The sequence below is a fragment of the Eleutherodactylus coqui genome, chromosome 6 (genome assembly GCF_035609145.1).
Source record: "Eleutherodactylus coqui strain aEleCoq1 chromosome 6, aEleCoq1.hap1, whole genome shotgun sequence".
Classification (NCBI taxonomy): Eukaryota; Metazoa; Chordata; class Amphibia; order Anura; family Eleutherodactylidae; genus Eleutherodactylus; species Eleutherodactylus coqui.
Genome location: NC_089842.1, coordinates 171584641 through 171656729, shown reverse-complemented (window position 1 = coordinate 171656729; position 72089 = coordinate 171584641). Strand labels below are relative to the sequence as shown.

Here is a 72089-nt window from a genome sequence, read left to right as displayed (position 1 = left end):
TTTTCTTTAAAAAAAATAAATATATACACTACCGTTCAAAAGTTTGGGGTCACCCAAACAATTTTGTGTTTTCCATGAAAAGTCACACTTATTCACCACCATGCGTTGTGAAATGAATAGAAAATAGAGTCAAGACATTGACAAGGTTAGAAATAATGATTTGTATTTGAAATAACATTGTTTTTACATCAAACTTTGCTTTCGTCAAAGAATCCTCCTTTTGCAGCAATTACAGCATTGCACACCTTTGACATTCGAGCTGTTAATTTGTTGAGGTAAGCTTGTGAAATTGCACCCCACGCTTCTAGAAGCATCTCCCACAAGTTGGATTGGTTGGATGGGCACTTCTGGCGTACCATACGGTCAAGCTGCTCTCACAACAGCTCAATGGGGTTCAGATCTGGTGACTGCGCTGGCCACTCCATTACCGATAGAATACCAGCTGCCTGCTTCTGCTGTAAATAGTTCTTGCACAATTTGGAGGTGTGTTTAGAGTCATTGTCCTGTTGTAGGATGAAATTGGTTCCAATCAAGTGCTGTCCACTGGGTATGGCATGGCGTTGCAAAATGGAGTGATAGCCTTCCTTATTCAGAATCCCTTTTACCCTGTACAAATCTCCCACCTTACCAGCACCAAAGCAACCCCAGACCATCACATTACCTCCACCATGCTTAACAGATGGCATCAGGCATTCTTCCAGCATCTTTTCATTTGTTCTGCGTCTCACAAACGTTCTTCTTTGTGATCCAAACACCTCAAACTTGGATTCATCCGTCCACAACACTTTTTTCCAGTCTTCCTCTGTCCAATGTCTGTGTTCTTTTGCCCATCTTAATCTTTTTCTTTTATTGGCCAGTCTCAGATATGGCTTTTTCTTTGCCACTCTGTCCTGAAGCCCAAAATCCTGCAGCCGCCTCTTCACTGTAGATGTTGACACTGGTGTTTTGCGGGTACTATTTAATGAAGATGCCAGTTGGGTACCTGTGAGGCGTCTGTTTCTCAAACTAGAGACTCTAATGTGCTTATCTTCTTGCTTAGTTGTGCAACGCGGCCTCCCACTTCTTTTTCTACTCTGGTTAGAGCCTATTTGTGCTGTCCTCTGAAGGGAGTAGTACACACCGTTGTAGGAAATCTTCAATTTCTTAGCAATTTCTCGCATGGAATAGCCTTCATTTCTAAGAACAAGAATAGACTGTCGAGTTTCAGATGAAAGTTCTCTTTTTCTGGCCATTTTGAGCGTTTAATTGACCCCACAAATGTGATGCTCCAGAAACTCAATCTGCTCACAGGAAGGTCAGTTTTGTAGCTTCTGTAACAAGCTAGACTGTTTTCAGATGTGTGAACATGATTGCACAAGGGTTTTCTAATCATCAATTAGTCTTCTGAGCCAATGAGCAAACACATTGTACCATTAGAACACTGGAGTGATAGTTGCTGGAAATGGGCCTCTATTCACCTTTGTAGATTTTGCACAAAAAACCAGGCATTTGCAGCTAGAATAGTCATTTACCACATTAGCAATGTATAGAGTGCATTTGTTTAAAGTTAGGACTAGTTTAAAGTTATCTTCATTGAAAACTACAGTGCTTTTCCTTCAAAAATAAGGACATTTCAATGTGACCCCAAACTTTTGAACGGTAGTATATATATATATATATATATATATATATATATATATATACTTTATTTTTTCTCTTTTATTCTGTAGTTTTTTTTAACCTTTTTTTAATATCTATGTTCCCCATGATGTCATATGCGACCTCCGGGGATGCTTGGTCCTTAATTAGTTAAAATGTTTCCTTGCGACATGTAAATTAGGAAGAGTGGTCCGGTGGGCGTGCTGAACCATCTCTCTTCTCAGCAAGCTTTGCCTGTAAACCCACCCCTTTCTTTTAAGGCAGAGCTGCAAATTCTCATCCGCATATAAGCACGGCCATTCCACCACTAATGAACAGTTGATCCGCGCATGCACACGCCAGTAACGTCAGAGCCTTAGAAGAGAGGGGCGGGCTTACAGCAAAGCTTGCAGAAAAAAGGAACTGTCCGGACCACCCACCGGCCTGCTCTTCCTTCATAGAAATGGGACAATTAGTTTTCTAAAAAGTCATTATTCTAGTGCTGGGCTTCTTTTACTGCCTTAAAAGTGTTGACAGTTCAATTTATCTTTACATTGATCCCAGCTTTGATTTTCTGATACAAATCTCTAAATCCCCTGCACAGACATAGATTTGAAAAATATTATGCAACCAGTAGGCGGTGTGCAGAAGATAACGGAATACTGCTCATTTAAGCTCCCTCTAGTGGTGACTCCAGACAACCAGTATGTTATCTTTTAGATCTGTCTGTGCAGGGGAATTAGAGCTTTGTATCATAAATTGGAACTCTGACTACTATAATATATATAAGAAGATATATTAAGAAATTAATCAGCTTACAAATTGGACATGATGATAAAAGATGGAGACTCACTTTTCTATAAACTGTTAGCACTGATAGCAATATTATGTATACTTTATCCAGAAATTGAGAACATTGTGCCACTTCCCTGCAAGCAGCTGGCTACCTCCTGAGAATACAATCAGAGTGAACACTAAACAATAGCCCTGATTTACAGATGGCTTCAGGCTAATCCTCAACCATTCATATAATGTCAAATGTCATATTGCATCTCATAAAATAAGAGTAACATTTTGTGTTGTGTCAAAATTGCTTCATTCTGGAGAAGCGCCCCACCGCTCAGTCTTCTGCGCTGGAAGATTACAGCGTCTTATCTTACGTCTGGACAAACTCATTTCACAGTAAAATATTCACACTCGAATAAAACAAAAGGCTGCAAGCAAATATGTTGTTCATATAAGACTGAAGGGAAGTAGATTGCTGGGCAGAGAAGAGAACGTGAGAACGCCGAGAAACATTTCAACTTTATATTGTAAATGTCATATGCGAAGGTGCAGGTAGCAGCAGTGCTCCTGTGTAAGTGCAGTGTGCGGCCGGTTTCACACGGCCAAAAAAATTGCGCAAAAGTTGTGAGTTGCGAGACGTAGAAATCTTGCATAAATATGAACCCCATTTTTTTGAATGGGGTTATACACATGAGTGATTTTTTTTATGGCATGGCCTATTTTTGGGCGTGCTAAAGCGTTGCCCATTGTTTTCAATGGGGCCGGCGAAGCATGCCAACGCATGCTAGGTGCATGTGAGTGCAATGCGAGGTTTCCCATTGAAAACAATGGAAAACACTCCACGGCATAGGATCTCTATTTTCCCGAAGTGCTGCAAAACGCCTTGCATCCGTGGGGAAATCGCACATTGGCGAGTGCGATATGGAGCCAAGTTTGACGGCCTGATATCGCACTCGCATGTGTGAAATTAGCCTTAGGGTATGTTCACACAGCGGAATCCAGCATGGATTTTTCCACATGCATTCCGCCTCTAAAACTGCAGCAGAAATCTGTGGCCGAGTTACCACAGCTATAGGACCACGGATCCGCATATGGATTTAGCCCCTTTCAAAGTTATGGGTCTCAGAATTTGGTGATGAAAAGCACTTTTGTAATAAAAGAAAAAAACGTTAAAAATTTGGTAAGCGTACTGGCACAATATTCATTAAAACTAATCCACCCTTCCAAAAAAAATACACAATTTTTTTCATTTCACCCTTATATTTTCTTTCAAGTTTTTCAGTGCATTATATGCAAAATTAAATGGTACTATAAAAAGTACAACTTGTCCTGCAAAAAACAAGCCCTCATGCAGTTATTTTGATTAAAAAATAAAAAGTTTATGGCTCTTGGAAGGAGGGCCCCCCCAAAAAAAGACAAATATCTGTTCCTGAAGGGATTAATCAACCAGAAAGTATTTTTACGTGATCAGAAACAAAGCAACTAGCGATTGAATTCCCACTTGTCTCCTAGTTCGTGGCCATGTTCACACGGAACAACTATCACTTACATTCATTCTACTGGGAGTTTATTTGAACAATAGTTGTTCCATGTAAAGCCACCCTAAGGTCTCCAGCACACTGGAGAGAGTGATATCGGGCCATGATTCGCTAACCTTCTAAAGACCCCAGGATGCGAGGCATTTTCATGTGAAAAGAGCCTCGCATCACTGCGAGGAATCCCTCCATCTGATCTCCTGCCACTGCGGTCACAGTTTTCAGTGATGAGGGGACTCCCCGCGGGGATGAAGGAATCCCCTGTTGCTGCTGTCACGATATTCGCCGGCCCCATTGAAGACAAGGTGAAACACCTGGATGAAGGAATTCCCTGCTGTAGCTGTCACAGCTGCAGCAGAAGATCGCAATCTTCTCCCATTGCCTTCAATGGGGCCAACGCTACTTCCGCCAGCCCCATTGACAACAATGGGTAATATCACAGAAAGATAGAACATGCTGCGATTTTTTTTCTTGCAGCATCGCAGGAGTGAAACATCATAAATGAGAATGAAACCATTGAATTTCATTGGTTTCATAATCATACGTTTCCACTCACTCTCATAGCGTGAGAAAATCGTCAGATTTACTCACCAGTGTGAAGGTGCCCTAAGGCCATTCTAACACAAGTGGATGATAATTGCAAATTCTGCAAGTGATTGAACCACGATAATATGTGGTTCAATCAAATGCATTGGACTATGCAGTTCTGCTCACATTAGCGGGTCGGAAATTGCCTAATCCACTTGCGGAAAATAGAACATAGCATGTTCTATTTAACCACAGAATGTGCAACGATACAGTCCATTGTCCTTTATGGTCACGGATATACCTGTGGATACCCACGTCATCGCTGAGTGACGGTGCAGGAAAAACAAACGGGAAAAAAGATACGCATTGCATGAGTACATGGTCATACGCAGTACATAACGCGGCCGTACACAGGGTCACGGCCGGGCTTACAGCTGGAGTCCGCTGCAGGCTTCTGCAAGCAGATTCCACATACGGCCGTGTGTAACCAACAGCGGTCTAAAGTATATGGCTCTAATGGCTTATTCCCAGGAACGCACATGTGAATGTCAATGGGTTTGTCCACATAAGTGTATTTTGCATATGCATTTTGTTCCTGTAAAAAAAAATACACAGCATGTTCATTTTTGTGCATTTTGCGCACGAACGTAGCACATATTAAACTAATGAAACTTAATTGTCCATTGAAATCAATGGGATCATTCTTGTTTGGTCCTCATAGCTTGAAGAGAGTAGTGCATATGCCATCCAAAATCTCTCTATCACCAATTGAAAATATTATGCTGACTATAGCATGAGCTACAGGACAGTAGCTATAATAAAATTATTTTGTGCTGATGTGGTAATTATTCATTTGGCTAAAGTGCCTCCATTTCTCTCTCTCATAGATGACTAATTATATTTGTGACCAGTACCCCGTTTCCCCAAAATTAGACTTACCCTGAAAATAAGCCCTAGTCTAATTTTAAGGGAGGCTTGAAATATAAGCCCTACACAAAAAAAGTACTGGTTACGGCATTCATAAATCCCACCTCCAGGAAGTGATGGCTGTGATTGATTCTTCGACCGCTGCTCAGCCAATCAATGCAGCACTTGATGAACCAATGCGATGGCTGTGATTGTCCGTGGTTCAGCCAATTCATAAATCCCACCTCTACAACGCAATGGTTGTTGATTGGTTTCCCCACCGCTGCTCAGCCAATCAATGCAGCGCTGGATAAACCAATCACAACCATTGCATTGGTTCATCAAGTGCTGCATTGATTGGTCGAAGAATCAATCACAGCCATCACTTCCTGGAGGTGGGATTTATGAATGCCGTAACCAGGAAGTGATGTTGTATGAGCACCTGAGGACTGCGGGAAGCATGTCGGAGCTGTGAAGAGCAGCAGGAGGGACCTGAAAATAAGACCTAGTGCCTCTTTTGGGGCAAAAAGTTATATAAGACAGGGTCTTATTTTCAGGGAAACATGGTATTAGTCAAATTTTTTCCAGCAAGAACAACTTTTAAATAATACAGTAAAATCCTCATAATCTGCCACCATCAGGACGACCCTATGCCTGGCTTTTTTAATCTTCGAGAGTATACTAAAATTGGATATTCAACTCTGGTGAAATTTCAACTATCATACACTGTGTACACTTCTTCATGCTAAATACAGCTGGAGTTTCCTTCTTTTCTTCTATTTTTATTACAACTTTGCACCTGAACATTTTGGAATCCCAAGTCATTCTGGGTGGCAGATTTACTGTGAGACTATTTTTCACGGATTGTGAAGCATTTTGGAGTTTGTATAATTTAGTACTGTATTCATTTCATAGCCAGTTAAACCCTACACTGTGCTATAATATGGGGTCATTCTGGCACAACGATCTTCTGCTGTTGGTCACTGAATTGGCAAATCCTTCTATATAGATGTATAATAGATTAGAAAGTATACTGTTACTTAATTGAATCCATTTAATTAGCAATGTTCTGAGATCCCTGTAACAATCATCATGAAACCTAGGAGAAAAATCCTCATCTTAGAAAAACACATCAGGAATGTAGAGGTCAATTAGAAAATGTTTACCTCTCTGGCTGCTAATAAGACCAGGATTTGCAGAGGGACCCACAGAGACATTGGGATTACTGTTGTCTTAAATTTCACTTTTTTAAAAGAAACCTTTGAAAAAAGATTATAGGTAAATTGAACATTTGTATAAATGTTTAGTTCCACTATCATTTTCTGTTTAATGACACTTTTAGTAGTGCTGGGACCAAAGTACTCTTTTTTTAAGATATTTGCTAATACAACACATACTTCAGTCATAGCAGCAGCGGTTGGTCAATGGAATAAATTTCCCTTAATTAGTGTCAGTATAACAATTATAAACTCCATAAAGTGGAAGGATTATTTGCTTCATATATAAATGTAGGAAATTATTAAAGCAGACTTATCAAAAGAGAATAATAAAGGCCTTTTAGCTAATGGACAAGGATGGCATGTCCCGACTGAATATAGTTTTCAAACTAAGCAGCGCTAGAAAGGTTATTTCTATTTGTAGAATTTCTTCTCGTTTCAGTTTTTTTTTGCATTGACTACCCTTTTAGTGAGGTATTCTTCCCCAGAAGTAATGCTAAATAATAGCTTCATAGTACACCATGTATTAGAACATGCCACAATGTATACTATCCTGCCAAAAGTAATTGGACACCTGAGTAAGAATCAAAAGTAGTATTTATTTTCATATGTTAATACTTAGTGGGGACTCCTTTGGCCCTAATGACACAGAATTCTACAAAGAGTATCCTATCTGATACACTTCAGCTGGTATTTCCCTCCATTCGTCCTGCAAATGTCAAAGATGATGGATGCTATTCATATTTCCTGACCAAACATTTCTATGTTCAGTAGGCTTCAGGTTGGGACTCTGTGCAGGTTAATCGTGGAACATCCATATCCTCAAGCCAGCATAAAACAGTGTTGGATTTGTGACAATGTAGGGACCTGGACTGGCAGTACAGAATAGAAGTACTTTACCTGCAAGTTAGGAGCAACTGTTCTAACTACCAATTCACTTAACAAAGGATAGTTATGGTGGACTTCATTTAATAAAAAGAGGGAGTCAGGATAGGGAACTAAAGAGTTAAGGTTGAAGATGATAACCATGTGAAGCCCTAGCATGCAGTTTTTCCCCCTCCTCTGTCCTCTCACTGGAGAAGCTTAATTACAGATTCCAGAAAGCCTGTATGCAGATTGTTAATTACCCACAACGCGGAGACCAGGTTGAATCCTTTCCAAGCAGTTTTTTTCAGCCAGACTTCTACTGACACAGACCCAGTATTGCACGCTGCCATGATTACAGAATTCCCCAGAGGGTCCCATTTTATGAGCACTGGAGAATTTTTAGCTGTGTTTTAGCTTGGCAAAAACGGTTAGATTACAGGGGTTATTTGCTCATCAGTCTGTCCATAGCTAGCCTTCCCTTATCTCAGGTGCCTCTTCAAAGTTTATCTGTGTATAAAGTGCTAAACTGCATATACGCAAGTTGTATATGCAATGTCTGGTGCTTAACATTAATGCAGACAACCACGTGCCTGAAAGTAAATGATGTGTCTGTCGTTTACCTATATACATGTGCTAGTCTTATTTTGCTACCATGAGCTTTCGAACCCAGGTACTGGCGTCACGAATACCTAATTCCACTAGTCGTCCAGATTCTGTTGTATACCTTCAATTAACAAGAGCATGTTGCACTCACTGCCACTGTGACACAGCTCCTCAGTCACTTCTTAGAAACCACTGAGAAAGTGCAGGCCTCTTCCTGCTTGTTGCATGTTGCAACAAGGCACGTCGTCTTGTTGGAAGTATTGCTGACCATTCCCAGAGTATTCTCACATTATCGGCAGCACATTGTTGTCTACAATGTCAAGGTACACCTCTGTGTTCATAGTCTTGGTCCGTTGGTTGTGGTGGCAAGAACCATCTCATGTAAAACATCCCCAGACGATAATGGAACCTCTGCTGTACTTCACTGTTGGTACAACACAATCAGGCAGAAGGCATTCCACAGGCATCCTCCATACCCAGGAAAACCTCAGATAAAATATTACTGCATGCCGCAGTATTTCATTTGTGAAAATGCCTATATGCATAACAATGCCATTACAGGTCCAGCAATTGCTTGATGTGGCACTTCTACTTTTGCCGCTGTTTGGCTCTTAGGAAGAAGCCCTATAATGCAAGGCTGTCACACAAGTGTGAATGAGCCCTCACATTACATAAGGTGATCCTTACTATAGGATATCTTAAAAAAAAAAACACATTATTCACAGAAAAAGCCAAAAATACAATACCTGAAGGTCTGCAAAGCAGACACGGTCGCCATAGGCACGATCGCCATAAGGCAGGCACAATCGCCACCGGCACAATCGCCGTAGGGCAGGTGCAATGGCCTTAAGCCCTGAAGATATGCAGTCAGCCAGACAATAATATTGTGGAGGAGCAGCTTGTTCCTGGCAGGCTAATATGCAGTCACCCACTCAACCCAGCCCAGATTGGGGAGGAGTGACTCCATATACTAATAGCCTGCACATGTGAACGATACCAAGGATGTCAGCCATAGATGGGTGATGACCCATCATACAGGATATCAACCCTGGCTGATATGACAGCGGGTTGCCCTGTATCTCTAAAGTGGGCCACACTGGCTGACATCTTGGGCTCCCCCACCAACTAGCAAACTACATACAAAAGTACTAATGCATACTAATAAAATGCGGGTGTTGGTACTGCATTTTGGCCAAAACGCATAGGCTGAAGGACCGCGTCGAGGTCACACCGCTTCCGTCAGTACCTACGCTAACTCACGATAAATTACATAAAATCACAGAGGTGAGGAAAAAAACAAACAAACACATTATTCACAGAAAAAGCCAAAAATACAATACCTGAAGGTCTGCAAAGCAGACATGGTCGCCATAGGCACGATCGCCATAAGGCAGGCACAATCGCCACCGGCACAATCGCCGTAGGGCAGGCGCAATGGCCTTAAGCCCTGAAGATATGCAGTCAGCCAGACAATAATGTGTGGAGGAGCAGCTTGTTCCTGGCAGGCTAATATGCAGTCACCCACTCAACTTGCGTGAGATTCTCGGTCGTGTGAAACCGGCCTTAGCGGCATAAGTTATTATCCATTCATATTTTGTTTTCTAAGGCGGTATTCAAATGAAAATATCAATATGAAAAATATGTACAATATTTCATGTAAATTGTGAGAGCGCATTGCGGCTAGAGAGGTGAAATTAGCATGTAGATACAGAAGAACAGGATATTATAAAGCACGGATCAAATGATGTAAAAATAGTAGAACACGCATTAAAATAAAGAACAGTTTGTTTCTGATTAAGATCTAATGCAGCAGACGGGACCCGCTGTGACCCTGGATGGAGATGAACAGCTTGAACATGATGGCAGTGTGATAATAGTCCTTCCACCTTTACAGACACGGCAAGCTCTTTGTCACTAAAAGATGCTAGTAAATGAGAGTACATAAAGTGCACTTATGGCCAACAGATGTTTCCACTGTGCAGACCAACTGTGCATCTAATATTTAATAAGAGGGAGTCTAATGCTGTCCCAGATCAATATGGCAGGCAAAAGGTGCAAAAAGAGAAGGATTTTCATGATAAAAAATTCTACTATATTACTTAATATTTCCTTTCCTTGGCCTCAGCCCTTCCTTTGATCTGTGTAGAATAATATATTGCACCATTGTCCATACGGAAAAGTCTACACGTCTTTGAATTTAAAGGCTGGTTAAAACAATACTTTTAACTTTCCAAGGAAAAGTAGGACTCACTGTTAGGCGCTATTCAGATAGTCATATACGACTTGAATCTCAGGCACAACTCGCATCGGACAGCACACAGATACCCATCCATGTGCTGTCTGATCTGCGGCGACAGTGGACATTACATGTTGTATTTTGGTTCATGATACAGACCAGAATAGGACATGCAGCGATTTTTTTTCACATGGATCACTGGTTCATGTAAACACTTGCCTATGTGAATAGCCTCATACGCCATAATGGGTCCAAGTGCTGATTGTGTGTTTTAAGGACAGCACAGGGATGCAAAATCTGGCCATCTTAATAAAACCTAATGAGTTTACCTTCAGCGGACTCTTCTAACCAAATGGGATTGTCTAAAGCAGACAACCCCTTTAACCCCCTTAAGAACCGTCTTGTTTTGTACCTTAAGGACCAGACACTTTTTAGGAATTTTACCAATGTGGTGGTTTAACTGTCCTATTTTTTTTCAGCCTCTAAAATGATTTTTGCTGCATCCTCCCCCCCCTCCCCTGACACATATAGAGCTATTTTTAAAATATCTTTTTCACTGTCTTTTTTCCGTTTTATTGGGGATAAAAACCTAAAAAAAAAGATTTTTTTAAAAACATTTTAATTTTTTTTAAAAATTAGTATATTTGTGCTAAAATTAAGTATAGTAACGGGTCCCTCAGACATTTTGATATAGAATATGTCTGGTTGTAGATTACATGGCGCATACGGCGACGGCTTTGGTCGATGTCTGCTTTGGGTTATTTTCTTCTTTATGTATATATTTTAATTTTATTCTGTAATTTTGTTTTACTTATTTATGTAATTATTTTTTTTACTATCTATGTCCCCCATGAAGTCATATAAGACCTCTGGGGGACATTCACATGTTTTGTTTTTTTTTCTATTACACACTTTTCCAATGTAGCTGAGGCATCCATTGGAGCCCAAGTTGAAGGGGAAAACAAATAGTCACTAACCAAGCGGTTCAGGTTCTGCTAGGACCCTGAAACTCTGCTGCGTCAGGGAATCCCGGCGTTCATGTGACCGCCGGCTCGCGTAGTGGAAGAAACTTTTTAGGACATGGTGCTCATTGTACCAGGGAAAGGAGAAGGCAGAAGTTGTTAAAACCCACTTCTCCCTCCTCCTTCAGTTTATCAGCTGTGACTAACAGCTGACAACCCAACCTGCTTCTGCTTGATTGCAGAAGCACGAGCTTTAATCCTGCACTGTATTTTTATTATCATCCAGGATTAAAGCCCAGGACCAAGTGCTGTATATTTACCGCACTTGGTCCTTAAGGGTTTAATAAGTTAGCAACTCACAATAGTCTTCATGGTATGTAAACTAGTATAGGCAAACACTGATAATATGATAGAACAGCTGAAAGGTTAGTAATTGCTTTGGATAGACCAATAACCTTCAACTTTATTCTGTTCTATATTTTTATATGTTAAAGTGATTTTAGACGGAATGATTATCATTAGAAAAAATCGTTCAACGAGTGAAAGTGAACAATAATCGTTCAGCCTAAACGCAGCAAATGACCGAACGACAAACAACAATCGTTTGCTTTTTGCTCGCTATTCCTTTTATACAGACATAAAAATCATCGTTGGCTCGTTTGCTTATTGTTTGGTTTAAACAGCAGTCGATCAGTGATTCTCATCCACTTAATACAGCGAACATGAAAGATTGATCGATTTCTCGTTTGAACGAGCCAACAATGTATCTGCCTGTCTTAATACGCTGAACAAGTCAGCAATGAAGTCGGTCGCCTGTTCAAACGATAAATTGGCTTGCTAAAAGGACCCTAAGGCCAGATTCACAGAGACGTATTTCAGCAAAAAAAATTTGCGCACGCAGTACACAAAAAACAGAACTCATTGATTTCAAAGAATTCATTCACATGTGCGTATTTGGCATGCGCAATTCCGTCAGACAGGAAAAAAACGCAGCATGCTCTATTTTTCTGCGCATTTGCGCAGGGAAAGAACGCATCTCGAACTCAAAATAATTGGACATTTCAAATTGCAAAAAGGGACACAAATACTCATACGATCATGTGAATCTGGCCGAAGGCTAGGTTAACGCACTATGGTTTTCATGAAGATCTCACTTCTGATCTTGTTGTACATCTAAGCTGGTGAGTTTCATGGTGAGATTTTCTATGAAGGCCATTCTCACTCAGTAATTTTGGTGCAATTTTTTAGATCAAACTGGCTCCTAAAAGAAAATCTTTATATTGCTTTTAATATCCCATCCCACTTGTCGAAAAAAAACAACAAATGTAAAAACTGTACCTAAACTGCACTGCATGAACAAGTCATAATAGTTGCCTATTGGGCCAACATCCATCACTGGCCTGTATATTAAGGTTAAGTTTACTTCTACCGTGTTACCCCGATAATAAGCCCTCCCCCGATTTTCGGGGAAGGCTTGAAATATAAGCCCTCCCTTGAAAATAGCCCTAGCACTGGATTGAGCGCTAGCCAATCAGAGCCGGTGATCGATCATTCACAGCCACTCAGTGAATAACATCACTGAATGGCTGTGATTGCTTCATCAAGCATCGGCTCTGATTGGCTGAGCCAGCGGCGCTCGTGATCCAATCCCAGCACTCGCTTGCTGGAGGAGGGGTATTCAAAGCCCTGTCACTAGAAAGAGAGTGATATGTCAGTGCAGAGGACACAGAAGCCTGCCGAAGCGCCGGAGGCATGAGGAACTCGGACGCTGCGGGGCCAGGTGAGTATAAGCACCCTCCTCCCACCCAGAAAATAAGACACTGTGCCTCTTTTGGGGTGAAAATTGATATAGGACAGTGTCTTATTTTCAAGGAAACACGTTAATAGAGAAAGTGCAGCTCCATAAGGAGGATTTTCTTGAAAAAATAAATATTAAAAATAAATGTGATAACACCCACACACACACAATTCGGAACAAAGCTCCTTGATCACACCATAGTGAGCAATCTAACAATCAAAATTTTAAAAACTAAACCGACCAATCAAACCGATTTTGTAATAGTAACATCTACAAACCTTACTAACAATTACCCATTACCATAACATTAAATTATATAAATAAAGAGGTGCATGGAAGAATTAAACCACTTTAAAACTGCTTTCCTTGCAGGTGCTTAGTGAATATATTATAAGACACTTCTATATATTCATACCACAAGGGTATCATCTTCCCAACTTCAGGATCCAATAAGCTTAACTTGCTTCCTCCATTCACTTCCTCTTGAGAGTTTATTGACCCTTAATACCCGTGAACCCAGAGGTAGACAAAGAATCTACATGTTACTCTATGAAACGTTTGGCTGCTCACGATGTGTTTCTACTGCCTTTTTCTATACCCAGTATGTGTTCTGCAATTCTTACTCTGAGCTTCCAAACATTGCAGCCTACATACCGTAGATTAATTTCCATTCAATACAATAGATATTGTAGACCACGTATTTGGAATCACAGTTAATAGAAAACGTAATAAGAAATATGGTAGTTTTTTGGTATACTTAGTCACTGCAATGCCCGCTTCATCTTGTCTACTCTTTCAGACGTTTTCCTGTGCATTTAATTCTCATAACCTTGACTTCTGATCCTGTGACATATACGTTTTTTTAGCTTTAGGCCTCCTGCACATGGGTGACAGGGCATCACGGCGAGAAAATCGTAGCAATATTACATCATTGCACCATGCGATATTGCTGCATGTTCTCGCGGCAATACAGCAATTTTGCAGCACCACATGCGAGGATTTTTTTTTGGGGGGGGGGGGGGGTTTGGGGGAGTTGAAATATAAGCCCTACCCCGAAAATATACCCAAACTAAAGAAAAAAGCATACATCACCTAGACCCACGCTGTCCATGGCTCCGCTGTAGCTTCTCTCCCATCCACTTGTCTTCTTCACCTCTTCCGGCCAAGGATTGAAAATCCCCGCCTCCTGGAAGCGATAGTTGTGATTGGCCGATGCTTAGTCAATCAGAGCCAGCACTTGATGAATGACTGTGATTGGTTCATTGAGCACAGGCTGTGATTAGCTAAGCTTCAGCCAGTCACAGCCAGCGCTTCCAGGAGGCGGGGATTTTTAATCCTCGACCAGAAAATGATGGAGAATAGTGCTGGGGACCCGGGTAGAAGATGCGGCCAGGCTAACAGCGCAGGAGAGGGTGATGTATGTGTTTTTTTATTTTTTCTTGCAGCCAGGACTTAGTTTAGAACTTTGACAGTAGGATTTCCTACTGTCAAAGTTGCATCGCACCGCACAATAATCGTGTTTTCGTGCGATGCAACAGAGAGAAAGGCTCCACAGGGAAACATGGGCTACAAAACCTCGCATGTCGCAGGCATATTGCCGGACTCGCGAGTTTTTTTGTGTCGGGTTGTTGCATGCTACAGAACATCACATGTGTGAAAAGCATGGGCTTCACATACATACGATTTGTAGCATTGTAGCAACGCAACTTTGTTGCTCATGTGAACAAGGCCTAAATGTAACTTGCATAATCTGAACATGTTCTTTTATTTCGGACAAGTGTCCCATCGGGTATAGCTTTAATTTTGTGGAATGGATGACAACTATCTGCCCTTAGTATAGTACTTCCTGCGTTTTTCTTTGTGTGTGCAAAAATTGTTGCTAAATTGCACTGTGTGAACAAGGTCTAAGAGTTGCATATTGGGACAGCATCCATCATTGGCCTGTATATTAAGTCTATGTTTACTTCTCTATTAGAGGCTCCATTCAGAGTCCACATCACAGATTAGAGGTGTTTTTTTCTACATGAAAAAATAACATTGCATGCAGCTCCATATTTCCTGTAAAAAAGATGGACACTTTGACAGAACCCAATGGATCTATTACATCACCGGTGTCCATTTGGTGATCGGTCAGTCAGAAAGTTATGGCTTTTGTTATGTACAGGTATGGAAGCCACAATGCAGAAGTGAACAGAGCCTAATATGCTGAGGCCCTTGTATGGGAAGTCTTATGAAGGTTCTCAACTAGAGTCTATAAGCAATTGAAGCCAGTGGGAGTTGGGGATATCATCTTAGGTTCACGGTGGCTTAATAATCTGACTCCCATTCACTATGCTACAAAAGGGAAAGATGAACTAGTGGATAATGAGGGTTGAGGTGTTCAGCGCAGGACAAAACAAGGCAGAAGCAATAGCACTTGTACCTTATCCAAACCTTGAGGTTCACTTCAGGTCCAGTCCAGGTGCGCTTCACTCCTGCTGCTCTCCACACTCTATGGCTGTCTATAATCCTGTAGTCACCTGGTGCCGTACGCTGCCTCAGATGAGTAGGGATAGAGAAATCACTTCCCCTTCTGTTCTGCTCCTGCTTCACACTCACTCTCTCATCTCTTCTCATCTAATTTCTGATATCTCTGTGAACTGAACTAAACAGGAAGTACAGGGGTCTTAGCTTATCCCCCCTTTAAGAAGCTTCTAGCACCTTCCAGATCAAGCCCTCCTCCGTTAACACAGAAGGATTGACCCATAGCTGGGGATTCTCCAGTTGCTAAGTCAAGGCAGAGATACTGGAGATACAGACATAAGGCTTATTTACACGAGAGTATACCGAACGGTGTTTTCACGGCCGGCTGATATACGCTTCCCTCCCCCTCACCGTCTCTCTGTCTCTCTCCTCCACTCTCAAGAAAAAAGTACCCAGATAGCGCCTCAGGATCGTCATTCAGTTGTGTAAAACTACACGATTCTAATCCTCCAAATGGGGGAGAGCTGCAGAAGTAATTGGGGTCTCTTGTAAGAGAGTGATCCCAAAGAAATATAACAGAAACTTTTTTTTTATTATAAAGTTCGCTAAAATAACAGGCAACGCGTTTCTGTGCTCACAGGCACCTTTCTCAAGCCATGGCTTGAGAAAGGCGCCTGTGAGCACAGAAACGCGTTGGCTTGAGAAAGGTGCCTGTGAGCACAGAAACGCGTTGCCTGTTATTTTAGCGAACTTTATAATAAAAAAAGTGTGATCACTTTATCCCTAACGCTTGGAGACCTCTGTTTGGAGAGAAAGGAGACATCACTTCAAGGAGGGGGCTCATGGTCATCATACCCCCCTCCTCCCCAGTAAGTGTAACTCCTGTATACTTTTTGACAACTATCATGTGTGGAAACGTACAAATTCATTGAGCGCAGAAGAAGTTTTTCTTTTGGCTAATAGTCATTTTCTGTTATCTCTCCTCCACTCTGACATTTGCAATGGGAGGGGGTGGGATGGGGCGGAGCTAAGCTCCGCTCTGTCCTGTTCACTCCCATTGCTGGCTGCGGACAAGGGGCAGGGAGCTTAGCTCCGCCACCCCCTTGCCCACTCCCATTGAAAACAGACGGAGGGGGAGGAGAGAGGCAGAGAGCCGGTGAGGGGAAGGGAGGGGGATGGCAGGGAAGGGAAGGGAGGGGGAGGGAAGGGGAGGGAGTGCTCCGATGGAAGCTTATATCGGCCAGGCGTGAAAACGTCGGCCGATATACACGTGTAAATGAGCCCATATAGTCAAACACAGTACAATAAAAATGCTAATATTTGTTATTACTACCCAATAGTGCCAGTACTGGGTAACTACACAATGCATGATATACAGTAAAAGCCAGATATTTAGTACTAATCACTCATCCTAAGGAAAGTGTAAAAAAGACTAGGAGACACCCCCATCCAGTTATTGCTGCCCTAAAACATGTCATTCTACCTTTACCTTTAACACAACTTTCTATTTAACACATTTTGTGGAATTTTAAAATATCTAAAATATTGTATACTCTATTACTAATACAGCAAAGTTCTGGATTGGGGTTGCTGTTGGATATCTCAGAACTGTAACAATAAGTAGTCTTGTATGAAAATCCAATTATCCAGGTCCTGACATAATGCTTCTTTTAGTTTTATAATCAGGCACATGCTGAGCCAGCAGGAGTTCCAGACTAGCAATGGCCAAAATACTGGAATTTAACTGCATCTCTTAGCTTTCCCTAATAGTGCTCAGAATTCCCAGTTCTGGTTAAATACGGAGATCTTGTGTGGTATTTTGTCCAGTGAATAAAAAAGATGCTCTCAGCCCTGAATATCAGGATGTAGTCTTCTACGGCCGTGAATAGGACTCTTTGTTTGCTGTGGAATGTCTGAAGTCTGGTGCGCAGGTATAATTTTACATCTCCCATCACCTTCCCTTTCTGTTCAATTGTTCTGTCCCGACAGACTTTTTATAGACTTCCCTTTTAACTCTCTCCTTCTGCCAACTCTCAGCGATCTGTTCCACTGATTCCTTAACAAACTAAACATATGAATAGAAAAAAAACTACTTTACTCATTACCCTAGAAAGACTGTTAGCAGCGTACAGTGAAGCTATTCGCCTGGGATCAGGATCCAGACAAGTTAGTTATTTGACGTTTTATGTGTTCCAGGAAAGTTAGAGGATAAATCAAGGGAAGCAGCAACTTTTTGTGGTGAGCTTTAATGGAAAATACAGCAATTCTTCTCAAGTTTCCTCAAATTTAATTTTCAACTGAAATACATTTACCTTCATCCCAAACCCCATGAATGTTAAGAATGAGAGGCATTTATGCTCCTGAAGACTGTCAGATGAGGGGCGCAAAGGTGCCTCAGTCATTTAGCTCCACGTTCATCATAAGATCACTCGTTTCAAATTAGGAAAAGAAATTGGTCAGTAGTTACTGCATTACAGCACCAAGACCTTGAATCCAACTAGGAGAATATGTGCACAGTAATTCTATGCTTCTAGGTTTCCTCCCATATTCCAAAACTACTTATGTCAGTTAACTTCCTGTACAACGAACTTTGTGTGAGGTAAGGAAATTAGATTGTAAGTCCCATAGGGCATAGTATACCATATGTATGAATGCATTCTGTTAAAAGTTGCATTGGCCCATGAGCGTACCAGAGGATCCTATAGTCAGTGTAGGGCCAGGAACAAAAATAGGCCCCTAAAATATTATACACTCAAAGATCTAATACATTTGGAGCAAATCATAGTATGGTAGAGTTGGAAGGGACCTCCAGGGTCATCGGGGCCAACCCCCTGCTCAGTGCAGGATCACTAAATCATCCCAGACAGATATTTGTAAAGCCTCTGTTTGAAGACTTCCATTGAAGGAGAACTCACCACCTCCCGTGGTAACCTGTTCCACTCATTGATCACACTGTCAAAAAGTTTTTTCTAATAATAGAATCACTTGTCACTAGGGTCTATTTCTTATGGAGTGATTCACAAATAACCTATTACCTAATATCCTGGTGTGCAATAGTAAAGTTTAAGATGGCATTAAAAGTAGGTGTGTGCCAACTCCCCCCACACCTTGATCCTCCCCTTATGTGTTTTCCCCACTGTCTTTATACTTGTCTCTACCTAAATGTTACTCAGGTCTCTTTAGGCTGATTATATTTTGTTTCATTAGGGGTTAATTGAATTAAGGGATAAAACTTTGAATTTTACCTGATATGGAGTTCTGGGCATTTTGCCCAACTTTGTAACCCCCTGATTATTTAAATGAATGTAATATTGAAAGTCAAGTTTAATATGTTTTGACCTTTCTAAAAACTAATAAAAACTTTGTTAACTCAAAAAAAGTAGGCATGTGTATGTTCTTTATAGATGGAGAGCGGGTGCGCTGAATCATTTGCTCTGATGGGCCCAAGGAACCCCAGTCTGACACATACAGTATATAGCACTATAAGGTATGTTAGTGCTACAGAAGTAATGAATTTTGCATTCAATTACCTTTGATAGTGGTGGGGTTGGCAATATACCAAGCCACCCTCTTAATTAGCACCAGCCGACAGACCAACGGTTATCCATTAAAGGCAATAGCTAAGGATTACAGATAGATGTAGGTGATTTCTGCATTTAATCATGAAAACCAATGCAAATATGGTCTGTAAAAACTTAAATGAGATCTTTTGAGGACACTGAAGCCTGTTTTAAGGAAACTACAAGGAAACATGGACACGTTGAATAAAATTGCACCTTTGTAAGATTTCATAAGATTCGACTATACATAGTAATCTTGAGATAAATGCAGAATGGGCAAGATATAAGGGATGCAGAGAATTGTATTATGGAGCATCGATGTAGCTAATCTGGACCACTCAGTGCAGAATATATAAACCTACGCAGCAAGCCTTTGGTCAGTTGGATTTGCCCGATTCCACCTTTGAAAGCACAGTCCTAACACTCCACACTGCTCTGGACCTGCATATTCCCTGTAAGAGTTAGTGTCCATTCACATCAGTATCAGAGGTTCCATGAAGAACCCCAGTCACTAATTTTTACTTAAAAAAGGACAAAATACCACTGCATTCAACACTATTTTGTCATATCAAATTTGGCAAAATGCCGGATCGAAACTGAACAGACGCCATTAAAGTCAATGGGCGTCCTTTGGTTCTTTCATATGACAGTTCCATTCAACTAAGGGCTGCCATTTTCCTGCTCAGAGCAGGAAACCGTAAACCCATAGCACTGAAGTTAAAGCCCATAGCAGTAACTCAATAATTTGGTCAGCACTGCTTTTAATGTTTATCATAGACTTCAACATAGAACAGTCATGCTATAGCAAGTTCTTCTCCACCGAACCAAAACCCAATGTCTGTGGGCGGATTTTAATTATAGAATTCGTGGGAGATTTGCAGCTCTAGATGCCCATAGGGATACATTAGCATCCGCAAAACAATTTAGCGCATGCGGATGTGATTTTTTCCCGGCATGCAGATCGCACGCACGGGAAGAAATTGCAGCATGCCCTATTTTTCTGCAGATCCCGCGAGACGGCTTCTCTTGATGCCAATGGAAGCCATCCGATCTGCGGCACAGCTGTCACTGTGGACATGCCGTGGATCCACGGGAAAGCAGAGACTTAAAATAAAAATTGCACTGCGCATGCGTCCAGCACGTTGCCGTCTCACCTGGACGCATCTGCCATGCTGAAGAAAGAAGATCCGGCCAGCATGGAGGAGACTCGCGCTGGATCTGGACAGGTAAGAAAATGTATTTTTCTGTCCATGTCTGCGGGCATGGCTGGATTTCATGGCTGGATTCAGCAGTGGAATCTATGTGTGCAATTGGACATTGGGCCTTAGGCAACTTCTGTCTTAAACATTTGTAGATCAGAGGAAGGGAATAGGTCACACATTGTTTTGTAAACAGGGAATACTACTTGTTGAAAACAGGAGAAATATGTAGAAAATCTAGTTAGGGCAAGCACATCTGCAGTAACGCAAGCTCTGGTATGCCTCCCATCTGTCACTGAACACAGTGTCATGTTATTACCTGCAATTGTTTGCCTGGGGGGCATTTAAATCATAAGTCAACTTGTTCTAGTCTGCAAAATTTTACACCTTTTTTTGAAAAAAAATATTCTCCAAAAATTGAATTTTAAGTTCTACTTATTTATATGGCATTTATGTAACTCTCTATTAAATTTTGAGTTAGCGTGCATCGATTTTGACTTACCATGACGTTTTCTGGTTCATTCGTATTCATGGTTTAATTCAGAATAGGTTTGTTTCCTGTTCCTGTATACAATTTATAACAGATACAAAATAATTGTGCAGGCAGCTATAGAAAATAGGTAGCAACCCACACTTTGAAGGAGGCACAAAATATTCCTTTTTTCGTAAAACAGCATACATCACAGGATATACAGACAAAAAAAAAGTAAAACCTACATACAACCACCCATCCTCCAACCCATGCACTGAGCAAAAAAAAATATTAATATTTTTATAATTACTATACACAAACCGCAAATTTGTAAAAATAAATATCCAACATTTTGACAAACAGATTATTTCATAAATGACAAAGTTAACGAGAGGAGGTCCAATTATCCGTTAATTAATTTTTTTTTGTAGTCTAAAAGACATAACATCTCCTCGCAAGTGAAATATGAAGATCTGAGAATACCTACATTTTTATAGAAGAAGAGTCCAGGCGGATCAATTTGCCCCAAGACACGCCACTTAGGCAAGAGCAAGATCACACACAAATAAGTCATTAATCTTATCAATCATCCATAGCCAGGAGAGTCTCAACCTAGGGTAATTCCACAACATATGGGTCAAAGAATTCGTATTGGAAAGACATTTGGAGCATTTTGAAGAATCTCAAGACCTAAAACTATGTAGAAGAACAGGAGTATGAGAAGCCCTATCTATCAAAAAGTAATCTAAAAATTCTATATGAACCAGAAGGAAACAATAACGGTTTTAAGAATCTTCTTCTAAAAATGCAGAATAGGATCGCAATCTTGTTGCCAATACTACCATAAAATATTAAGATCATTCATGTCCCAGAGACCATCTTATAAATCTTAGATATTCCATCCAAACATTGGATTTTCAAATAACAGTCTTAAATTCCAAAAGTCAGAAAAAATTGTGGTTTTAGCTTTAGTCCTTGTTTATGAATAAAAAAGCTGATTGAAGTTTCAGATGTTGCATCAAATTGGACCCAGAGATTCGGAAATTACTAGACATCTGTTCAAAAGACTTAAGATAATTACCCTTGAGCAGTTATGACAGTTGTGCTGCGGGGAAATAGCGGGAGGATGATAGAACTGTCCAACTCTTTACTATTCTGTAGACCTAATACTATTTCTAATGGGAAACCCCCTTTATCGAAGAACCGACATCACCTGAAGTTTGTGTGCGGTTTAATTTTTCCTGCTCACCTAAAAGTAGTCACTGGTTGATTAATTATCTACTAGTGTAAACAGGCAATCGTTTGTCTTTCAACAACTAGCCAATAAACTTTGTAAAGGGGTGTGTGCTTTAGCAACCTCAAACATGAGTCTGTGTAAAAACACAAACAATCACTCATAAGCTAACACCGCGCTGTTGTGACCATTTCTGAACAATAGCTGTCCCATGTACAGTGACTTCACCTTACCTACTTCAGGGCTATTGAGCTAAATTAATAAAAGTGACATGAAGTCCACATTCCAGGCCCAAACATACCATAATGACCATCCTTACATTGGCATGGTTGGCTCCTGGAGTTTGTCTAGCCCTGTTAATGGATCCACATTATACAGAAAACCTACTGCAAATTCAAGCAATTTACTTTTTTGGCATATTTTTTTGTTAAACCAGGTTAAAAATCAAAAAATTAAATTTGCTACCATTTTAAAGTCTATTTTTCTGCAAAAATTACAATACTGTGGGGCAGATTTACTAATATTGTCTAAGAGTTAGACAGTGAGGTGATTAAGACTTTTTACAGAGTCGAAACGCGTTCCTATGTCTATGTAGCATCTGACCTTTATGTAAGCACTTCCTATAATAAAGGCTTTTTTGGATTTCCACTTCAAGAACAGCAGCTCTTTACATTAATTTCATGTGCATGGCCGTGTTGGACTGAAGGGCAGAACTGTCCTGATGGAATCCTGAGCCGGACAGTATACTGGGAGCAGCACAGACATTAATGGGTGAGCTTTTTTTCCTTTATTTATCGGACTTTAGGACAATCTACTCAACATTTATTACAGTGGCTCATGCTCCTTTATACCACTTATTAGTTAACTTTGTTTTGTAACACTTATTGCATTTTTGGCGCACAAGGTCACACCCTTTTCCGGACTTGAGGGGGGAGGGGGAGTTTCTAAAAGATATCATAAATGTGGTGCAAAGCATGCAAGACAGTTTTCTGGCACAATGAGCACCAGAAAACTGTCACATTTTCCATAGTAAATCTGACAGAATGTATCCCAAAAGTCATGGTGTGATGTCAAATAATTCTGCTGTTGAAATGAGATATGACAAACACCTGAATAGGTGTCAAATGAAAGGCAACAGGCCTCATTTATCAGCACTAACAGTAAGACTCATCGTATTGCCCATAGCAATCAATCAGAACTCAGCTTTCAAGTTTAATTTTTCCTTAAGTTTAAAACATGAAAGCTGAGCTCTGATTGGTTGCTATGGGCAATAAGCACAGTCTCCGTGCTAGAGAGTTTTGATAAATGAGGCCCACAGTTTTTGAAAGTTTTCCATTGTGAAGTTAAAGGGGCTTTATCATAAATATACACATTTTTTCCATTAACATTTTTATACTTCGGATAGAAACCCCTTAATGGCAGCGCAAAAGCATGGGGTCAAGAGTAGACAAGGCGGTGAAGGTTCAAAGGAAAGTTCAGTGTGATCAGCAAAATTTTAATCTGTGACTTGTGTGTAACATGAGTACCGTCATGTGTTTAAAGGGGTTGTCTCATTTATAGCTCTTTTGCTGCAGGATGCAGGCTGCTCCGTACATTGCGTAGTGGCCCGTGTTGGTACTGCAGACTGAGTCCCATTCACTACAGGACTCTGCTTCTTTCCGTAAAACAGCTCGAGTTGGACAACTCCTTTAACAAAGATTCACCAGCAGTTGAAACATATGGGAAGCCTACTGGACGAACAGTATTGAGGAACACCATCCATTAGTGACAAGGCAGTTGAAGAGATTTGTTACATGCGCACTCCAAACAAATCAGTCCATAAATATACTCAACCATTAGAACTTCCAAAAACAACTACTCAGTGTTCTGAAAAAGTCTACATTTTACTGGTTAGAAACTTTAGTTGTTACATGCAATTCACCCAGGTGACAATTGCGAAAGATAAGATTTTACTGTTAATATGTTTAATGAAACTAACAATGAGCAGGGATTGGTCCACCTTTCATGTTTTAGGACATGTCCATCGGCATAACCTAAGGACATGGACTAACGAACGTCCCCATGAATTTGTTGAAGGCGATCATATTAGTCCTAACATTAGTCTACTATGTGCTCTTGCCAGAGATTGCATGACCTCCATACTTTAGAACAGATTACAGTACCCAAATTTTCACGAGAATGTGATCATTCAGCAAAATTGTGTTCTAGGATCGTTATGGAATTTCCTGTTGAGACATTTCCACTTTGGTAGGGGCAGATGGAAGCAAGGGCTCTCAGGACTCAACACCTCTGCTTTTATTTTTCTGGTGGAGTATGTACAACAAACTGTTTATGGTGTTCAAATTCAAAGCATTCAACACTTTAACCCCTTAAGTACATGGCTCCCCCTTCATTTTTGGTTTCTCCTCCCCGCTTGTAAAAAAAAAACTTTAAAAAAAAATCATCCCTTTTTATTTAAGTAGCTGTTCAAGGCTTGTTTTTTGTGGGAAGAGTTGTATTTTTCAGTGGTAATGTTTACTGTACTATATAAGGCACTGAAATTTTATTTAAAAAAGCAGCAATTTCACCATCTTTAGGGGAACGGGAGGGATCTTTGCTTTACAGTGTTCATACTACAACAACCCCCGCCCCCCCCCCCAAAAAAAAACCAAAAAAACATTTATTCTGTGGGTCAGTACAATGTAGTTTTTTTTGCTGCACCATTAAAAAATTATCTTTAAAGCAAATTGTGTTGACATCTTCTGACCGCCATAACTTTATCTTTCCATTGATGGGGCTGTACGAGGGCTCATCGACCTGTGGTTACTATTGGTACCATTTTGGAGAACATACGACTTTGTTCCCCAGAATTATGCTTTTGATCGCCTTGTCTCCAGGAAAATAATTTTAATAAAAACAAACATCTCAGCATGTCCTATTCTTGTCTGATTTTTGAGGTTTAGCACATTGGACAACACAAGGACAGGATGTCCGTGTTCTGTCCGATCAGAGTTATGTCTGAGAACTTTTTAGTACCCGTGTGCATATGTATGTACCCCTTAAGCTAGGTTCCAGCTCTGCTTCAATGTCTGTCCAAAGCCTTTCCATCTGACTTTCCAAAAACAGCATTACAAAAGTAACCATAAGCTTTCCGTAGTCGAAAGAACACCAGAAGTGCAAGCTCTCCCTGACCATGTTTCTGCTCCATTTTGTCAGTCTGCCACGCTGGTCGGTCGAGCAAAAGTGCTAGAAAAGGAAAGGAAACCAAAGGGGTTCTCCATTTGCCTAATGAAAGCCTATGGTTCCATCCAGGACTCTGTCTAAATGCAGTTTTCGGTGATTCAGAAGAATCTCTGGGACTGATAGGCTTGGCACACACTGGAACCAAGTGAACCCAGCCTTATAATTCATCCCCTCTCTGGATGGTTAAGCATCAAGTAATAAAGAAGTTATGGTAAAGCAACTGGGCTTATGGTAATCAATAGAAGGGTGTAACCACAGAGGGGGTAACAGAACCCAGCGGCCCCTCTGTCCCATAACAGTAAGCAAAATAAGGGAACAGTGCTGCAATACAAAGTCAAGTTTTTTGCTTGCTTTATAGTCAGCTACTATGAATAGCAGATGGCTTGCTGGACACAAACAGAAGCTAAATAAAAATATACTGACAATCAGTAATTACTTAAGTGACTTACCTTCTGCCTAATGTTAATACCTTTCAGTTCACAATGTTTGTTGTACATTATCTTAATATGAATCTTCTTGCTAGGAGTGCAGAATCTGTATTTAACCTTCTTATGAAAGCTCTAACCGGTCACCTTTAAGGATCTCAGGTTACTTATATGTCTTGTAACAGTTGAAGTATGGTTTCAGTTATGCCAAAATCAATGCGGCTGTATATTTGAGGCACAAAATGAAAATTTTTTAATTGAAAGGCAGGGTGTTATCAACCAACCAATCAAGTCCTTAAGACCCATTTAGACCAGACGATTCTCGCACAAAAAAAATAGCTTGAAGCCATCTATTGAGCGAAAATCTTTGGGTCTAAATGCACAGACCTTGTGCAGTTTTCGTGCACAAAAATTCTATTTTTCTTGAATTGAGTGATGAACTCTTAGCATTGCAGGCTGTTATCAGTCGGCAGTGCTGATAAGATTCTTACAGCCTGTGTCCCGCTGGTAGTTCACAGTGGGATGCCGGCTGTAATCCCGGAGAACAATACAGCTGTTTGCTTATGCAGAACAGCTGTATTGTTCGCCGAGCGGTAGTGGCAGTGTCCCGCTCTGCCTGCATAGCTCTTTAGTAGCTACTTAGCAACGCAAAAATGATCGCTCAAAACTGTCACTCAAACTGTTGTTTGAGCGATCTGTAAGTGTGAATGGGGTCTTACATTTACTTTGGAATTACAGCTATGCTTTGATTAACTGTACTAGGCAAGGCATTTTCTTCATTAATCTTTGTGCAATATATGCAGTGATGTGGATGCAATCTCTTGATACAGATCGAATTTGACTCCATATTTATTTGAGGAGATTAGTGATCAGTTCCATGGATCGCATACACAATCATGAATACTAGTTCCTAAGTACATGGCTTTGCCACAGACTCCGAACACAGGCCCATTAGATGCGTTTTCTGCAACATAGCATGTGATGGTACACGGCATGACTTTTCTTTTGGCTGGGAAGAAAACTCTGTATGAGAGTTGGATGAAAACTAGCATTGGCACACTAGTTTACCACCTCTACAATGGAGCCAACTCGGTTAATGTTCTATTACATTTGTGTGCATTGACTCTTCTGAACTATTGCAACAATTTCCATTCTAGTGTAAGCACTTGCTAAAAACAACTATTAACATTACTTGCCAGGGGTATAAAAAAAAAGGCATCTGTACTGTAACTATGCCAATTTTCCTGAGATCAAATAATGTTGAGCCACCTTATTGCTTTAGAACCACCTTCAACCTTTGAGATACAGGGACAGATATATCAAAGCTGGTGCAAAACAAAAGTAGAGCAGTTACCCACAGCTACAAGATTTCTCAAATATTATAAAATGGAATATGTATTGACTGATTGAATGCTATGGGTAATTGCCCCATTTTTGATAAGTGTGTGCCAGCCAGTTTTCATGATGATCCACGAGGCAGCATTAGAGCAAGAGACTGCCACACATCCATTCTATATGCACGCTTCCTGTGGGAGGATGAACCCAGTAACTTATTTTTGCCTTGTAAGAGAAAGTGGTGGCATGATGGTGGATATTAGTGTCTCATAAGGAAAGGCCAATGCCTCCTCCAACTCTTTGTGGTTGGGGTAGTTGCCCAAGTTCAAGCTTGTTGTTAAAAGTCCAGCAGACTAGAAGATATTGAAGATCTGATTTTTCATGTACTTTGCAGGAGCTCATATGCTGCATGTCTAGTCAATCCCCATGTATATCTTTCATATTCCCTATCATTTACCCCCAAATACAGCATGCATGTTTTCTATTCTTTCCCTACATAATGAATATTCTTGGTTCTGACACTCCATAAAACTTTCAACCTGCATTATTTTCTTCTTGTACAAAGATATGTCAGACACAGTAATACCTACACAGCCTCCACCTCCTCTTCAGGGCTCTGGCACTACTGCTATGGATATGGGGGGCCATGCAGCTTCTCTGAGACTTTAGGTCACACAATCAAAGTCATTGTTACTATCCTATCTCTTCCCTTAGTTCTTAGCCTGGAATGCTTCAACATGGCTCCCCAGATCAAATACAGACATCCAACAACTGGACAGTAAATAACAGTTCGGATTTGAGGTGTTTGATTGTTCTGTGAAAAGAAAGCCAGGAGCTAAGAGTTCTCAGATTTAGGCCTTAGTCACACGGGCGTTTTTTCACGCGATTTGTGGATCGCATGACGGATGCGCATCCGCAAATCGCGTGACCGATGCGCGCAAGTCGCCCGAAAATCTGCTCCTAGCCGCGTTTCATTAGAAACGGGCCGGAGCTGTCCAGCGCATTGCATTCAATGGAGACGGCAATAGAGCCGGCTCCATTTAAAGCAATGCGCTGCGGGCGAGCCCGGGATGAATTGTCGGGAAGGGCTTAAATATATAAGCCCTTCCCTGTAATTCATCCTAAAATGTGTAAAAATAAAAAATATATATATACTCGCCTTCTCCCGGCAGCCGGAGCTCCGCGCGGCCGTCCTGCAGTGGGTGTGAGTCAGACCTGCCCCCTGATTGGCTCAGCGCTGAGCCAATCAGAGGCATGTCTCACTCACACCCATTCATGAATGGATGTGAGTTAGACCTGCCCCTGATTGGCTCAGCGCTGAGAGGCAGCAGTCACTCACCCATTCATGAATGGGTGTGTGAGTGAAACCTTCCTCTGATTGGTCAGGGCTGTGACCAATCAGAGGCAGATCATTCAGCAGCCGGGGATTTTAAAGCCCCGCCGGCTGAATAGTGCCGAGAAGCAGTTCAGGAGAACTGACAGCGGCCGCGGCTGGACTCCGGCTGCAGCGGAAAGGTGAGTATACAATTTTTTTTTATTTTAACACATTTTAGGATGAATTGCAGGGAAGGGCTTATATATTTAAGCCCTTCCCGACAATTCACCCCGCGCACGCCGGCAGCCCATTGCTTTCAATGGAGCGGCTGTATTGCCGGCTCCATTGAATTCAATGGGCAAACATCGTTCTTCTCTGTCACAGCTGTTACAGCTGTGGCAGAGAAGAATGATTTGTCTTCTATATGTTCTCAATGGGGTCGGCGCTGCTGCCGCCGGCCCCATTGAGCGCATATAGAGAAGAGAACAGGAATCGCAGATCGCAGATAGGTGCGATCTGCGATTTCTGTTCTATAATTTATCGGACGAGCGCATAAAAAGCGCTCATGTGTCCGATACCATTGCAAAGCAATGGTTTTATAAAATCGCTGGACGCATGCGCAAATCGCGGCTAAAAACGCCCGTCTGACTAAGGCCTTACAGTGTAACCCAGGAAATGAACCCCATATATAACTATAATGGATGTCTATAGTGTTGTACTAATTTGCGCAATATTATGGCTATAGACAAAATGTTCTTGGGGTGCCATGTTGCTGCTGTACATCAAAACAGCATCCAATAGTTGCCCAACATTTTTATATAGCTTCATAAAAGGACCTGAAGTGACAAACAAATGTATAAATATAAAAGTTTATTCAGTATAGTGTTTAGAAAAATAAGTTCACATCATTTCAGAATACAATAAAACTTGGGAAGAATAAATCCCTATTACAGTACAATGAAAACAAAAAATATATATACGATACCTCTTTGGTTGGGTAACTGCACAGAAATGGTTTTTGACTTGAGGTTGGTACCATTAGCAAGAAATGCATCATGAAACATAAAAAAAAAAAACTACATAAACATTTCAGATGTGTTCTATTCTCATAAATCATCATAAGGCACAAAAGAAACAAAATATAAATAAAAATAACATGCACAAGGAAAAAAACAGTCTGAAAAATAGAACAGAAGGCCGGATATGAGACATGCATATAAGTTAAAGAAAATAAAAATACAACTAAATGCCACCAATTCCCACTTTATAAACTAGACAAGAAATTAGATCCTGTACATTTTTGCTTGCTTTTAGTTGTATTGTTCTAATGTTTACAAACCCTTCTTGAAAATAAAAGTAAAACATGCAAAACAGAAGTCAAGTAAACAGAAGACTAACAAAAAGTTGTGAAATTCGACAATTTTTTTTCTTTTGTTAACAAAAAAAAAAAGCATTCATTTTTCACTAGTTGGAAGCAAAAACCCTAAGAATAAATAGTATTTTGCACATCATTATATATTTGTTAATGCAGGTTCCATGCAATAGTGAAAAAAAATGCCTAAATAGGTTTTCTGTTAAAATTGTAAAATAGTGCAAAACAATTCATATAAATGTAGTGTTTAAACTCTAGGGACGAAATTTCAACAGAAATCAGGGCAATAATTGATAAAGAATTGATTGTCTTTCCCTTTGTAAATCAGGGCTACCTTACTATGTGCTTATGCTGAAAAAACTACAACTACATTGCAAAGTAAGTTTCCTTATTTTCAGGATAAGGGGACTGTGAAGAGAAAAATTGTAATATACATTAGCGTTGTAAGAAGACAAACATATACATATATATATTTGACTGATCTACTCTTTTAATAATGTTCTTTGCTACAGTTAAATGGCCTATAGGCCAGAAGGCACCAGGAAAGTTATTAAAATTGCTATATTTGAACAAGAGAAAAAACAAAAAAAGGTTTTCAACAACCTCACACAATGAAGAGGACAATAGGGATCACATTTCAAAAACTTGTTGTGGGTAATCGTTGAACAATTGAGGTGGTTACATAATTAGGTTTACAAAAAATGAAAATTAAGTATATGCTGCATTTTGAAATTCTTTAGACCTTTTAATTTTTTTGTTTTACAATTTGCTATGTTGTGGGCTTGTGCAAATTAAAGAAAATGTCAAGTTTTCCCCCATCATTCTACACTCAATCCCCCATAATGAGTAAAATTAGAATGTTAGTTTTACTTTTTAAAAATTTACAAATATTTCTAAGATTTAGGATTGACTTAAGTATTTAGACCCTTTGGTATTACACTTAAAAAGTAGTTCTGGGGGCCTCACATTTCTCTTGATCATCTTAGGAATGTTTCTACACCTTGACTGGAGTCCACCAATTAAATGACACCCATGTCTATATGAGGTTGAAGCTCACAATGCATATCAGAGCCAAAACTAAGCAATGAGGAGAAAAGAACTGTCTATAAAGCTCAGAGATAGGATTGTGTGGAGGCAAAGATCTGGAGAAGCTACTAAAAATTTCTGCTGCGCTGAAATTTTACAAGAGTTTTAAACAACTACGACTTCTTAGAGCTGGCTAACCCACCAAACTAACTAATCACGGACAAGAGCCTTAGTATGAGAGGTGACTAAGAATCTAATTGGTCACTCTGGCTAAGCTCCAAAGATCCTGTGTGCAAATGGAACAAAATTCCCGAAGGTCAACCGTCACTGCAGCCTCCAAACTGGGCTTTAACCCTTTCCAATCCATTTATTTTTTCTCACCCATTCTCCCCAGCTCCAAATAAATTGGAGCTAGGGAGAATGGGTGAGAAAAAATACATTTCCCTGCACCCTCCTGAACTGACAGAGTTCAGGAGGGTGCAGATGCTCACTGCACTGTGGGGGATCCTGCTTACCTGTCCGGCGTCTTCCTCATTCTCCTTCTGCCTCCCGGCTCGGCGATCATGTGACTGCTGGGGTCAGGTGGCATCCAGCGGTCACATGATCGCCGAGCCGGGAGACAGAAGGGAGAATGCGGAAGACACCGGACAGGTAAGCAGGTCCTCCCACAGTGCAGGCTCCCGGCTCGGCGTTCATGTGACCGCCGGGGGTCAGGTAACACCAGCGGTAACATGATCGCCGGCCAGAATCTATGCATTGCATAGCGCTAATTGAGCGCTATTTAATGTGTAAAGGAGAAGGCAGAAAGGGTTAAAAACCCTTTCTGCCTTATTCTCGGGGGTCTTCGATGAGGACCAGTGCAGAAGTGTATCTGCACCTGATGTGTCTGACGATCGGGTGCAGATCCACTCCTGCAGTGTCGGGCCTGCCCCGACATCGGAGCTGTGGAGGGAAATTATGATGTCGGGGCAGGCCCGACATTGGACTGGAAAGGGTTAAGACTTTAAGAGTAGCCAGAATGAAGCCTCTTCTCAGTAAAGGACAAATGAAAGCCCACCTGGAGTTTGCCAAACGAACCTAAGCAACTCTCAGACTGAGAAACAAGATTCTCTGGTTTGATGAAATCAAGACTGAACTTTTCGGCCTCAATTCTAAGCTTTATGTCTGGAGGAAACCAGGCACTGTCCATCACTATCCCTACAGTGAAGCCTGGTGGTGGCAGCATCATGCATCATGGGGGTGTTTTTCAGCGGTAGGGGGACTGGTTAGGGTTGATGGAAAGCTGAATGGAGCAAAGTACAGAAATATTCTTAAAGGGGTTGTCCCGAGGCAGCAAGTGGGTCTGTACACTTCTGCATGGCCATAATAATGCACTTTGTAATGTACATTGTGCATTAATTATGAGCCATGCAGAAGTTATAAAAAGTTTTATACTTACCTGTTCCGTTGCTGGCGTCCTCGTCTCCATGGTGCCGACTAATTTTCGCCCTCCGATGGCCAAATTAGCCGCGCTTGCGCAGTCCGGGTCTTCTGCAGTCTTCTATGGGGCTCCGTGTAGCTCCGTGTAGCTCCGCCCCGTCACGTGCCGATTCCAGCCAATCAGGAGGCTGGAATCGGCAGTGGACCGCACAGAAGAGCTGCGGTCCACGGAGGAAGAGGCCATCTTCAGCGGTGAGTAGAGAAGTCACCGGAGCGCGGGGATTCAGGTAAGCGCTCCGGTGAGCTTTCTTTACCTCCCTGCATCGGGGTTGTCTCGCGCCGAACGGGGGGGGGGTTGAAAAAAAAAAAAACCCGTTTCGGCGCGGGACAACCCCTTTAATGAAAACCTGATACAGAGTGTAAGGGACCTCAGACTGGGAAAAAGGTTCACCTTCCATCAGGACAATGACCCTAAGCACACAGCCATGACAACACAGAAGTGGCTTAGGGACATCTCTGTTAATGTCCTTGAGTGGCCAAGTCAGAGCCCTGCCTTGAAACAAATCGAACATCTCTGGAGAGACCTCAAAACCGCTATCTACAGACGGACCCCACCCAACCTCATAGCTTGAGAGGATCCACAAAGAAGAATGGCAGAAAATCCCCAAATCCAGGTGTGTAAACCATGTGGCATCAAAGCCAAGAAGACTGGAGGCTCTAATCACTGCCAAAGGTGCTTCAACTAAGTACTGAGTACAGGGTGTGCATACTTATGTCAATGCAAAATGTTAGGTTTTCATTTATGAAAAAAAAAAATTTCTAACCTTTTGTTTTCACTTTGTCATTACAGGGCATTGAGTGCAGAATGATGGAGAAAACCCTGAATTTTTTTGTTTAGTTGCATAAGGCCTACAACATAAAATATAAAAAAGTGAAAGGGCCTGAAGACTTTCCAATTGCACTGTATAATGGATCTTTTCCAGCACTACATAAGATTATGTAGATTACAGTTGAAGTTTAGACTACATTCCTTTAATTATTTGAGTTTTCCAACAAGCCGGTAAATATCAGTAATAGCATTTGTGATTTAGCAGAAAAGAACTACATGTAACATTCCAATCTGTCCATTTTAGTTTATCAAAATGTCAAGTAGATTATTCTTTTGGGGACAATAAGGGGAAAACAAAAACACAGACAATAGAAACCACAAACCTGCTTCCATTATTTCTCTAGTTTGTGATAAACATTTTTCCAGCATATTCCCAAAACAAAAAAAATAAAAAAAAAAAGATACGTACCAATAAGGCTTTTTTTACATTTTTTTTTTTACCTTGAACCCAATATGTGATAACAGTATAACAATAGTACTTCAGATGGTCTTCCCTTTACTTACCCACCTTTCATGAAAAAGGTTAAATATGGTACGGGGCCCAAAAAAAAACAACCAAAACAAAAACAAAAACAAAGCAGTGCGATTTACTAGAAGTTCTATTCAAACAAATAAGTATGAAACCAAACATCAGAGAGAATCCCCTGTCGGACATGATACGTGTACCATCTATTATATGTCTTGCATGTCCTCTTCCATTTGAACGTTCTGAAGCTTGGCCAATTCTTTCTTACCAGTTTCAAGTTCTTCGCAGCCTGCGTTAACCATACCACTAATGACATACTTGGATTTAGCATCCAACAACATGACACTTCCACTGATTGTGGTATTCTGCTCCATGGGGAGGTAATTCTCCTTGGATTCAGCTACATGCTGCAGAACTAGGTTGTGCTGACTATTGAAATCCTGGTGGGCTTGTGTGGAAGGAAGACTGGGGTTATTACCGCTTGCAGCAACTTGTTCTCCAAGGTCGGACTGCGCCGAGGTCACAGACAGGAGATCCTGGGCAGCGATGTAGTGACAGTTCTGCAGAGGTGCAAAGTTTGCATTACTTGTGGCTGTGACACTTGTTGTGGTGGCAGCGGCATGTGTGGAAATGGGCTGGCTGAGAGAGACCGACTGGTTCCCTGTAACAGAGGCGAGATTTCCAGAAGCAGTTATTAAAGTAGGAGCGAGTGAAAAATTGTGAGCATGAGCTCCATTCACTAAGGAAGCAGCGACAGACTGCAGGGTCTCTTCAGAAGACATGCTAATGTTTACTTGTGCTGTGCTTTGATTGACAGGCATTAACGGAGAAAAGACGAGACTTCGTTCCAGGCCATCTTGTTTTATTGAATGCGGAACGGTGTAGACAACTGTGCTGGGAGGGAGGGAGCTGAGGAACACTTTTCCTTGATCACCGCTTGAGATGGTGTCACTTGTAAAGGTCCCTCCGTCTGAAGTACCAGGGACAACAGAAAGGTTTCCAATATTGCCTGCAAATAGAAATTTGTACATTTACTTGTTAAAATGTCTAATTACTCTTCAAAAATGGTCATCATTCACAATCAAAATACAGGATCTACAAAATAGGAGTCACAGACTGTCTGGCGCTTAAGACTCCACACAAGAAGTAGGCTATATCTTAAAGGAAGGCATCTGACTTTTGGCCTAGTGAGGCAATATACTTTTACATGTGTGTCAACATGAGGAATCCAACAATGCCTTTATTTTGTTCCACTCAGTCTCCCATCTACAAACATCACCCCAGAAATTTTTAGCATGCTCTATGCCAATTAGCTTTAGACTACCCATTGGGCGGTCTACTTCTCTCAGCGGTCCAGGCCTTCTCTCCATCTATTCAACTCAAAGACCCCTTTTCCTTGCTGAGTAACATCTCTAGCTCTGCCTGCCGCATGCACATGACATCAATTTGGCCCAATAGGGAGTCAGAACGCGTGCGCCCAAATGCTCAGTGTAGCGCAAGCTCTTTGAAAGTGGAACACACTCTGGAGAGGTCACTCAGCAAGGCGTTTTTAGTTGAATAGTTGGCAGAGTTGGACAGCCTATTTGACGGTTCACAGCTAATTAGCATACGGCGTGTGAACAATTTCTTAAGCGATATCTCGAGATAATAAAAGGTACCGCTGCATTCCACACGTCCCACATGTAAAAAATATAAGGTGACAAACTTCCTTTAAAAGCAGTTTTACCACCAGAGACATTTATTCCCTAGTCACAGGAGAGGTGACAAATGGGGATCTGACTTCTGGGACCCTCACTCATCCCAAGAACCGCAAGCCTGAATGCCCCATGTCATGGAGCGGCGGAGTACATACTTGACCACTGCTCCATTCTCTTCTATGGGACAGGAAGAAATCAATGTGCACGGCCACTTCCCACTATCACAGAAGTGAATAGAGCAGTAGTCTTGGATGCGTACTGCTGCTCCCCTCACATGGGGCATTGGACGAAGCGGGTCTCTGGAACGGTGAGGATCACGGTGGTCAGGTTTTCAGTGGTCGGACATTTATGGATAGGGAATACATGTCTTTGGTGGCAAAACCCCTTTGAATCAAATAACGTATGACTTTAAAATGCCTGGCTGGTCTAACAGAATAAAAACTGAACACTGCAATGTGCTTTTCACAATATCACATGCCTTCTGCAAGGATCCCTTCCCTGAGTGTCCCCATTACCACAGCATTATTAATGCATAATTAAAGGGGTTATCCAGCTTATTAAAAAATACAGTTGATACCCCTGCAAATGTTACAGAACAAGAAAAAAATATATTATACTCTCTTTCCCCCGGCAGTCCAGCAAAGATGTTTTGGCGGAATCCATGTCATTGTTTGCAAGTGGACAGCATGTGCCGTGCTACTGAGATCATGGGTCCCATCGTGAGCAGCCACATGCTGCCTGCTTGTAAATAAAGACCAAGAGGAGAGGAGAGAACACATTTTTAATAAATATTTGCAGTGGTTTATAAATGGGTTTTTTAAACATTTAGTCCTGATCGTTGTATTAATATGCATCAGGGTCCAATTTATATAGATGTATGCCAATATACAGCAGCTGCCACCTATAATACAGTCCGGTAAGAAATAATTTCTAAAAATAAAGGCTTTTTGTATTGTTCTTTCACTTTTTTTTTTTTTTATTGTTCACTTTGGTCCTTGGAAACAGCAAAGTGAATACTGTAAATATTTAATGGACTTATTCAAGTTACCTTACAGTAAAGAACGTTGTAGTTTGGATGGTCTGCTATAAACACCAGCAGCGTATACACACATGATACAATGTTATATACAGTAACTATAAGAGTAGCAGTTGAAATCAACATAAAACCTAAGTAAGCTGCAGACTAACGCTGCACCGCTGATCACCCCTACTGGGATGCAAATAAGCACACTGTTCTAGAACCATGTGTTTTTAGAATATGACAGTTCTATGGGGTTCATAGGGTTAATGAACTTGTACTGGATAGTCATGTCGTCCAGATGTGCATGCGATATAAGAATTCATTACTGCATGCAAAATGTAGAGCAGGTAATTTTTCATGAGGTTGCAAAACCACCTTAAATAACAGCACTTCCAGTTTATTTTAAGGTCTCCTTTACACGAGCGTATGCACATTTGCGCAATTTTTGCACGTTGAACAAGGCTTTTTTCTGCACGCGTTTCAACATTTTTCACTGTGCTTTTTGTGCCCACATGGCATAAGCATGCATCAGACTCACCTATTGAAATGGCCAATTAGTCTAATGAGTACTTCTTTCTACACTGTTTCAAGCATCTCCTAGCGTATTTTGTGCACCCCCTTGACTTCTAAGCGGTCTTTGGGTGTGCAAATGCGCAGAAGAATACGGCATGCTGTGTTTTTTTTCTGCACCGCCAAACTGCATATATGTTAAAAGAGACCCATTGAAATGGATTGGTTTTATTCTCTGAATCATGTGTACACAAGTTTTGCGTGCACAAATATGCCTATGTGATGCCGGCCTAACACACTTTCAAATAGACACTTTTCAACCACTTTAGTGATATCTGAGTAAATTTACTACTTGTTGGTGAGTCATAATGGAATTACCTGACCAAACCATTTAGATACCTTTAGTTACATTTCATAGTGAAGACCTTAAGCTGGCTATGCATATTAAATAGCTGGCGGACCACCTATACGAAAGATCCTCCTGTGAATAGTTTTTACACCAAAAGTCTAGACATGCTGCTAATTTCATCAATTTGCAGTATTTATAGCATAAAAAAATACCTAATCTTTTTCTACTTTCCTGTGTTCCCCTTAATGCTGCTGCTATTCTGTGCTGCTGGGATGGTCTCCTTCCCCCTCTGGCAGCTATCTATATAGTTCCTTCTTACTTTCCCTGCAAATAGGTTATGTGGGATTCAGAGTACAAACTGTATATGCTATGCAGCACACACTCCCAGCATGCTAAACAATAACTGAATATGCATGCGAAGAGTTGCTATCTGCTGTAGGGAAAAGATGAGAGCATCACTACACAGACTGATACCATCCAAATCAGCCAACTTTAATCAAATCCGTATACACTGGAAACTGACAAACGGCAAGCAGTCTGTAAATACACAACTTCCCATCTCTTTAAAGTTTTCAAAGAGAGTAAGAAAGGAGAAAAATAGTTGGGGCAGAAACCAGTATAAAAAAAAAAAAAGCCCCCATACTTGGCTTTTAAATGCCCCTGGAGCTCCTACACTGGTCATGTGCTATTCATTGTTCATGCGACCGCAGCAGCCAGTCACTGGCCTAGTGCATAAGTCTTCGTGAATGACCGAGGCTACTGATTGGCTACAGCGGTCAAGTGAGCGATGCATTTCATGTGATCACTGCTGGACCTCTCAGGACTGGTGGTGCCAAAACACTAAGAGTACCTGCACTTTCAGTCTGCAGCACTCAAGCACTGAGGACGTTTTCACCGCTCCAGGAAGCTGATGGCCCCAAATAGCGCTTCTGCATAGAAATGGATTTATAGCAGTGTTCCCCAACTCCAGTCCTCAGGGACCGCCAACAGGTCATGTTTTCAGGATTTCCTCAGTATTGCACAGGTGATGTAAGTATTGTCGGTGCCTCAGACATTGCCACAGGTGTTCTTACTATAGGTTATTCTGAAAACATGACCTGTTGGTGGTCCCTGAGGACTGGAGTTGGGGACCCCAGATTTATAGGACCATGAGCTGCCGGGAGGAACCAAACTGTTGACGGAGCGCAAGCGCTGCAAACTCAACAGTGCAGGTACTCTTTAAAAACGGGTTTGCTTTACTTAGTTATCTGCTCTGGCATATGTATTTTAGAAAATTTTTAAGTTCAACATATGCAATTGGTATAAACTGTAATTGGGTCTTAATGACTGCAGCTTTAACGTCCAGTGCATTTGTACTGCCATTTTGAAGTAACACATCTGACTCTAAGGCCTTGCACTCATGCTTATACATACACGTTAACATGACACGAAATTCTTAAACGTTTTTGAAAAAATTTTTTTTTGCAAAATATCAAGTCGTCATACTCTGACTTGCAGCACTTGGCATATGATGAGTACCAACGTTTACATAGGTAGAACTGTCAAAATGGTACACTTCATTTATCACATCTTTTTCACTAAAAATGCATTTGTCAAAGTGGCCAGCAGCTCTGCGCTTACAAAGGCCGCGGGGTGAAGGAAATGCCGAGAGCGCAAAAAATTTGGAGGCGAGAGGGAACTCGGCATCTTCCGAAATCCGCTACAGATTTTGGCTCAGCCTTTTGCAGAAATCCTGCGTATTTTGCCGCTGCAGAAAATACACAGCATTTCCACTACATGCAGAAATTCTCTAAAAAGGGACAGCTCTCCCCTACAGAAAAAGCACGACTCGTTCATACGCTGGATCTTGTATTGCAGCTGTAATACTGTATCCTGACTTTGAAGTTAAGATTTTTTAGAAGTGGGGCAAAGTACCCCACAAATGAATTTAAATTTTTTTTTTTTTTTTTTTTTTTAACACACTGAAGTAAAAAAGAAAATATGGTACCTTTAACAAAAACGCTTTCTGCTGCCATCCTTTGACTGCATTAACTTATTTTTATATTTCCATTGACAGAGCTGTATGAAAACGGTTTTCTTGCAAAGCAAACTGTAGTTTGTATTGGTACTATTTTGGGGAACATTTAACTTTTGATAGCTTTTTATTTCAATTTTTTTCATGGAGAAAGAATTAGCAAAAAAGTGCAATTCTGCCATTGCATTTTTTTTCCGGCCGCAATTTGAATAATGTGATATTAAAAAAAAAATAGTTGACTTTTACAGATGCGGGTATTATAAAATTTTTAGATGCCATGACTGGTAAAAGGTTTTCTATTTTTACTACTATTTTTAATAGTTTAATTTGAGAAAAAAAAAAAAAAAAAAAAAATGTATATTTTTTTCAATTATTCTCCATAGGGGACTTGAACCTGTGATAATTTATCTAGTATAATGCAATATTACTGTATTGCATTATACTGTATTTAAATGGACAAACGATCATAGCAAACCTGGGGATTTCTGAAGACTTCAGGCAGCCATGACACTTGGACGGCACCCCCACGATCTCTTATCCTGAGCAGGACATTTAAATGTCGCTGTCAGACCTGACAACGGCATTTAAAGGTTTAACAGCCACGATCAGAGCCCTCTCTGATCGCGACTGATGCCGGCTGTCAGTAACTACCTACATCCGTGTACGGAGTGGGTTTGGCTCCCAAGCCCACACCTATCACAGCATATGTAGTGGACAGCTATATACATGCTAACTGCATGAAGTACATGCACTTGGGATGTACATAGCTGTGTGTCATTAAGGTGTTAAGGTTTTTTTTTGTTTTTTAAGCAACCCTCTGGGCCTGGACAAAGATAGCTGCACAACTTCTGACTACTTGCTGCATACTGTGCATTGGTTGTTTAAGATACTACACACTGATCTAACTGGCCAGTACTGGTCACGTGCACAGCACTGGTGAACCAATGAAGGCGTAGTATCTAATGATGCATAATGTGCATGAGGTAGTCAGAGAAGCAGTTGAGCCATATTTGTTTGTCCAGGCTAGAGGGTCACTTTAAATTTGTTTTGCTTTTCTCGTGGCTTCCCATGCTGGAAACACCCTTCTTTTCATAGGTTTTCTAATAAAACCAGCCTACATATTTGCATGGAAATTGTAATATCTGCTGAGATAGGCAAAACAAATGAATGAACACATTGTTCCTCTCTGTTGTTCAATTCTTGTAAGAGACTTCAAGGAATACATTACAATACCATCAATCCAACACAATCAACAACTTTATTAAGAAACAAAAAAATAAAAAATAAAAATTTTCCAGTGATGGACTTAAACTCTAGTAAAGTAACAATATAACAATTTCATATTTCATTAGTTTTATCTGTATTGGATTTGGAAGTCACAGACTTCTCAAGAAGTACCAACATCTTTCCAAGTATCAGACCAATGTTGGCCATCTCCGTGCGAAGACCACGCAAGTCTGTAGCCATCATATTCTGGAGTTCACAAAGATTTCTCAATCTTTCTTCTATTTGTGAACCTGCATGCTCCGTCTGATCCCGTGTTCTATGTTGAGGTTCTTCAAGTGGTTTCTTCATCACCTGAAGGGGCTGTACATTTGAACAAGGAGTAGACTTCGAAACCAACTTTGAATGTAGTCTGAATTTTCTCTTCAATATTCTTTTTGGCCTTCGAAGTAACACAAGGTTACTATCATCAGAAGAAGAATCTCTCCCTGGTAAGTACAGGTCTTCTGAAGATGAACAACTCAATCCCCCAGGAAGAGTTTGCTCCAAACTAGATGCTCCACCATCTGCCTCACGGTCACAAGAAGAGGCATAACTTTTTTGGTAATTTTTGCCCAATTCCCTTCTTTTAAATCTGGAGTGCTTCTTGGATCCTTCACCAACATTGTACAGTTGTTTTATTTGGATGTTCGTTTCCAAATCACCTTTATTTTGAATAGATATTTCAGGGTAGATGGTTTTGTGGTCGTCAGGAGTAGAGCAGAGTGGTGTATGAGGTTTACTCCATGGGTCTGTTGTAAGAAGACAATATGACAGAAGAAGGTAGTAAGCATCAGGGTTGGAAGTTGTTTTTGAAGACAAATATGTTAAATACTTACACACTGGGGAGTCTGTGGCACGCGGTCCTGTAGACTGAGCTACTGCAAAGGAGCAGAAGAGGAGATTAGGCTGACCTCATCTAGGTCTGACCTTAACAAACGATTTTTTTTTCTTTTCAAAACAAGATATATTTTTAAAAAAAATCTGCCAAAAAAACAAAAAACAAAAAACCTCTGGTAAATTAAAAATAAAATTCAAGCAATTTTTTTTGGGGGGTGGATTTTCAAACAATGGCTGTGAGCAGGATATGTTATAAAGAAATAACCTATACTCAATGATTGACTGCAGCAGTCACATGATTGATGTACATGACATCACTGCAGGGACTTCTGAAACGGCGGTGCTGGAGTCAGCTACGTAGAAAGTATAGGTCATTTCCTTATTTAATAGTTTTTTTCTGCTAGCAGCCATTTTTCTTTTTAATCCTGAAAATCCCTTAATTTAAGATTCACTATTTTATTTAAAAAGCAGCAAGGTAAATAATCCTCTTACCTGGACTCGGAGATCATGTATCTTCCTTTTATTGGCCAACTTAACGGGCACCTAGAACTTGTGTCTAGAGGCTGGTGATTCTCCTCAATGCTGCCATGTTCTTGATTATATTCACTTAATATGCAGATCACTTCTTGTCTCTCTTGCAGTAGCCCAGGCTTCAAAGGGTAACCCCAGCCAAGAACAGTTCTAACATGCCACGAGCAATAAATCTGTTCCACCAGTGAAAGTGATAGGCTGATAAAGTATAGCAAAATCCAAATTAAATGCAGCGCTTTTAAGATGACTAATCAATGTGTCTTACCAAAAAAAAATAAAAATTCTTACCCTTTAGGATAGCCTAAGTACCTAAAAAGCTAAAGCAGGAATGTTAACATCTGCATTCGGAACCTCTGTTTGGACCTCCTTCGCAGATCTCGTATGAATTGCCGAAAGAAAAGCTCCTGCACCCAAGACCTTTTTGGCCAGTAACATGTCAGATGGCTGAACAGAAATTGAATGGACCCAATTAGAGTCAAAGGGGTCTGTTTGGCGGTGTTCAGTCATAAAATGGACCCATTCACCCAGGGGGGGTTCCCTTTCCTAACAGGTATGAACATTGCCTTAGTTACATTATGAAGATCATGTAGAAACACGTGTTATTTCAAAGGCAACAAAAAGGTCTATAAATGCTAACTGTACTTTCACTTATAGGGTTATTCTGGCTCTAAGGTATGCACCCCTAATGACCTTTCCCTTCTGTAGTCACTTTCTCAAACTAATAGGCAGTTTGGCATGATACACGCCTGCTAAGGCACAATATATAACATGTGACATATAATGCCCCCTCTAGCTCTGCACTACGGGCTGGTTCGTGTGTCATGCCCACAGATCCCTATGGTATTGCACATACAGCTCTGTAGGAGGAGGTCCAGGCATAGTAAGTCGTTCACTGCTTCTTTCAGTTGTGCGATATCCATGCCAGTATCAGCTTTGACAGTATCAGCTATCGTGTCCTTTGGTGGCCGGGTCTTCTTTCGCCACTCATGTGTCCAAGCTACCAACTGTTAAATTACATCAAACTGCATGGAGTCTTAGAGTGGCCATACAGACTAGGTACAAATCGTCCGAACCTGATGATTTCTGAAGAACGGGCATTCACCTGATGTGCATGGCAGCTTAGTTACTTTCCTCCTGACAACAGATGTCAATGCCCCTAAGGTTCGGGCAATTGGCTTTCAAACGCATAGACCTTTGGCTAAGCTGAACAGAACATGATGTGTATGAGGCATTGGGTGAGATAACTGTCAGCTGAACCAATGTAAAAAGCGTTATCTTAACGGTGAAAAAAATGTTGCATGTAATGCTTTGGTAGACCTATGGATTAAGACCTTTTCACACACAACATTTTCTTGCATAGTGGAGTTCAACTCTCTTCAGATTCCATTACAGAGACCCTACAGTTTTGCGACAAAATCTTTTCTTGGGACCGAAAAAGGCAGTTATACTACATTGCTATTCATTTTCGGTGCCGATGCCCCTCTGATCCGCTAGTACTGGGGCCAGTTTTCAGCAATCCAAGATGGCCGATACAATCTTCAAACTAGCTAATCCCCAAAGAGCGTTGGTAGGGTTTGACTACTAATGCACTACATGTGCTCTGCTTGGTCAGCACTGCTATCATTATCAATGTTTGCCCATCAGAGAGCAATGCATTAGGTATCTAGAAAATCACAACTGCCATCTTGGACAGCTGAATGTGGGATCCCAAATCAGTGGAGCAGAGGTACATCAGCAACAGATAATATCCCCCCCCCCCTTCGGTCCAAGGACAGAAACTTGTCTAAAAACCGGGTAAGAGGAGGGAGGGTCGGTGTGGCGGGTTCACTTTAATGCCCGATTATAGTAATATCACGGCACTTCCTTGATCTTCAGAAACTTTTACACATATCTGAACTATTGGTGTTTAATACAAGCATTCTAGATTTACCAGTTGTAGGTCGTCCAATTTGTATTTTAGGGCGATCCTGCAACTAAAAACTTACACTTTCAAGTAACAGCAATTTTTAGGATGGATGGAAAAGTAATTACAAGCGTGCACTGGGACTTCTACAAGCCGCACACGGGCAGGAAGCAATACAAATGTTTGATGGTCATAGTCCAGTATTCAACACTGCTGCAAGAGCAATTACACTGTGAACTAGGTTCCACAATAGCGATAAGAAGTAGGACAATAGAAACTCCCTAAATATCCTTACTGGAATCACCATCTCTAGAAGAGGATACATTCTGATAAGAACATTGTAGGGATGCAAGATGTTCTTGTTCTGGTTATGAAGAAGTAGTCTGTGGCTACTGAAAGGATGACATTGGCTTTCTTTTAGTACAATGCTTCTGCATGTAAAGGAAGCCATGCTTAACACTGCAGCTCTGTGCCCAGAAAGTCACCAAGCTTGGTCCAAGTCTCACCGTGTGAATTAGAATTAGCACAGCATCAAATTAAAGTGGGTTTCCAAAGTCAGAATGCAAAGTAAGCCATAAGCACCAGTCAGATGTCTCCTGGGTCTAACTGCTCCGATGCAGAAAGTTGCTGCAGCGGGCATATTTCGTTCAGCCAATCACTGGACTCAGCAGACACGGCCATTTTTGCACAAATGACCTCTGAGACCAGCGACCGGCTACAGCAATGACATGAGTGATGAATGACACGCAACTGCAGCTTCCTGGACCAGAGGGAAATCTAACCCGTCAGTATGGCTTACTTCTGTGCCCCCCTCTCTAGCATGCTGTGCCATTTCGTGTGGGATTTCACTACGGATTTACGCCGGAGGCTTCGGACAGAGCGTCCAACACAGATCTGAGATGTGTGAAGCACAGCACATTTCTAGTCCTATTCTTGCTTGTGAACCTCATGAAAATAGGACCTGCTTGCATTCTTATAGTCTTGCACTATCGGTAAGGAAGAGGAAAAACGTCCGTGTACATTGACTTATTGGAAATAATAGAAGTCCTGTGCATTGTGCAATCACACAGAACATCCACGATTCCCAGCTGTGTAAATACGGCCTCAAGTGAATTTTAAAAATGCCAAAAGCAATAGAAAAAGTGCTACCTGCAGGGGCACAAGACCCAAACAGCCGGTAAACCAGCAGCAGCCACCAGCCAGTCCACCGCTGACCAGTACAAACTTCCGGCACTAGTGACGAGATGTAGGAAGAAAAAGGGGATACCAAGGCGCGCAGAAACAGGATCAGTAACCAGTATGTCAGGTGTAGGAGCTCTGTCCAAACAAAGGCAACACATTTCAGTGTTGGAATGGCAAGCTCCTGAGGCCATTTACAGTGGATTGTAACAATTGATACAATGTAAATGGTCGAAGGAAGATGTCATTTCGGCACCGAAACGCGTTAGCAGCTCTGTCCTCACAAAGGCAACGCGTTTCAGTGCCAAAATGACATCTTCCTTCGACCATTTACATTGTATCAATTGTTACAATATATTGTAAATGGCCTCAGGAGCTTGCCATTCCAACACTTAAATGCGTTGCCTTTGTTATGACAGAGCTCCTACACCTGACACACCGCTTACTGCTCCTGTTTCTGTGCGCCTTGGTATCCCTTTTTCTTCAATAGGTATTAGATAGATGTCAGCTGAACAAATGTTCCAACATTAACCTCCTCAGAGCAGAACCCCATCTGTGCAGCTAGGTGAGCCTTCCTTTGTCACTTAATAGCAACCTGCACATGTGCTTAGTGTATAACCCTTTAATGATCTGAGGGAAATCTCAATTTTTGGAAGAATTATAATTATTTTTACCATTTCCTAGTCCACCCCCAAATTGCTTTTTTTTTTTTTTTTTTACTTGACATATAGGGCCCTATTTAAAACTGGACCGAATATAAAAATTTATGTTATTTTTAATAGGAAAATGGTCAAATACAGGCATGAAATAAAGTTTCTCTCCTTTTATGCCCTCTTATATGGTATATTGTTCAATATTTACCCCCCCCCCCACCTAATTCTCCAATTCTCCCATGCTCAGCACATGTACAATGTCGCTATAGCCTTGAAACTAAAATAGGGTCTTTGTTCTCAAGTGTATCTGCTTCAGCTTTAGGGCTCACTCACAGGTATAGTATGCCGCTTCAGGAAATGCACGCATACTCACACGACCGAACTGAGCATACTGCCAGCGTATTCCTTTTTTTCACGCCCATGCGAAATACGCAGTGATGACTGTGTATTTCAGTGCGCAAAAAGAAAAACCGTAATGAGGCCCCATTGCTTTCCTGCGTAAATACGCAGTGATTAGGCATAAGACCAAAATGGGACATGCCACTATTCCCCCCCCCCCCCCCCCACGCATCAAAAATCCGTTTGCATACCCAAATGCAAGTCTATATGGCTTATGCTGTGAGTGAGCCCCAAGACATACAGTCTGTACAAGAACGGTAATCATTCAAGTCAATCTGTGTAGAAAGACATGCAAAGTTGCAGATGGCGCCGACTACGTATTCATGTCCAGGGGTTCCTGGCAATATGAGGGCTATGGTCAAGATTTTTGTGATACGAAAGCAATTATTTCAGTTTTTTTGAGCATTTATAGTTTTTTAAATTAGTAAATTTACACTAAAATAAAGGTTTGTTTTTTTTTAAATTACACCCTTTCCCACTGCAGCTGGGGCATCCATAGGAGCTTCAGTTAGAGGGGAAAACATCCCACTGTAGTGACAATAGTCAATAACAGAGATAATCTGGGTCTGCTAGGACCCTGCCGGCTTGCATAGCAGATGAAACACTTCTACTTTTTAGTACATAGTGCTTGAAACGATACTGGTAGTCCGGCGCTGCTCTTCAATGAATTTCGAACAGGCAGTTGGATAAGATTTGTCCAACTCCTCTTTTTATTGTGTCAATTTCTATTTCTTTGTCCAGAAAGGAGAAGAAAGAAACTTAAAAATGCTTCTACCTTCTCCTCCAGGTCCTCAGCTGTCACTTACACCCGACTTGCTCCTGCTTGATTGCAGGATTAGAGTTTTTAATCCCACGCCGTATTTTTGCCATCGGCCGGGATTAAAGGCCAGGACCAAGCACTACATATCTACCCAGCTTAGTCTTTCAGGAGTTAACCTTATTGAATTCTGCAGTGTTCCCTCGCTTACGATGCCTACCACAAACGGTCCTTCTTGTTTACAAACTAAGGTTGGGCTCACTTATGCACAGCTTATCGTCCACGCAAAAAAAACAAAAAAACACACAACATCACAGACAAGGAAAGAGGACCAGAAAGTAGTCCAACATACCTAAGATCAGTCAGTCTCTCCCTCTCTCCTTTCAGGGCTAGCAAGCAGAATACATATTCTTACTTTTCTATGTTTTCTGCTTGCTAGATCTGTGCGATTCTGCTACTCACACGCAATCCTAATTGTGTGCAGGCGGCGGAACATACAACCACTGACCATAATGGAAGCAGTCCTTGCGGAATCCGTGCTGAAATAGAGCATGCTACGATTTTTCTTTCACTCGCGGAATACACAATTCGTACCCATGTGAAGGAAAACGGGAACACACATGCCTTTCAATGCCTGTGCTTTACCACTGCTTTTCCGCGTGAACTGCAATTGCGGATTCCACAATTAAAATCCATGTGAGAACCCCCCCTAAGTAGTAGTAATATCAGGTAATGTATCAATGTGAAAGAAACTCCACCGAGATTAGTCTGGATTGGCTCCAGTGATCATGTGACATCACCTCCTCACATACAAGAAAAATTCATATCGGCGGTGCTTAATTTTACATTACCAAAAACCCTCAAAGCGTTCGGAGACCTCATTAGACTGAGCAAAGTGTTACGTGACGTACAGTCAGAACACTAATACATTGCATGCCGTCTGTCTGCACTAGAGCTTTATGCTGGAGAACACCGAGCCAGACGTCCCCAAAACGGAAATGCACCGTCTGACCTGCCATAAGGCCATCGCAAGAGAAACAGAAACCGCCTTTAACAATAAGGACTAAATCCATTTAGAAACCACACTGATGGACCATTATGTAGGACAGTTGGAAATATCACACCAATAATAAGACTGATTCCCTTCATTATACCTCATATGTAGCAGTGCTAATAATAGCGGAGCAGAACAGCTGCGATGGAGAAGTACAGACACAGATTGATCGTTGTTCGCAATCACTCCAGAAACACGGAACAGCCATAGTTTTCAAGACTAAGTTGTGTTTTATGAAATCTGATACAGTATATACACTATACCTAATATGTAATATAACCACTATGCAGGTGAAAGCACTACTGCCGTGTGTTCACCAAACCCTGCTTGAGGCAATATAATGTAACCTTGCGAGGACTCCAAATCAGCCTGCAGCTTCATACACACCCAGTAGCATGCAAGTGCAGTCTGTATTCTGTATCACAGCCATCATCCATGAGACATCAAGACTGTTAGACCGCAGATCCACTACATTTAGAACAGGTCTAAGCTTCTTATTTGCAACAGGGGTAAATAAGTCATACAGGAGAGATTGGTACTCCCCCTTTTTAAGTCCCAAGATGATAAGTATTAATGTCGGGCTTATATGACTAAAACTAGCTTTACACAGGACAGCCGTCTCACTGACTATCGCTCCTATTCTTTCAAACAGGAGCGCTAGTCGATCACAGAAGAGAGGAGGAGCGGCCAGAGAGCACTTCCAGCTGCCCCCTCCAAATCACTGAGAACAGGCAGTTGTTCATAGACAATCGACTGCCTGTTTTCACGGGCCGTCAGTTGTTTGGTTTTTAGGTGAGCTAAAAACCAAGTGACTCTGATAAGTGAGGAAGAGCTCAATGCCCTGTGGTTGGCCACGAGTACAATTTCCAGCAATTGTTCGGGCGAGAATCACAGTGTGTAAAAGGTACCCTAATTTCGCACAGGCGAGTGCGATATGGGGCCATGAAACTCGTCCTGATATTGCGCTCACCAATGTGTGATGTCCCAGCGGAGGCGAGGCATTTTTATGTTAAAACCTCCTCACATTACTTCATGAAAGTACCGATTCTCCACCGCAGCTGTTAGCTACGGAGGAGGATTGTTGAGTGCTTCCCATGGATTTCAATGGGTAAACTTCGCATCACACTCATGTGCACCTTGCACACCATGCAATACTGTGTCAGCCCCATTGAAAACAACGGGCAATGCGACGCATTCCGAGGGAACGCAACAAAGATAGGACATGCCGCAGGGTTTTTTCCGCACCACGATGCAGGTAGAAGAAAAATGAAAGGGAGATACAAGTCGGTCATGTGTAGGCCCCCATTCAATAAAATCTGGTTCTGATTTGTGCATTTCGCAGCATACAAATCTTGCGCGATTTTCTTGATCATGTGTAAACAAACTGAAGGCCGGGTTCACATCAGCGCTTCACTTTCCCTTTTTTGGTTCCATCCTAAGAGCAGAAAAAAATGAAAAAAAAAAAACTTATCCAGTAAAATACCCATTGAAATAAAACGAATTCCATTGAAATCCGTTTCCGTTCTGTCTGGTTTCTGTGTTTTGGGTTTTTTTGTGGAAAGAAAAGAATGAAGTGCAAGACTTTATTTTCCATCCAAAAATAAAAAAAATGACAGAAACTGAATGGAATGATAAATTCTATTTTCTTTTCATTGTTCTCAATGAGGGACGAGCACAAACAGAAACTATTCCATTTGTATCCGTTTGGGCTTCCATTTAATTGATCTGTTAAATCACTGTGCATGTACAGTTGTAAAAACAGAGCAGAAACCACCCCCACCCCCCAAAAACGGAGCTGTTAAATAATTGGTCATAACAAAAAAATAAAAAAGTATCTTTCAAAAAAGACGGTAGTTGGGTTTAACAGATCTATTAAAAACAATCCGTTAAAATTGGATCAAGAGGGCAGATATGAATATAGCCTAACTTAAAAAATGGTTTTCACAGCGATGATCTAGATGTCAGAACAAATACAGATCAGGTTCAGCCACCAAGATACAAGAAACATTTTAGAAAGTAATTTAACAGCAGTGGCATGCTGCGCAACTACTACGGGGCCCAAGGCGAAATGATCCTGCTCCCCTTGTACCACCTGCAGATCCTCAGCTCTACCCCCCCTGCTCTCCAACCGACAGTAGGAAACTTCATACAACCTCACACAGCCACATTGGCACCAGCCGGAACAGTGTGGGCATCATCTGACTTCTCCCCTCCTGCACATAGTACTCTATATACACCGTCGATGTGACTGTTGAGTCTGTATAAGGGCTCATGTCCACGGGTGGCTTTGAATTCCTGGATCCGTGTGGTGTACCTGTGTGGATTATCCGGAGCTCAAGTCGCCCAGACTATTCATGGGCACCCGCAGCTTAATTAAAACATGCGGGTTCGTTTTCCAACCTCTCCGTCCGGAAAACAAATCGCAGCATGCTGCGCTTTGCCGCAGGGACGGCTTCCATTGAAGTCAATGGAAGCCATCCGATCTGCGGCAAACCTGGAATTGTCACTCCGGGTGTGCTGTGGGTCCCGCGGGAAAGCAGGAGATTTAAAAAAAATAAATAAATTTTAAAAATCTCCACTGTGCATGTGCAGGGGTGTGCCAGCTGGCGGGTCTGCCTACATGCATGGAGGAGACGCTGGACGACCGGAAGCGTCTGGAATGTCCTTATGCCGCGGGCAGGGTGCGATCCTGCGACGGGGCTCCCGCCCACGGAACCCGGCCTGCCTGTGGACATGAGGCCTAAAGAGTATTACCGGCACCTGGCGGTTTTGCATGTGGGATGGAGACTGGATCCATCAATACTAAGTGGGGGCCACAAAAGACAGACACCATTATAAGTGAGTGTCATAGAGGGGAACACTATTACTATGGAGGGCATTGAGGTTCGTAGCAGGATGGGAAGAGTGTGTAGAGAGGAGTGGTGGCTGGAAGATTTCTTCGTGACATCCTGGATCCGGATAGAGAAGAGAAAGGAAATCTGACATCAGACGTAATCAGGAAATAAGTCACCTGTGATTATAGGAGGTAACTGCACTGTAATAACTATCACGGTGTAGAACTGGTTTCTATTATATGGTGACTGCAATATTTAGAATTACACTAAAGCTGAACCGCTGTATCTAAACCCAACAGGTTATACATTTTTTCTCTCTCAGGGAAGGGCGCTCAAACCCAAAATTCCGCTATGGGGCCTAATGAGTTCTATGTACACCCCTGTTTATAGCCATTTGTCATCCTGTTACATACACACATACTCCTTTCTAAACATAGCATTTACCTTGTGACACGGCAACAGAAGGCAACTGGAGTGTGGAGAATCCAATACTTCCATTAATGAGTTGAGGGTTTGTTCCTGAATTGGGTATCTGGACAATGCCATACGGGTTTATCTGGATGGGAGTGGTAAATGTAACAACAGTTCCACCATCTTGAGAAGCAGCAGGCTGGATAGTCTCACTCTTAACTTCCGTAGCAGGTATTAACCCTGGGAAAGAAGGCTGGATATTTGTAGTGTACGTTGAGGAAGAATCTGTCAAACCAGCTTGAACAACCTTGACTTCCTCAGGAGAGGACACTAATATGTCTGAGTTTGGGGCACCATTGCTTACAATGGCAGAGGCCACTTTCGGAGAATTCAATGTCAACGTCTGCGAATTTGCCACATTTAAACCATTCAGAAGCACACCGTTGGGTCCCTGGAGAAATGAGCCCCCATTTAAGAAGACAGGTGAAGCATTAGAAGATACCAAACTTCCGTTTAAGAGCACTCCAGAAGAACCCAACGAGATCTTATTTCCAATGTGCTGCATATAGACTGTATCAGCGTGCGCAGAAAGGTTTATGTTGGAGACGCCATCTGAGTTGGTAAGAGGATGAGGAGACAGGTCATCTTGGCCTTTGCTCGATTCATCTTCAGTGCTGTGGTTTCCATCCGACTCACTAAATATGCAAAAGTAAAGCACACAAGAAGAGAAATTAACGAAACAGTTGTGGAAATGACACTACTTGACAGTATACTTTAAGGTTCGTTATTTTTAGCAAGCGAGTGCTTCAGGGTAAGCTCTTGTGAGAGACTAATGGACACTTCAGCTCGTGTGAAGTGGCAAGGAGTAAACACAGTAGGGCCATTTGGCAAATATATGGCAATCAAGTGGTGGCATTTGTAAATGAACCCCAGGTGTTCTGCCGCAAAACAAATAAGGATTTTTAAGAAGGGCACAGTTGTTAGGACACCGAGTATAATAAAATGAACCCAGTTTTCACCAGGCAGCAATCAATTACCTAATTTGCAATTGCACAATATAAGACATTTTGACTGTTTTCCAAACAATGGGCAATCAAACTCTGCGTAATTCGCTGCATGCCGCCTACATATGTAACATTTCGTGCTTGCTGCGAGCTGATGATCACCATGCACTATCTTGCCGTGACAAGATAGCGCATGCTATGATCTTTATTGCGCATGTATTTTGCGCAATATGTATGAGCAGCAATACGGGAGCAGAATGGGACAGCGTATCCCGCGCGCAAAACATGATGAACCAATAAGTTTGCGTGAAGGAGCGCTTAATTGTACATTTCCTGCTCACACCAGCTTGCAATTCACAGGTCACCTGGAATAAGCTCCACTGCCTCAGAGGTGTGAATGTATGGGGGAGAGCTTCAGAGCAGTTACTTTAACCAGGAAGCATTAGTTTAGACAGCCCAAGGAATCTTACCTGTCTACATTGTTTGCCCATTCCTCCCCCACCTATGTAAAACCAGGCCTACAGAGATTGCCATCTCACCTTGGAAAGAACAAGCCACAAACACAAGTGACAATAATGGTTGTGCAGCATGTGCTTGCAAGCAGACAGCAACGTATAGGCTTCCATTGTAATATGTGGTCATATCTGAAGGAGTCATGGCTGCACACTTCAATACTTTACAATCTGGGAAGGTTTGATTAGGTCATATGCACTTTACAATCTACAATTAGTGGGGATTTATTTCACTGACATATATAGCGCATACCTATTCTGCAACGCCGTACACAGATTGTCCCCACAGAGGTCCCCGTCCCCATTGGCGCTTGCATTTCTAATTCCAAAAGTGATGTATTTGTATGTTTTAGAGCGTAGGACTAAACACGCACAGCAGAACATACAAACGCCATGCAGAGGTTACTGGTCATATTTGTAGCCAGGACCCAAACGCTGCAAGGCAATAGCGCTAACTACTGAGCCATCGCGCTGCTGGATATACGGAAATATACGCACAATGATACTGCTGAACACATCCCACCCTGAAATAAAGGAGTTTATCTGATAGCTGTAATTCGCTGCATGCACCCGTGCCGCGCACAGGAAGTACACAATGACAGTCTGTGCGCAAGATACGCTGTAACAATACATTCAGGTGAGGGAGCCCTAACTTAAGAAACCCTCTAATTAACGAGGTTGTCTTGTTACTGGAAAACATACCCCCCTCTGGTGCCCTCTGCGCTAAAATAAGTACGACGGTTCCCTGCTGCTGCGATACAGTGCGGCAGCCCCACTACAGTCGTGGCGTTTGTTGTGACAAGTGTCATCACCGGAGATCAGGTGACCGTCGCAGCGTCACTGCTCGTTGTGCTAGCATCAGTGCTCACGTCCTGAGCGCCATGCTGCCAGGAGTTTAGGAACGTAAAGCTGCAGCCGTCACCTGACGTACAGTAACAAAAAACATAAATAAGATAGCACTATCTCAGAAACGGTCAATGCCTCTATATACATAAACCGGCGAGCACACACCGAGGACATGTAGCATAAAAGTGAATTTATTATACGTCTCCAGATAAGGATATAGATAGTGGAGCCCTTTATCAAGCTAGCGGAGCGAGGGGCATCAGGACTAAAGTCACCGATGTTTGCTCTGACAGATATTGCCGCCAGAAGTCAGGTGACCGCTGAAGCCAATCAGAGGCTGCAGTGTCACTGCTCACATCCTGGGTGCCATTATGCCAAGAGTTCGGGAAGGTGATGCTGCAGCGGTCACTTGACTTACATGGATATCATCTGTCACAACAAACACTGGGATCACAGCGGGGCTGCAGGACAAGATCGGCAAGGAACAGGTAAGTATTGCCCCTCTTATGTTGTACAGTAAGCGGACAACCCCTTTAACTGTAATTGATATATCTGCCAGCAACCTACAGCGGATTGTGCACACAGCTCGGTCACGGCTCCATACTAGTTTCAGTTGGTATGCAGCCGTAAAACAATCCTACAAAACCCCATACCCCCTAAACGCCAATGTATGTTTTTAAAGCGTTTGGTTTTGCTAGGCTCTGTTCACATCTACCTCGGAGCTTCTGGTGCAGATGCAGTAAAGAAATAGCACAGCACGTTGCATTACTTCGCCCAGTTAAAGCTGTGCAACATGATGGAAACTCAACAGACGCCAATATAGTCAAAATCTATCGGGCACAGTTTGTGTTAGTCATGTGCCAAATTAAGGGCTTTCGTTACTTGGCTCCTATGATGGGAGTCGAACAACAGGAATACAAGCGCATGTGAATGAAGCTATACGTGCCATCGAAGGGTAAAACAAAAAAAAAAAAAAAACATTGCATGTTCTATCAGAACATCCCACCTCCAGGAAGCGATGGCTGAGCAGCAGTCAAAGAACCAATCACAGCCATCACATTGTGTTGGCGGGATTTATGAATTTGCCCAATCAATGCCTCGACTCAGACAATTCATAAATCCTATCTCCACAACACGATGGCTGTGATTGGTTCTTTGACAGCTGCTCAGCCAATCAATGCAGCTCTTGATAAACCAATCACAGCCATCGCATTGGTTCATCGAGTGCTGCACGGATTGGTTCTTGAGCGCTACTCAGCCAATCAGAGCCATTGCATACTGGAGGCGGAATTTATGAATCCCATAACCAGGAAGTGATCTTCTGTGGGCGGCCGAAGACTGCAAGAAGCGTCGGAGGGACCTGGACCAAGCCTGCTACATAAATATAACGAGACATCCACCAAAAATAAAACCTAGCACCTCTTTTGGGGCAAAAGTTAAAAGACAGGGTCTTTGGGAAACACAGTATTAAGTTATACTGCCATTATGGGATATAACAGGAAGTAATGTGAGTTTTTTTTTATCCTCTCCTGATCCTGCGATCTAGCGCTGTCACCCAGTGAAGATCAGACAGCGCAGGAAAATCTGACCATTTTCAGGTTCTTTGCGCGCTCTCCAATAGACTTGTATAGAAGAGAGCACGCAGGGGCCATCCATGCGCCAACGCGATCTCCAATGGGTGACAGCACTAGATCGCGGAAGCTGGCAAAAATACATCACCCAGCTTCCTGTCACGTCCCCTAACGGACGCATTTTAGACGAGCCGATTCTTGTTTGCACGAGCGGGTGACGTCACCGCTAGCTCATTCGCCCTCGTGCAGCCCATTTAGACAGATTCATTGTTGACTCGTTTAAAAAGAATTGTTTAGTCTTGGTGAATGTGAAAGACTGAATGAGCGCTGTTTAAACGGAATGACAAATGAATGAGCCAACAATGATTTTTAAGCCTACATAAATTGAATGACGGGTGAGAAACGAACTATTCGCGTTCGTTGTCGTTTCGCGTTTAGACCATTAGGCCACTCTCACACATGCTGTCCGCGAAATGCCACTGTAATCGTGGTAAAAGGTGTATGTGTGAGAGCGGCCTTATCGGTCACTTCCGCTCGTTTGACCGATGATCGTTCAGTCTAAAAGGAGCCTTGGTTTATGAGGCTGCGGGGACGGGACAGGTTCCCTTTAAGCACAGACGCCACCGCTGTAGGGATAAGTTCCCAGTGAATGACCTCTCCACCGGCTATTCAATAACTACATAGAACTATTCTGCAAGTACAACCGCATTATTTCAGTTTTGTACGCGCCTTTCAAGAAAAAAAGAAAATGCCTCGGGGCAACTTCGCTCATTAAGTTCTGCAAATAGGAGGCGTAAAGAGACAAAACAGGGAGGGGCTGAGCGTTCGGTTGGAAGAACAGGTCACCTCCACCTGGCAGGCCAAACCAGTCACAAACCTGTAGAGATAAGGGATTTCTGAAGACAACAAACTAACCCCTGCAAAGCCTTGCCGTCCCAGACAGCAGCCTGCCTGATAGAACTGCCAGCACGCACTATTATTTATAGTCCTCATTTAGCCATTAACACAGGCCAAACATGCATGTTATTTCAGTGCAGACAAGCAGCTGCCAGACACCGCCTGTCTCCTGGGGTGAGGGGGAAAAACATTCTGTCACACAACCCATGTTCTACAATCTTTTGGCCACAGGTGATGGCCAACAGATATACAGGGAGACCACATAAAACTAGGCCGCACCACACTCTTAGGAAATCTGTCTGTGTTGCCCATAGCAACCAATCACAGCGCAGCTTTCATTTTACCTCACCAGTATGAGAGATGAAAGCTGCGCAGTGATTGGTTGCTATGGGCAACCCAGACAGATTCCCTAGGAGTGTGCTGTGGCCTACTTTTCCATGGCCCACCTTGTATAAGGTGAAACCACCGGATAGCATACTGGTAAATCCTTAAGGGCGGGCGCATGGTAAAACGCTGCATGTATCACGTAGCGTTTAACTGCCGTGAGCCGGCCCATCGCCATGTATGGCACAGTAATTGTTGACTGCGCTGTCATGCACATTCAAAAAAAACTCTGCCATACATATGTATCATACGTACACCATCAAGCGCAGTTTATTTTTTTTTTTAATTTGCAGCTGTCGCTTAGCGACGTTGCGTATCAACGCCGCACATGCGCAATGTATGTACAGCGTTTACTATAACCCCATAGAGAACAATAGGGCTCTATGGAGCATAATACACTAAAATAGAAGATGCTGTGTTGTTTTTACGCGCATATGATATATATATACACACACACACACACACACACACACACACACACACACGTGTGAATGGATCAATGAAAATCAATGTACTTTCATTTACTTCAGTCACAGCGTTTTATACGTGTGTACATCGTGGGTGTAATTCGCTATTAAATTACGCTTGTGTGAGCCACCATAAGGATATGTTTACATGTAGCGGAAATGCTGCAAAGCTTTCACAGCAAAAAATTTTGCGGTAAATTCTGCATCGCTCCAAAAATTGAGAACTTCCACATCAGCTGACCAGCAGTGATGCGCTCACTACAGGACGCCAGAGAGCGCCGACAGCGAGAAAACTTCGGAGGCAAGGCGAGCACCGCCCTGTTGAACACAATGGGAGAACTCCGCGATCCTCTGCCGCGGCAGGAAAATCCTTCAGCCACGCGGTGATGCAAAGTTGTTTCCACGTGGTAACGCCTCGCATCCAGGGGTTTCACATGGATTGCAAAGGCGATATTGGTCCATAAAACACGAACAAACAAACTTTGCCCACGCCAGTGTAAAGCCAGGCTTTGAGATCTGAAAATGCTGCAGCAGATCCGCTATGTGTAAACACACCTTAAAGGGGTTGTCCAGGGCTTTTTACTCCTGATGGCCGTGTTGTCAATAGTAAAAGTCCCAGATAATCCCTTTAAACATCTGCATTGATCTCCACTTTCAGCAGTGTCCTAGCCCACGTCCTGTTGCTCTATGGCTGCTTTAGGCTGCCTGTCCACAGGAGTTTTTGCATTGCGTTCCCTGCGGTGATAATCCGTCCATGGGGAACGCAATGCACGCTCTCCATAGCATTGCTATGGAAAGCGCTTCCGCCCTGTCCACAAGCGTAGAATCATAGCGATTCTCCGCTGGCGGGTGGCAAATCGCAGCATGCTGCAAATTGCCGCGATTCTCCGCGGTAAACCTGTCAGATCGGATCTCTGCAGTGAGCCTACAGCTGGCTCCTGCTCCCAGGCGGCGGCTCCCTTGGCGGAGATCCGCCGCGGAATACCGCATCGCCCGTGGACAGGCAGCCTTAAAGGGGTTGTCTCGCGGCAGCAAGTGGGGTTATACACTTCTGTATGGCCATATTAATGCACTTTGTAATATATATCGTGCATTAAATATGAGCCATACAGAAGTTATTCACTTACCTGCTCCGTTGCTAGCGTCCTTGTCTCCATGGCTCCGTCTAATTTCGCTTTCTTCTGGCGTTTTTAGACGCGCTTGCGCTGTGCGGTCTTCTGCCTGGTGAATGGGGCCGCTAGTGCCGGAGAGCTGGTCATCGTAGCTCCGCCCCGTCACGTGTGCCGATCCCAGCCAATCAGGAGGCTGGAATCGGCAATGGACCGCACAGAGCCCACGGTGCACCATGGGAGAAGACCCGCGGTGCATCGTGGGTGAAGATCCCGGTGGCCATCTTGGTGAAGGAAGAAGTAGGAAGAAAGAAGTCGCAGAGCGGGGATTCGGGTAAGTAATATATATATATATTATTTTTTTTTTAACACATCCCTTGGGTTTGTCCTGCACCGAACGGGGGGGCCTATGGAAAAAAACAAAAAACGTTTTGGCGCGAGACAACCCCTTTAAGACTACAAGTCCCAGCATGCCATAAAGTTCTACAAACTGCAATGGCATGCTGGGACTTCTGGCTTCAAAGCTGTAACCCACTGCACTCCAAAAATATTGCGGATTAGGCCAGTTTCAGGTGGATCTACACTAGAGAATGAGAGGACACCATTATTGTTCAATTGAGGTTTGTTTGTTTTTTTGCATTTGTTACATGGTATTAAAACTTGTTACATTTATGGGCAGCACAAGCCATTTGGCACTTGAAGGTTTCTCCTTTAAAGAAAAAAAAGCAAGTTTCTGGTAACAAAAGGATTCAAAGTAGCATGAAGGTGTTAAAAGTGCATTTGTGAAGCCCCTGATTTTCCCCCTCCTTGCAAAAACAACTAAGTGGTAGCTAAGGGGAACAAGCTCACATCTGTTCTAACACTCTCCGGTGGAGTCATAGGGGCTTACAGCAACCTCAGCCCCTCTGGCTGAAAATCAGCACCCCCTCTACCCCCCTTTACCAGCACAAATGATTTACTTTAGTATAAGCAGCGCCTTGCAGATAATCCAAACCCTGCCAGTGCATGAGGAAAAATGACCAATCCTTACCGCAAAGGTGCAGAAATCAGTATGCCAGCAAGATCACAAAATGGGCAATGCAAATGAGTAAGGCGATCAAAGGGCAGTGGCACAGAAGGAGTCTCTCCTATCTAGGATTTCAATGAAACCGGAGCTGAATGAGTCTAGAATCAGATTTCAAAACACTGCAGCCTGATCTGCCATGCTGCTCGCTGCATCAAATTTTTAGTAAATCATTTACTCTGTCAGAATTAAATTTAGCAACGCAATCCGCAAAACATGGACCAAATTTATGCCAAATACTGATCCGGGGTCCTATAGATTTATTCTCATGATTAACATTCCCATAGATTTTTTTTTCTTAGCATAAACAAAATATCTCCCACCCCCTCCCCAAACTGAAACTTTTCAATTGTGGCAGAATCCTCCCATAAATGCACCAATATGTCACCGACTTCCCAGGCTAGGGTGCGTTCACACATGCAGGTTTTCTTCAGGTTTTTTAAGCATTTTTTAAAGAAAAAAATGAGAAGTGGGTCCAAAAAAAACAAAAAAAAAAAACAACTTGTATCCATCCTGCAGCGTTTTCTCACACGGGTTTTGTGCGTTGCGAGATGCACAAAACCTGCTGCAAAACGGAAGCCATTATTGTATTAGGCGTATATACGTGGGCAATTCGGTGAGATAGAAAAAATGCAACATGTTTGTTTTGGCGATATCGCTCATTATTTTCTATGGGAGGGGGGAAAAAAGTTGCACTAGCATGCAGATGCATTTTTCGTGCGAGTGCGATTTATTTTATTTTATTTTTTTTACCCTATTGAAAGAACATGCGATTTTCAGATGCATGAGAAAAAAAGTTGCATGTGTAGCGATGCCATGCATTTTTTTTTTGCAAAACGTCACAAGCGCAGGGAAACAAAAATGCAGACTGTGGCGAGTGCGCTATTGGTCCAAAAAGCTCAGACAGATATCACACTTGCAAACCTGTGATCTTCTACGTGACTGCGATGCATTTCGCGTGAAAAACACATCATGCTGCATGCAATTTTTATGCATGTGGTAAATCGCATGTTTCAATAGGAATTTTTTTTTTTTTAATTGCATCACACTCGCATGAATGATTAAAGGAGGAGTGACGATTTATATGCAAGTACAAAGTCATTTTTTTGCGCTCCTATACAGAATCGCCCAAAAACAGCCGACGCAGCGATTTTTCGATCTCGCATTACTAATGTCAATTAACCCATTTAAATCAATGGGCTTTTATTTTCCCGTGTAAGTTCCATCCATACCACAATCAGACCGAATGTGCGCGGTAAAATATGACCTCCCAGGTCAGGGTGCGCTCACACATGCAGTGTTCGTTCCGTTTTTTTTATGCAGTTTTTGAAGCACAAACCAGGAATGATCTAGAACAGAGAAGTTGTATCCATCCTTTAGCATCTCACTCCTTTTCTGATCCTCACCTGGTTTGGCTTCAAAAACCGCATCAAGGGACCTGATCAAGCGCTGCAAGTGTGAATGCCCCCTTATCGGCATCCTGAGTGTGCAGCAGAGCAGCGCCATATTGCAGCAGGCACAATAGAAAGTTTGTGCTCACCTCTTGGACTGCGCCTCGGACGGGTTGCGGTCGCGCTGGCGGCGGTTCTTGAACCAGTTGCTGACCTGGGTGAGGGACAGGCCGGTGATCTTGGCCAGGTTCCTCTTGGCGGCGGGGGACGGGTAGCGGTTGTGCTTGTAGAGCTCCTTGAGCGCGTTGCGGGACTTCTCCTTGAAGCAGTAGACGGTCTCCTCTCCGTCCCAGATGGTCCGGGGCAGCGGGAACTTCCTCCGTAGCCGGTACTTGTCCACCGCCCCCAGCGCTCTCCCCCGGGCCTTCTCCGCCTCGTTGTACCGAGCCTTGTACCAGAGGTCCTGCAGCACGGCGTGGTTGGACGGCTCAAAGTTATGACTCTCCAGCACCGAGAAGAGCTCCGGGTACCTGCCCTGGTGGAAAGCCACCAGCGCCCGGGCTTTCAGGATACTTTCGTTGCCACGTAGCAGGTCACTCTGGGGGAGCGACCACAGGAACCGGGCCAGCCTGTCCAGGTCCCCACCTTGCTGCAGAGCCTCGCACACACAGGCGACATGCTCCGGGGAGAAGGCGAGCGTGTAGGGAGCCCCCCCGCCGCCGCCGCTCACAAGTTCGCTCTTGATCCCGTCCTCTGTCCCGGGCTCCATGGAGAAGGCAGCTGCGTCCAAGGCATCTTCCTGCTTGATCTCTATTGCATTTGGGATCCCGTTGGAAGGGGAAGACATTTTTTCCCCCTTCTGTTAAAAAAAAAAAAAGTCCACCCCTCCCGTGTGATCAGGTTTCCATCGGCCACGCAGCGATCATTACTTCCCCCTCCCCTGAAGTGTAAACGGATCGCAGCAATGTGACTACTACACAACTGCAAACTCTGGCAGGAACGTCCTGGCCTGGAGCTGGGAGAACCAGTGGGCGGGGACTTTGGAATGGAAGACCGGCCGTCGCTGTGGCAACCGTCACTCAAACGTTCGCTCCCCCCCTCCACCTATCCAGGGCAGGCGCAGGCAGCGCGTGCACCTCTACCTGGCCGGATCTGCAGACCTGTGCAGAGGGGGCAGTGGCTAAAGGCACCACGATTATAGATGGCACCTGGTTTGTGGGTGCACTGCGCCCCAAGAGCTTCTCATTACACACAGGTTCACATCAGTTTATTCACGATTTATTATACTTATTTCACTTATTACAGATACGCCTGGCTCTATTCATTTTATATGACTTATTAGGCTGTGTTCACACGAGTGAGCAAGTGTGGTGCCGTGCTGATCACGCGCTCATAAACCTGCCTTTTTCGTACATAGGATTTTCACGTTCCAATAGTAAAAACAAAAACGCATCACGCGCTCATGAAAATCGCATTTACATGCAAGTGCAGTGGGATTTTTGTTTTGGCTCCCATAGGCAATAATGGGCGACTATCGCCTAAAAATAGGACACGCTGCTATCGGTGAGAGCAGAAAATCGGTCATGTAAGTTAACCCATTGCAATCAATGTTTTTTTTTTCCCCGTGCGCGTTCCATTCATATTGCAATTGGACTGAACTCACAAAGGAAAATCATTCATGTAACTACACTTTAAACTGCAGCAGAAATTTATAGTTAAGGGCCCTTAACACATCTAAGCGCAACACATTCGTACAGTGAACAATGCGCTTTTGCGAACAATGCCACATTCCAGCGGGGATCTGCGCAGAAACACAACAAAATTTCCACATGCATATATGTGGTAGAATATGCATGGACTTCTGTTACAGTTTTAGAGACGGAATCTGCCAAGAAGTCCGTGTTGGATTGTGCTGTGTGAACATGCCTTTAAAGGGGTTATGTCTATAGAAAAAAAAATTCTATACTTCATATAGCATATGAACACTCGCAGCGAGACGCAGCGCATGCTACATTAGTGATGTAGCGTTCACTGCTTTGCAGGAAGTGAACTGTAGCGAATGGACGCTACATAACAGGAAGAAGAGGATCTGGCCGGCTGGAGGCGAGGTAACCTGGCGGAGGCAGAAGAAGACCGGGGAGGAGAAGATCTGGTAAGAAGCATGCCTTGGGAGGAATAGGTAAGTATAGATTTTTTTTTCCTAATGACAGAACCGCTCTAAAGAGTTGTACTAGCACCACAGGTTATCCCCTGTCCATAGGATAGGCACTAGGACATCCTCCATTCTTAAGAACAGGGGAGGAGGAGAGTGAATGGAGCACTGGTGCACAAGTGCGCTGACACTCCATTCACTTTCAATGGGACTGCAGAGATAGTCAAGTGGTTGGGTGTTTCTGCCATCTCTGCTGAAATGAATGGAGCGCCAGTCGCGCATGTTCAGCCAGTGATCCATTAATTCTAATGTCACTTAAGGGGGAGTAGCGGGAGACACGGAACCCTCATTCTCAAGATCGGGGGAGTTCTCAGCAGTAAAACCCACATTCATCAGCAAGTTATCCCCTATCCTGTGGTTAGCAGATTGCTTGTGATCCTGGCAAACCTCTTTAGGGTTTGTTCACATGGTGGACAGATGCAGCAACCTACATTATTAGGTTTCTGCATCTGGAGAAATGATACCTACAGAAGTTGTCTTTTTTCTGGCATTAAGCCAAATGCAAGCGGCCGGTTCGGATTCCAACTGTGAGATTCTCACAGCGGGATGCCACCCGTACCCCTGCAGTGACCCGCGGCTTACCTGTCCAGCGTCTGCGCTCTGCTCTGTGGATGTGCCGGCTAGCGCACAGCTGCACATGCGCAGTGCAGAGTCGGAACGTCAGCGATGACGTTGCCATGCGAGGCTCACACTGAAATAGGACATGCCGCGATTTTGTTATCGCGTGAGTCTTCCGCCATCAAAGTTGAGGCTGTCTGCATAGGATTGCATAAGCCAATGCAATCCTATGGCAGCGTGCAATGGCGAAAATTCCGCACAGAATCTCGCCACGGAATTTCCGACCACATGCATTCGGCCTTATTTGGATTAAAAAAAGCACCAGAAAATTTACAAGTGTTTTTTGGGATGCTGTTTTAAAGGGCCCATTCACACAGGTGTATTTTCTGTCCCTTTACTGTCCATATTTTTCGCTGACTAAATACGAATCGCACACAGACCCATTAAAGTAAATTGGTGTATTTAGATAGACCATAATCGCCCATGAACGTTTACAGGACTTTAAAAACAATACAGTGAACATGGATGTTACATATGTGTGCACTGTCTTGTTTTGCGCATATTGCTAAGAGGCAGTGAGAAAAAAGTGACTTCAATTGGGCACATGAAAACAGATGACACATGGATGGCACACAGAAAAACAAAGTACACAGCAGACCGTAAAAAAACACATACGCAACATAAACGCATGCAACATGAATCGGTATGACTGCGGGGGCAGTTGATGGTGGCTAGCAAGGATTGCAGTCAGTAGGTCAGGGAGCATGTTATCAGGTGGCGTACAGAGGGGTTAGTTTAGGGAATGCGGTATGCCTCCCTGAAGAGGTGCGTTTTTAGAGCACTCCTGAAGTTTTTTCAGTCCTGGATTGCTCGGGTAGCCTTTGGTAGTACGTTCCAGAGGACTGATGCTGCTCTGGAAAAGTCTTGGAGGCGGGAATGAGAAGTTCGAATTAGAGGGGCGTGCAGTCTGGTTTCGTAAGCAGAGCGGAGAGCCCGGGCTGGGTGATGAATTGAGATGAGGGAGGCAATATAGGAGGGCGCTGCGCTGTGGAGGGCTTTGCGGATGGAGGTAGTGAGTTTAAATTGAATTCTGTATTTAACGGGCAGCCAGTGGAGTGACCGGCAGAGGCGTACAAGTAACAGCTGGACAAGAAGATGAGTCTGGCTGCCGCATTCAGGGTGGATTGGAGGGGGTGGAGTCTGGTGCAGGGGAGGCCGATCAGCAACGAATTGCAATAATCGAGCCGAAAGTGGATGAGGGCAACAATAAGCATTTTAGCATGTCTACAGTGAGAAAAGAGCGGGTTCTTGCAATATTCTTGAGGTGCAGCTGACATGCTCAGGCAAGAGATTGGATGTTGGGGGCAAAGGAGAGATCGGAATCGAATATGACCCCAAGGCAGCGGGCATACTGTCTGGGAGTTATGGTGGCGCCACACACTGAGATGGAGATGTCAGGATGAGGTCGGTTATTGGAGGGTAGAAATACCAGCAGGTCAGTTTTAGAGAGGTTTAGGCAGAAAGAGGACATAGTGTTAGAAACAGTGGACAGACAGTCTTTGATGTTTTGGAGGAAAGGTGCAGAGATGTCACGGGAAGAGGTGTATAACTGGGTGTCGTCAGCGTAGAGGTGGTATTGGATGCCAAATCTCCTGATGGTTTGTCCAATAGGGGCTTTGTAGATGGAGAAAAGTTGGAGGCCGAGGACCGAGCCCTGGGGGACCCCAACAGCAAGGGGAAGAGGAGGGGAGGTAGAGCCAGCAAAGGGGACACTGAAAGAGCGGTCAGATAGGCAGGAGGAGAACCAGGAGAGAGCAGTGTCCTTTAGGCCAATGGAGCGAAATATACTGAGGAGGAGTTTGTGGTCAACAGTGTCGAATGCTGCGGAGAGGTCAAGGAGGATCAGTAGGGAGTAATCGCCCCTCGATTTGGCTGTCAGAAGGTCGTTTCCCTGGTAAGGGCAGATTCTGTTGAGTGTTGGGGTCAGAAGCCAGACTGTAGGGGGTCGAGGAGAGAGTTCTCTGATAGATAGCTTACGAGTCAGGAGTAAACTAGGCGTTCTAGTAGTTTGGAGATGAAGGGGAGATTAGAGATGGGTCGGTAGTTGGCAGTGTCAGTCGCGTCGAGAGTTGGCTTCTTTAGCAGTGGGGATATGGTGGCATGTTCTTATGGAAAAATGGTAGAAAAAACTCTATACCCAGACAGTGCTGCAATGTGCAAAATACTCCATGAACCCAAAAAACGTACCGAGGGCTCCTTCACACTGGTGATTGCAATATCGCCACGAGAAAATTGCGCCAAAATCATATTTTTGCTCATGTGATTTTTGAGCATCAGCGTTGTTTTTTCCTGAGAATTATCTTGCATCACTGCCGTCTGTGATTTTCTTGCGTGAAGGGCAATGTTAAAAATGCATCGCATTGCACAAACATCGCAAGTTTTTGTGCTGTTATGTGATAAATTGGAGGCTCCATAAGGAAACATGGGCAAGGGAAAAAAAAAATCGCAAAATGCAGAAAGATAGGGCAGGCAGCGATTTTTAAATCTTGCAACATCGCAGGACTGAAAACATCGCAAATGAGAATGAAACTATACAAAAGCATGGGTTTTTATAATTCTGTGTTTTCTAGCATTTTCGCATTGCTCAAAAATCACGAGATTTTCTCGCAAGTAGGATGCAGCCAAAGGCTACATGCACAAGGATGTGAATCTCGCGCAAGTTTTGTGCATTGCGAGACGCACAAAACACGTGCGAATATGAACTTCATTCTTTTGAATGGAGTTAATTCTCATGAACAATGTTTTGGCAGCCGCGATATCGGGCCGAGAAACTTGGCCTGATATCATGCTTGCCCCTGTACATGTAGCTTGAAGGGGAGTCAAAAATGCCAGCCAAAAATATGCAATGTTTGTAGGGTTTTTCAGATTTTACTGTTGAGTAATAGCAAATATCTGGATACAGCGTTTTTTGCCAGAAAAAAATGTTATTGCATCAAAACACAAAAAATGTGGCATTTTTGCAAAAAAGAGCATGTGTGAAACCAGCCTTATGGCAGCAGTAGACCGGGTGCCCGGCTGTGAGAGACATCTGGCCAACCATAAGAAGCAGCACCAGTGTTTAGTGTTTTCTTCTTAATCATCATATACACAGTGCTGAAAAAGTAGCAGGTGCTAAAAAAAGTAATAACATATGTGTGTATATACACTCACCCAAATCTTAACCCCTTCCTGCCTTCCTGAGTAAATATACATCGTGGTCATGGAGGGTGTGTATATAAAATTCTATCTGTGCGCTTAATAGGCCACATTGAAAATTAGTATATCAAGTGAAAGCAAGTTCAAGTCCCCTACTGGGAAAAACAAGATAGTCCAAAAAGATCCAATAAAGTTTTTAGAAATATAAACAAATCAAAAATATTAAAAGTAAAAAAAAACTTTGCCTATTTTTCCCATAAAAATCTAAGTAATGAAGAAAAAAAACATATTTGGCATCACCATGTTAGCAAAATCAGCACTATTAAAATGTGCTTACAGGTTTTCCATAGTGGAAAGTTCTACAGCATTTCTGCATCCAAAGCAGAGTCAAAATCCGCACTATTGGTTGATTTCAGAAGATATGGCGCTCTCATCACCTCCCAAGGTTTTCTCGCTGTCAGCGCTCCCCAGCTGCCTATAATGAGTACAGCGCTGCTGGTCAGGTGATGCCACTTCCGCATCACTTGACCAGCGGCGCTGCACTTACTACTGGCCACTGGCAACCGGGTGCCACTGACAGCAGGAAGAGTTCGGCGGTGATGGGAGTGCCAGATCTTCTGAAAATAGTTGCAGATTCACAGTTGGTTTAGAGTCAAAAGCCAGACCAATACTGCAGATTTTGATTTTGACAGGTTTTGGGTGCAGAAATGCTGCAGAATTTTCCAAATTTAGAAATATCGCACTTGCCCACTTGCGGATGTGAGGTGTTTTTGTGTCAAAACACCTCTCATCTTTTCAGTACAGTTGCAATCCTCCGGCAAAGCTGATCGGCAAATGTTTCCCATTGTTTTCAATAGGAAAACTTGCATTGCACTCCCATGCACCTTGCTTTCCGGCCCCATTTGATACAATGGGCATGACGTTCCCAGGTAACACCCATAGGACATGTCGCAATTTTTCCTGCATCACGATGAGATGCAGAAAAAACTCGCTCATTTACATGACCCCATTCAGAAGAACGGGGTTCATATTCGTGCAAGATTTGTGCATCTCGCAATTTTCTCAGTTGTGTGAAAGGTGAAAAAAGGTAACTATGCTAGAATTGCTGTTTTTTTGGTTTTCCGATCCCCTAAAAAATTGAATAAAAAGTTATCAAAAAGATGAATGTAACTCAAAATAGTACCAATGAAAACTACAGCTCGCCCTGCAAAAAATAAGCCCTCACAGCTCTATCGAGAAAAAAATAGAAGGTAATTGGTCTAAAAATATGGCAATAATAGCAATTTAAGCTTTAAAAAAAGGGTTCTTTATAATTTTTAATAGTAAAACCTAAAAATGATAAATTTGGTATTGCTGTAATCGTACTGACCCACAGAATAAAGTCATTTTTATTGCACAGTGTATGCTGTAAAGACTGAAACCCAACAAAAATATTACAATTGCATTTTTTTCCATTTCAGCCACTTAAAAATGTTTTAAAGTTTTTCAGTACATTATATGTTATGTTATATGGTACTATTAAAAAGGACAACTTGTCCTGCCAAAATAAGGCCTGCATGCATTTAGGGCTCCTTTCCATTGAACGATTCTTGGTTCACATTATTGCTGGATCGTGCGAAACTGAACGATAATCCTCTTATCGTTCCTGTGTGAAAGTACAGGAATGATAATAATCGCTGTTGGGTGCTTAAACTCCCAACAATCGTCCTGTCTAAAAGGACCCTTATGTCGTCGGTAAAATAAAAAAGTTATGGCTATTGGAAGGCAGGGATGAAAAACCAAAATAAAGCAATGAAAAATCTCTGGTTTTGAAAGTGTTAATAAATAATAGTTTTCTCCTACTTGTTGAGTTTAGTGTGGATTTTAGGTATCACATGCTTAGGCCTCTTTCAGACTGCTATATGCGTTTTTCGCTAGACCAATCACGACTAAAAATCGCATGAGTGAAGAATAGCCGCAAGAAAAGTCCAGAGCCTTAGCAGCGTTTTCTCTGTGGAAAAATACGCTGCTGCACGGAAATCCCTCAGTCGTTAGAAATCCTCGGAATTACTATTAAAAATAAATAGCGCCAACTTTTCTGCATTGATTTCAGGTAATTTATTTATTACCCCCCACTAAGCTGGATACTCATTTTACTGACCTGGGAAGGATGGAAGGCTGAGTCAACCTTGTGCCGGCTACTTGAACCACACGGGAATTGAACTTGCAACCTTCAGGTCGTGAGCGAGAGCTTAGGACTGCATTTCTGCTGCCTTAGCACTCTGCACCTCCACCTCCCTTTTTTTAAGCTCCCATAGGAGTCTATGGGAGTCTCCAGCGTATCTCAGCAAAAAATAGGGCAAAACCTATCTTTTCACGCACCGTATAAAATCGGTCACCGTTTTCAGTCGCCGATGTGCTACTTATACCGCCGCACTATTTTTTTACACAACTAAAATTGGCTCATCTGAATGAATACATTGGAAACCAATGCTTCAGATGGTCACGAGTTTTATTAATGCTGCTGCACGATCGTGTAAATAAGGCCTTAGGGTAAGGTCCCACTTAGCGTTTGCTGCACAGCTACTATTTGAAATGCAGACGCAGCGCCATAAAGTAGTCACAGACTTTTCATTAGCAATTGACATTGACTTGTCATTGACTTTTTGTCTAAAACTGCATGGCCTTTAACAACGAACAGTGAGTAGCCATTTCAATAATTTTTTAGCCACACAGAGTTGAAGCTTCTCAGATGCATGGTAGCTACCCCTGCTTAGGAGCCTGCCCTTAAAATAGGCATGAAAATGCAGAAGCATACCAGCTACATGACAGACACTGTACTATTATAGCCCCTTCCACGGGAAGGTCAAATAAATGTTGTTGGCTCCGATATTATTAGGTCAGCTAAAGTGGGTAGGTGTAAAAAATAAGGGAAGTTTATTCTGGCCAGACTTTTACCCAAGGGACAAACTTTTGGCAGATGCTTATTCATTAAAGTGTATGGCCATATTGGCGTATTTGTCAGAATATTTTTCCTACCACATACAACAGAACGTCAAAAACATGGTGTGAATTGAACGTAAAGCTACTTTCACATACTGCTGTATTTCCACACCAAAGTCCATAATGAAATTCGCACAAAGTTTTGTGTGTGGATTTACCCATGGGATTTCACTCATTACATTGCACATGTGCTGTCCTATGTGCAGTGGACTCACATTGACATGTACTATTTTCGTCCGAAAATCGGACAAGAATGGGGCATGCTGCATTTTTTTTACTTGGACTGTTTGACACAGTTAAAAAAAAGGCGTGTTATTCCCATGAGCCATGTGATGTAGGGCAGCGGGGGACAGGTCCTGCACACCCATATGTCGCATCGCCACACATAACGTGCTTAGGATGCATCATTATACCTGATGGGCCTCTAGCACAGTGTAGCACTGCGCATGTGCGGGACCTTAAAGTTTTCGCGATATTCACGGGACTGGTCCCCCGTCACCATATGACATGTGGCTCACAGTGGCGACTCGCCCATGTTGCGTCGCTATGTATGACACGCTTAGGTTGCGCCGCTACACTTGATGGGCCTCCAGTTCAGTGCTGGATACATGGAACGCCCCCCTGAGAATTAACATCAGCTGTTCCCCCACATAGTGCCTTCTCCAATGGTCCAATGACATGTATGTATTTTGGGGTGTCTCATTTTTCTGTATTGTGATTGGTGGTTGCTTTTTGTATAAATGTGGAGTCTGTTCTGTCTAATATTAGCTTGACAAAGGCCGCTGTGCCGGCCGAAACATCGCACTCTGCCATGTTTTATTTTTGGATATTCCAATACAAATGAGGATTTTATTCGCAAGATGATATCATAAAGATTCTTTCCTGCTGTGCTTTTTCCTGATTGTTTTTGGATTGCCTTTATTTGGTCCACCAAAGTCTGAACCTTTAGTGAAGTGTGCACAAACTTACATTCTGCTCCCCCACTGAAGTGGTATTCTTTTTAGTGTGCTGCTGTCTCCCTCATTTATCTCACCAGGTAAGAGGGCACAGACATGTTGTGATTAATAGCACTTAGATAAATACCAAGGAAGGATGAGCATAACAGTAAATAATTAGTCCACTGACAAGGAATGTGAAGGTTTATAGTCTCTAAATTAGGGAGTCAACAGGCTAGCGTCTAACCTCTGCTCTGGGTTTCTCATAGCTCATAATCTCCACTGATGTAGAAACCCCGGTTTGAGATTCATACCATTTCTGATAGCACCAAAAGTGGTTATACACTTACATTCCCAAATTCTTCTGTGAGGTTGGGACTTAAAATTGCCTTTAAAGGGGTTGTCCCGCGGCAGCAAGTGGGTCTATACACTTCTGTATGGCCATATTAATGCACTTTGTAATGTACATTGTGCATTAATTATGAGCCATACAGAAGTTATCAAAAGTTATTCACTTACCTGTTCCGTTGCTGGCGTCCTCGTCTCCATGGTTGCCATCTAATTTTCGCCGTCTAATGGCCAAATTAGACGCGCTTGCGCAGTCCGGGTCTTCTTATCTTCTCAATGGGGCTCCGTGTAGCTCCGTGTAGCTCCGCCCCGTCACGTGCCGATTCCAGCCAATCAGGAGGCTGGAATCGGCAATGGACCGCACAGAAGCCCTGCGGTCCACGGAGGGAGAAGATGCCGGCGGCCATCTTCACCGGGTAAGTAAGAAGTCACCGGAGCGCGGGGATTCAGGTAAGCGCTGTCCGGTGTTCTTTTTTAACCCCTGCATCGGGGTTGTCTCGCGCCGAACGGGGGGGGGGGGGGGGGTGTTGTATGTTGTGTCCATGACTAGAAAAATGCTGTGCCACAGGTAACTCTGTCTTTCTCTCTTTAATCATGTGGCGATGAGATCTCATCCGGACTTTCAGTTTTTGTCCTATTTTTCCAATGTAAAGGCCCCTAACAGGACATTTACTGCAGCGGATCAGGTACACAACATCGGACGTAGAACATGTAAATGTCCCCAAGATCTTAAAGCCCTGCTGTGTGTTGGGGATTTGTATCCTCTCTATGGTCCGTACATGTGAGCAGGTCTTGCAGCTCCTTACCTTGCAGGGATAAGTTCCTTTTTGTGTGTCAGAGGGCAATGCACTCCTGCTTAATAAGATCCTCAAATTTTAAGGTTGCCTGTAACCCAGAAGGGGAGGGTCCGGGAATATGGTTTTCAGACGGTCATCCTTGTGTAGGATATGATGGAGTTTCTTTCCAGTCTTCCTTTGTACCTCTAGCTGTGGATTGTAGGTCACTACTAGAGGTACACAACCGTTTTCTTCCTTCTCTGTTTATTGGAGCAGTTGATTTCTGAGTATCCTGGTGGCTCCAAATTTGAAGAACCTTATAATCAGGAGTGCATTGCCCTCTGACACACAAAAAGAAACCTATCCCTGTAATATCCACATATCTACAAGATTGCTTGGTTTCTCTTGCTGGGAACAATCACACTTTGCTCTACTGGCTAACATGGTACCAAACATTTTCCGTTTTACAGAATTAAATAGCACTGCATGCAGCGCTGTTCAATCAGTTTTTTTAACAGAGTTCAGCAAATGGACACTGATGTGAACAGATCCTAATAGATGGGTTTCTGGCATTTATCTCCGATTGTCCTGAATGAAGTGAATTATTGTATAACGTTTTAACTAGTATTTGAGCTGGCTAAAGTCAAATAGATATGGATACACATGAGCAGTGAATGATTGTTACATCATTAGGAGATGAGAATGGCTTTCCATTCTCAATAATACTTTGTAGGTTGGACCTGCTACTTAACTAGACTTCCCGGCCTGATTACTGACATCATGCATTAGTATAGAAGTCTGTATTAGTTCAGTGATGCAACTAAATATTCACAGTCAGTTACAGTATGTTTACTTAACTCACAAGAAAACTTGTGGAAACATTGGAGATGATGAAATTGAGGTTACCAAAATGAACACTAGGGATCAATTTGAAAGTTTTGCAAGCCCTAACTGGATATTGCAAACGCCCCC

The 72089-nt window shown here is 42.6% G+C and overlaps 1 protein-coding gene across 4 annotated transcripts; it reads right to left on the bottom strand.

The window, feature by feature from the left end:
- Nucleotides 1-29133: 29133 nt before the first annotated feature.
- Nucleotides 29134-61103, bottom strand: SIX4 (SIX homeobox 4). Of its 4 annotated transcripts, XR_010793203.1 has the most exons (5): nt 60261-61099; nt 50901-51562; nt 41639-41875; nt 41146-41187; nt 40986-41058 (listed from the first exon to the last, which is right to left on the bottom strand). XR_010793203.1 is itself a non-coding variant. In XM_066608207.1 (3 exons), the coding sequence occupies exons 1-3, from the start codon at nt 60956-60958 to the stop codon at nt 33659-33661; spliced, it is 2163 nt and encodes a 720-aa protein (XP_066464304.1). In that variant the 5' UTR covers nt 60959-61096; the 3' UTR covers nt 29134-33658. The 4 variants fall into 4 exon arrangements, 3 of the variants coding, with proteins under 3 accessions (XP_066464304.1, XP_066464305.1, XP_066464306.1); XM_066608207.1 differs by lacking the exons at nt 40986-41058; nt 41146-41187; nt 41639-41875 and adding an exon at nt 29134-34461 and having other exon boundaries at nt 60261-61096; XM_066608208.1 differs by lacking the exons at nt 41146-41187; nt 41639-41875 and having other exon boundaries at nt 40325-41058; nt 60261-61103.
- Between the last annotated feature and the right edge of the window lie 10986 nt (nt 61104-72089).

Bases quoted from the DNA above. Each gene is read 5' to 3' on its own strand.
- SIX4 (XM_066608207.1), bottom strand. From the start codon at position 60,958: ATGTCTTCCCCTTCCAACGGGATCCCAAATGCAATAGAGATCAAGCAG. The intron at 51,563-60,260 runs GTGAGCACAAAC...TTGCATATTTAG, and splicing joins TCCGAGGCGCAGTCCAAGAG to TGAGTCGGATGGAAACCACA. The intron at 34,462-50,900 runs GTAAATGCTATG...TTCTATTTGCAG, and splicing joins TTCTGTTGCCGTGTCACAAG to GCAATATTGGAAACCTTTCT.